This window comes from Nicotiana sylvestris, chromosome 2 (genome assembly GCF_000393655.2).
Source record: "Nicotiana sylvestris chromosome 2, ASM39365v2, whole genome shotgun sequence".
NCBI lineage: Eukaryota > Viridiplantae > Streptophyta > Magnoliopsida > Solanales > Solanaceae > Nicotiana > Nicotiana sylvestris.
The window spans coordinates 116,329,806-116,401,894 of NC_091058.1; the positions used below are offsets into that span (position 1 = coordinate 116,329,806).

A 72,089-nucleotide genomic window follows, 5' to 3' on the forward strand; every position below is an offset into this window, starting at 1 on the left:
GTGCAACTATTTATTTATTCCATAAAATTTTATAGATAAGAGCTGCTGGAAGAAAAAAACAAGCTTTTCAAATAACATTCACTTGATTTAAACTCACTTTTTATATTCGAAATGCAAGATCCACCTATATAAGTTTGCAACAATGGTGATTTTAATACTCAGAAACTTTTAACTACGAATGCAAAGTTTTTAAAAAGAATAGATGTTGCTTAAATGGCTTTGTGCAAATTGACTGGGCTGCGACTTTGCCCTAAAGCAAAGTCAAAGTGATGGAAATATTGGCGAACACGTTATAAGACTTGTCTATTTCTTTGTTTTGTTTTTTCTCTGATTTCTTTCTTCTCGATGTGATATCATCAAAGCAGACACCTTTGAATGGATTTAAGTAGATATGAAGTTCTTCAATCAAACGTACGTGGCTGGGTAAGACTATTCCTTCAAATTGGTAAAACTCAAGGCTGCTGAACTTTAATTTCAATTTTATTTAATGATTATAGCAAGAAAAAAGAAAAAATAAGTTGATTATTTAAATGGTCAGGTAGACTGAGAAATAACTTAGTAAAGCCACTTATCTTCTTTTTTTTTAAATCAATAACATAATCTAAATAAACAAAAGTATTTTGTTCCTATTATGAAATAAAAGCAATTTAGTAAAACATGAACAAGAAATAAAGACAATTTAGTAAAACATGAACAAGAAATAGAGATAGAGAGAAAGGAAGAGATTTTCTTCTTAAATTGTGTGTATTTTCCTATCTATTACAAGGCCTTTATATAGGCATGAAAAGTGAAGAAAATATGTCATGGAATATGTCATTGAACATAGAAAATATGTCATTGAATATGTCATTAACCATTTGAGAGAAAGATCATGGAGGAAGAGTAGACATCCACCATATTTTGATTTTTATCATAACACTCCCCCTTGGATGTCCATAAATAATGTGCCTCGTTAAAACTTTATTAGGAAAAAACCCTATGGGAAAAATTCTAATGAAGGAAAAAGAGTACACATATTTAGAAATACGCCTTTTGGTTGCCTCGTTAAAAACCTTGCAAGGAAAACCCAATGGGACAAAACCTTGTAAGGGAAAAAGAGTACAATGCGTATTAACTCCCCCTGATGAGATCATCAGTTCACATCGTTGAGCCTTCGTATCCCAATCTTGTACACTAGTTTCTTGAAGGTTGACGCCGATAGATATTTGGTGAACAAATCAGCCATATTATCACTTGAACAGATCCGTTGCACATTAATATCACCATTCTTTTGAAGATCATGTGTGAACAATAATTTAGGTGAAATGTGTTTTGTCCTAACTCCTTTATGAATCCTCCCTTTAATTGGGCTATGCATGTTGTATTTTCTTTATACAAAACTGTAGGTAGTTTATCACACTTCAAACCACATTCGTCTCGAATAAGATGTATAGTAGACCTCAACCATACACATTCTCGACTTGCTTCATGAATAGCAATTATCTCAGCATGATTAGAAGAAGTACCCACGATTGATTGCTTAGTCGATCGCCAAGATATGACAGTGCCACACATGTAAACACATAACATGTTTGAGATCAAGCCTTGTGTTTGTCAGATAAATACTCCACATCGACATAACCAACAAGATCGGTATTGCAATCATTGCCATAAAATAAGCCCACATCGGTAATCCCCCTTAGATAACACAATATGTGCTTGATTTTATTCCAATTTCTCCTTGAGCGGAGCTATATCTTGCTAAAACATTAACTGAAAAAGTTATGTCATGCCTTGTAGTGTTAGCAAGATATATTAGTGCACCAATTGCATTAAGATATGGTACTTTAGGACCAAGAAGCTCTTCATTATTTTCATGAGGTCGGAGTGGATCTTTATTTATATCGAGTAATCTCACAACCATCGGGGTACTTAATGGATGTGCTTTATCCACATAGAAGCTCTTTAAAATCTTTTTAGTGTATGCTGATTGAAGGACAAAAATTCTATCTTTCATATATTCAATTTGTAGACCAAGACAAAATTTTGTCTTTCCAAGATCTTTCATTTCAAATTCTTTCTTTAAACAGTCTACTGCTTTAGGAAGCTCTCCGGGAGTTCTAATGATATTTGAATCATCAACATACATGGCGATTATAACAAATTCAAATCCATATCCTTTTATAAGAACACAAGGACAAATTGAATTTATACCCTTCTTTCAACAAGTATTCTCTCGGGCGATTATACCACATGGGCCTTGATTGTTTCAATCCGTATAAGGATTTTTGAAACTTTATTTAATAAATTTCTTGGAAACCTTAATATGCTCCAAGACAATTTAAATCTTTCAACGATATCTACTATACGCATATCAAGTTTTTCATATATTGCCAAATTAAAACCTGAAGTGACTATATCCACTATAAGAGAACATGTCTCCATATAATCAATGTGAGGATATTTACTAATTTTCTTGTGCCACAAGTCGTCTTTATATCTATCAACTTGAACCTTTCGCACAAGAACACATTTATACCTCAATTGACTTTATACTTTCAGGTGTTGGACTATCCGTGCAACTTCACATTTTTCAAGTGAAGTCAATTTCATTGCGTATTTTTTATTTGGCCAATCTTTTATCTGTCCAAATTTCATGACAGATTTGAGCTCAAGATCCTCGTCAATATTAATAATATTGAGCGCTACATTATGTTAACAATATCGTCGACGATCATTTTATATTGGTTCAATTATTACACAATAAAGACATAACTTATTGAGATCTCTTTATCTCATTATTTTCAGGTACCTGAACCTCTCACATGAGGTCTTACGAAGTGTTATGTCGTGGTGCTCTTCTAGGGCACTTGCCTCCTTATTATGACCATTTTGAATATTTGCCCCTCTCCTTCTTCAAGGAGTTTTATCTTTGGAACCGATTGGTCTGTTACACTTCATGCGTGCCATAGACTCTGTCCCTCATGGACTTTATTCTATTTGGAGCATTAGCAGCTGAAATATGACATTTAGCTTTGGGTCAGCAAATGCGTCTGGCAATAATTTGTAAATGAATTATCACTTGAACTTCAAGTTTATATTTTCTTGTACGAGGATCTATATGTATTCATAATAATTCATTTCACGTATCACTTTCTCAGCTGCCCATTTTCTCCCCCTAATGTTGGGATCACCAACACATTTCCCAACCATCTTTGGGAACTCATCTTTGTGCATTTTGGTGGCATAATTAAATCATATAGCACATCCATATTTCTTTATAGAAATTATTTGGTTCCTGACCCTGAACCGATTGTGATAGGGAGAAATTTTTATAACTTGGCTAGATGCGTACAAGTGCTGTTGTATATTAAATAATAAATCGCATACCAAATTTCGTTTTTGGGAGTTTTGTTCTCATAACCAATGATTTAGCTATAATTGGAGGCATACAATTTCTGCTAAACCAACTTGGATTTAAACCAATATTATTAAGATAAATCATCATAATTTATATTCTGGAATTGTGCTCTAATAATTTGAGCAAGCAATCTTGCAAAAATCAAACTGCAAGTTGATAACAAATGCACATGTGACCATAAAATAGATGCATCTATTAAAATCATATAATAGTAAACGATCCACATGGCAGGTGACTGGGCCCATATATATATATATCACCTTTTATGGGCCGATATATATATATATATATCACCTTTTATTCCTTCCAGAAATCAAAGGATTCAATCTCAACCTTTAACTGGTATATCATGAGAATAAGCAGCACAAGAGAATTCTTGAAGAATCTTCTATTCTTCAATATGTATCAATGTAATTCTTAATTAATTTTTCGCATCATAATTGAACCGATATGGTCAACCGATCATGCCAATTAATATTTATTTTAGTAAATCTCTAGTTTACTTGTGGCATATGATTCCAGCATCATGCTTATATTTGTGTAGTACAAATAGAAAGAAGATCGGGTAACCTTTCATATTTACCCGGTATGATTATAGAAATATGAAGATATTCAATCTTCCTTTCATTTATAGTCTCAATATGCCAATCACTTTGACTTATATATTTGAAACTCAAAAAGTTTCTTTTGAGACTTTACAATATCAATGTCATGAATAAGTTTATTCATCCGGGTAGTAACAAATTAGTTTTTCCGGAGTTCTTAACAACTTTTGTACTACAAGATCTTTTATCATACCATTCATATGGTAAATGTCTCCTTCACGGAGAAAATTATATCATAATAAATTGTCATGGTCAAAATCATCATAAGCAAAATCATTTCTTGCTTTAATTTTGCCTTTAATAACTTTTATAAAGCATGACAAAATAATATTTGGCATATCACATGTACGCGACCAATGACATATTCATGTAACCACACAATAATATTTATTCTCTTTATTTTACTCAAACCTCCCTTAGAGGTGAGTTGTGTGGTATTCATATAATCATGAATTGCATGTCTTTATTCATTGCTTTTATCACATATTGCCACATTCAACTTTAGGAATGGGTTTGCATTCTCAATGCTTATCATAAGTCACATTCTCTTCAAGGAATGGATCATAATCAGCGACGTATTTTCATACCAATTTGATGGTAAGCATTGCCTTCACATTTTGAAGGACTATTTTGAGAACCCTTATTGTTCTCCTTTTATAATCATAGTGATGATTATTATTATTTTGATATTTGAAACGCCCACGTTCATTGTTCAACCACTTGTCTTCATTGAAACGTATTATGCATTGTTATCACATTCACTTCAAGAATGGAGCAAATTAAGTGGGACAATTTTCATGTCTTTTCATGAAAAATATATTATTTTCCTTTAGTCGTCATTATATCATCAATATGGTACATTGAGACCCAACCCAATGTCTTACCAATATAAAGGCATGTTAGGCCATAATAAATTGGGACTCAAACCCAACTCTTATCATTATGGAGCATCAGGACTTGATCCCGATGTCTTATCCTCAATTAATGGCATAATAGGCTAAACAATATTGAGATTCATTCTCAAGCCTTAATTTCAATCACATGCCAAGAAAGTTATACACAACTAATTTGCAACTTAGCAAATCAAATTTGCTTTCTTAAATAAGTGTACAAATCTCAAATCAGCGTAAAGCTTTATTAATTATTTGTAGCATCTATATGAAATACAATTGTTTGTAGTCAGAATATTTCTTCTAAATTCTATTAGAGTTTAAAAGGATCATAAAATCATTGTCATAATATTTATTGAGTCTCTCTCAAAAATATTGTTGTTTTCGGGGTATACTCTACCTATTGGATTTGATTTAATGCCATGACTTCCTTTCACTCAATTCAACCAAGCAATTAGTGAATAAATTTATCAAAAGTATATCATATAGGTAACAACACATATATAGTACTAATACATAAATTCAGCATTTATATTACCTGAAAAGTGACATTATAGGTAACAACTTACCAGTTGTAGCTTGTGCATCATTCATATAAAATACTTGAAAATGGTAAGTCAGTAGCAAACATCAAGTAGGTTATGGATACTCAAAAATACCTCTTGTAGTAGTCATACTAATCATTGTTTGCTTTCAAATGATACGACCATAAATTATGAAGTATATTTTCTCAATAGCTGGTTTGTTTTCCAAACTTCAAAGAAGTAATTAATCAACCTAGATAAAGATGTGAAGTATTTCTTGTTTTCTTCAAGATGATTTATGCTTTTAATCAGTATGACCAATTTTATTTTATTTTTTATTCCTTTTTTTGGTACTATATGCAAGTGTAAAAATCCAAAAGGAAAAAAATATTCATCCAAGTAAAAGAAAATGTTTAAAGCGGCAGGACAGATTGAAGATAGTTAACACATAAATATGCATAAGACAATTTATATAAAATATCCTTGGTTACCATGACATGCATCATATCAACAATTAACTGCTACTATGATTTTCACATATAGAACTTCGAAAATTTTATTCCATTCATGTGATATAAAAGATGTAATATTAATATGTGCTTATGCAATACAGGTGTAGTACGAAGTTGTGTGCATATGCGATTTTAAAGGAATGACAAGTATAAGATAATCATACCTTCTTACATTTCATTACTTACCATATGTAGTTTCTCTTTACATTTAACCATGTGATGATATGTATGGCTTCTAATTGTAATCTTTCCAGATGTAGAAAAAAATTTATAGATATATATATACAATTAGTTAGAGACTCGTGCTGATAACGTATTATGAAATAAAAGCAATTTAGTAAAACATGAACAAGAAATAAAGACAATTTAGTAAAACATGAACAAGAAATAGAGATAGAGAGAAAGGAAGAGATTTTCTTCTTAAATTGTGTGTGTTTTCCTATCTATTACAAGGCCTTTATATAGGCATGAAAAGTGAAGAAAATATGTCATGGAATATGTCATTGAACATAGAAAATATGTCATTGAATATGTCATTAACCATTTGAGAGAAAGATCATGGAGGAAGAGTAGACATCCACCATATTTTGATTTTTATCATAACAGTTCCAACTACTTATATAATAGTACTGGTATTAAATTGCATACACAAATCATAAACTAATACATTAACATGTTCGTGACTGAGTTAAAACACCCGAATTTATAGTTTTGGGTGTTGGCTTGTCATTAATAATGTTATTAAATGGCCAATTTGAAGCCAATATTTATAGCGGAATAGGGACAGCTAGTAAAGGAATTGATCTCGCTAGTGTAATGCCAAACTTCTCTTCCACATCCAAATCTTCTGGTGCAATATCACCTTCAGCTTTCCAATCAAATGAATTCAACAATGAACCCAACATTACAGACAATATCCTGGTTGCCAAAGGTAACCCTGGGCAAATTCTTCGACCAGCACCAAATGGAATGAGCTCAAAATCATCCATTTTCACATCCCAAAATCTCTGTGGGTTAAATGCCAAAGGATTCTCCCAAATAGTTGGGTCGCGGCCCATTGACCATACGTGCACTAACACTTGGGAGCCTTCTGGAATAAAGTACCCACACGCCTCAACGTCTTGGTCTACCTTTCGCATCAAAAAGGGAACTGGTGGATGCATCCGCAGGGTTTCTTTCACTATGCACTGCAGATAAGGGAGGCGAGCAATATCGGCCTCTTCTATTACCTTGCCTTTGCCAATAACTTGTGCAAGCTCGGCTTTAGCCTTTCTCATAATATCTGGGTTTCTCATGACCTCTACCATTGCCCATTCTAATGTATTTGAACTTGTATCAGTTCCTGCAACGAAAAGATCCTGCAACATAATAAGGGATGTCAAAACTAATGTAAATTAGAAGATTTACACTTGCAATGGGATAGACCATTGTCACATATACTCGTGCAAATTGGTGGTGTACCTTTTTCAAAATAGACTTTCTGTTTCTACAGTAGCAAGTACTATGCATGTTGTATATGTGTCCACGTAACCGTGTGTATGCTTTTTATTAATCTGAGGTAGTAAACCAATGTAGTGTATTTATATATATAGCTCTTCCCCTAACATGGTAACTGTGATAAGTAAATCTATGCACAAATTGGCCAAAAGCAGAGGGCAAATTAGATCCAGAAATATGTGTTAAGGTCGAAAGCAGATAGCAGTAGTTTGAGAACAAAACCAGATTATAGGAAAAAGTTCGAAACGAATCTAGTGAAGGCGAATAGAGCAGCATTTGACAAATAAGGAACATAACGAAGATAAAGAAATCCAAAATACCAGGCACAAGTGTACTATCTGATTTTTGTCAATTGCCTGTGGATCCTCTGGACTAGTATTTAACAAAACATCAAGAACATCAGTGCTACCACTATTCGGCGATTTCCTCCTTTGCTCTAATCGTTCATCAATCCATCCCTCAATCTGCTGAAGCAAATTATCAAAATGCTTGCCTATGCGTCGCCTTATCCCTTGAGGATCAATCCATTTCAACACGGGGAAATAATCAGCCAAATTGGGCTTACCAGCTTCTTCCATGATTTTCCACACAGCATCCTTAAATTCTTTGCCTGAATTTGCATAAGGGTCCACTACATCCTTGGAAAAAATAGTACTCGAAAGTAAATTCATAGAGGTCTCAAAAGCAGCTTGGCCTATATTCACTGCCTTCCCTGTTTGGCTACACTGACAGCAATAAGCAATAAAATCCTGGATCTTTTGGGACCTGAAATTAGAAGTGACAACATCAACTAGTTTGTTAGCAACCCGCCAAAGCTGTCCAGGTTTAAACACAAGTAAGTTTATGGCCGTCTTTTGACTTGATCCTTCAAATATCGGGTCAAATATAATGTAATCAAGCAAAATTATTTTGAAAACATTTTCTTTTTGAAAAAAGCAAAATAAAAAAGGATGGGAAGTTGGGTCATATTGGTTTAAACTTATTTTGACTCGAGCAAACTTTGGACAGGTTAGTTCATGCTGTTTTATTGATTTGACCGTCCAATTTTAACTCAACCAATTAAGCCAATTTGCAATTTGTACCTAAGATGCTGATATTCATCAAGCCTGTTGCCTGAGAAAATATTAGAATTCAAGATTTTCCGCAGGGATCTCCAACGAGTAGTAACAGGTAGAAATACGACAGAGAACTGATAGTGATTATGGGAATGGAGTGCATCTGGGATTGTTCTGCTGGAGAAGGCCAAATCTTGGTTTTTAAGGACTTGTTTAGCCACGGCTGATGAAGATATTACCACCGTCCTTATTTGGCCCATTCTGAGGCTGATTATTGGACCATACTTTTCTGCAAGCCTAGCAAGTGACTGGTGGGGTTGATCACCAAGAATGTTATGCAAATTTCCAATCAATGGTAGGGAAATTGGTCCTGGTGGAAGTTTTTGGTTACATATGTTGCTTGTTGCTAGCCAACAAATGCCTTGAACAAAAGTCCAAGTAAGTAGTAATCCACCTACAATTGCTAGATAATCCATAGGAATGTAATATTCTATCCAGAGTACGTGCCAGTACTTAAATACTGCATCATATTCTAAATATAGAAGGTGTCAACATTGTGTATTTGCCTTTTTTCTAACTATGACAGCCACAAAGTTGTGGAGAAAGATATCAAGCAGTTCACATCTTATGGAAACGGAATAGCTACGCCAGCAGGTGGGAGTGCGTGCGCCATGTGATACACGACTACTATTTTTCACATGGTTCCAAATACTACAACTTTTGCTTTCTTGTTTTTATTTATATTTTATTTTACGGAATTCTTGATACTTAACATTGCATTCCGAGGTCCCTTACCTTGTAATAGGTGTGTATACAGTCAAAATCGGGCTTATCTAATTTTGTACCACTAACCGAAATCGGGACGGAAGATGAAGGCCCGGCCCCGGTTATATCGGAACATGGTACGGAGATGGATTGGTAAGCTCATGGATCGATAGCCGATCAAGATCGAGGCCGACCGTGATCGAGACCGAAGTGAGAAAGAAATCGAGAAGATCGAAGGAAGTGTGCCACGTCGAATAGCAGAAAGCCGAGATATTTGTGATCGAGCGAGGATCGTGGCGGAAATCTCGGCACGTATCGAGTCAGGATCGGTTATTTAGCCTATCATGGGATTTACTTCTATAATTAGAATTATACCATAAATAGGATTCTTCTACTATATAAAGAGGGTCTTAACCATTTTGTAAACAATATACATTCACGCATAATAAGGCAATATATCATATTTTCTCTTGCAAGCTCTATTACTCAAGTTCATACTTTTCAATAAGCATACTCAGTTGGTTCGAGGGCAGTCCAGCTCGAGGGCCATAGTTGTTCATCACATTGGTTTGCTTTATTTTACTGTTAATTCCTAGCATTAATTCTCATATTTATCAGTTTATGCCAAGTGAAATCACATATCCTTAAAACCACTTATAAGTTTAATTGTTATCCGATTTTAAGGGTAAATAGTTTGGCGCCAACTGTGGGGCTAAGGATAATAGTGATTGCCTGGTACATTTTTTGTGGCATACGTAATTTTACGCTTGTTCATTGAAGTGTCTTTGATTTAAGGAACAACATGTCAAACGCTCAAATAGCACCCACACACACAGACGACGGCCTGGGTCTCCGTGGCGAGAACGACAACATAGCCGCCCCAGGAAACAAAGTGCCTCCAGTAAACCCCAATGGAGCTCCGGCCATAGATCCAATCGATGTCAGCTCTCATATTGTCGTTAATGGGAATTTGGGCGTCGATCCTGAAAATAGCATCCACAGAGATGCTCGAACAGCCGATCAGAATGCACATGGTGGTGAAGAAGGCGGGATTATCCTTCGAATGATATTCGAAATGTTGCAGACTCAACAAGCTGCAATAGTACAACTCCAAAATCAGAATCGTGCACCAAGCAGGATCGAGCTCGAGCCATCACAAGAAATTGCCCATAGACCCGAATCGGTGCCAAAGAGATCGAATGGAGGAGATCGAAGACCAATCCTGCTATCCTAAAAATGCTCGAGGAACTGACGAAGTGAATCGAGACAGGGGAAAAGAAGATCGAGGAGAACGATAAGAAAGTAGAAACTTATAATTTCAGGGTCAACCAAATCCCGAGGGCACCGCCGATGTTGAAAAGACTTGATTCCAAAAAGTTTGTCCAAAAACTTTCCCCCCAAGTGCGGCTTCGAAGCCAATCCCCAAGAAATTTTGTATGCCCGAGATCCCGAAATATAATGGACAACAGATCCAAACAAGCATGTCACCTCATACACATGCATCATTAAGGGAAATGACTTGGAAGATGACGAGATTGAGTCTGTATTGCTGAAGAAGTTCAGGGAAACTCTATCGAAGGGAGCTATGATATGGTACCATAACTTGCTACCTAACTCTATTGATTCATTTGCTATGCTTGCAGATTCTTTTGTAAAGGCACACTGTCACGACCCAAACCGATGGGCTGCGACGGGCACCCGGTACCTTACTCAACCGAGTACCAACATAGCGTATCTTTCATATCATTCTATTATAGGTAAATGAACCAGAATAAAGACTAAGGGAATACAAACTTATACATATAAAGTATAGGCCTATAAGACCAAAATAGCCACTCGTGTACTGAACATAGGCCGACAAAGCCATATAATCTTTTACGTACATGACATCTGTCTACAAGACTCTACGAATACATAATTTTCATAAAGGTCGGGACAGAGTACCGCCATACCAAACAATACGCGTTTAAATCATAGTAACCAATCAAGCAATTCCGAAACAAATAGAGCGAACCAACATCTTTTGCTGAGCTGATAGCCTACTTGGAGGGCTCTCGACCTGTCTATCGGGGTATGCGGGCATAAAACGCAGCGTCCCCAGGAAAAAAGGGACGTTAGTACGAATAATATATCGAGTATATGAGGCACATAAATAAGTACATAACAGACATGGAAGAAGTATAGAGTAAATAACTCAACCTATAAGTCTAGATAACTCTATAAATCATGAAATACTTATAGTGTCATGCATATACGTATGAATGTCATGTCGTGCATAAGTACATGTGTTCATAATATCATTAAGCCTCTGAGGGAATCACATCATATCATCTCGGACACTGTAGGCAAATCATCAATGTATACCAGTTGATCAGGTGGTGGTGCCCATATGGGAAAGGTTATGGCGTTATATACGTACCACCACCCGATCAGCTGGTATACGTTGATGATTTTCCCATAGTGACCGAGATGATATGATGGGATGCCCTCAGAGGCTTGATGATGTTATGAACACATGTACCTATGCACGACATGATATTCATACGCATATGCATGACACTATAAGTATTTCATGATTTATAGAGTTATCCAGACTTACATGTTGAGTTATTTACTCTAACTTCTTCCATGTTTGTTATGTACTTATTTACTTACCTACTATGTACATTATTCATATTGACATCCCTTTTTGCCTGGGGACACTGCTTTTCATGCCCGTAGGCACCGATAGACAGGCTGAGAGCCCTCCAAGTAGGCTATCAGCTCAGCAAAAGATGTTGGTGCGCTCCATTTGTTTCGGAGTTGCTTGATTAGTTAGTATGATTTAGACGCGTATTGTTTGGTATGGCGGAACTCTGTCCCGACCTTTATGAAAGTTATGTATTCTTAGAGGCTTGTAGACAGATGTCATGTACGTAAAAGATTGTAATGCCTTGTCGGCCCATGTTTAGTACATGAGTGGCTATTTTGGTCTTATAGGCTCGTACTTCATATGTATAAGTTTGTATTCCCTCAGCTTTACTCCGGTTCATTTACCTATGATAGAATGATATGAAAGATACGTTATGTTGGTACTCAGTTGAGTAAGGTACCGGGTGCATGTCGCATCCCATCGGTTTGGGTCGTGACACACACACTGGAGCCATTAAGGTCACTACTAGAAAGTAGGACCTCTTCAAGGTAAGACAAAAAGACAACGAAATGCTCAGAGAATTCGTATCTCAATTCCAAATGGAGCAAATGGATTTGCCACTAGTCACCGATGATTAGGCTATTCAAGCTTTTACTCAATGTCTTAACTCTCAGAGTTTCGTAGCTTCACAACAGTTGAAGCAGAATTTGGTCAAATATCCAGCTGTCACTTGGACTGATGTACATAATTGTCATGCCCCAAGCTCGGGGAGCGCGAACGGCGCTTAACCGAGTGAACTCGGCCAAGCAAGCCTGTTAGACACTTTTTACCCAACTCACTTACGATCAAGAAAAGACATAATTTCATTAATTTGACAATAGGAGATCATACAGGTTCATTACTAAGCCATTTCATTAGCTACATCATTGTTAAATTTCAAAATACATACACCTTACGATTTAGTGGAACAAGAATCCAAAACATAACGTAATCCATTGACCTTCCCAACACCCACATAACGTCTATGGAGCCTCTAAGTAGATACAAAAGAGAGTGCTACAAAAGTATCGGCAGGAAGGCCCCGGCTATACCTCAAAACATGATAAGAAGGTAAACAAGAGATACAAAAGATATAGGACCCCGAAATGATGTGGGGCTCACCAAGTTAGCTGGAAAGAGGGTGCACCACTAGCTGCAATCAACTATGTCTGATATGGAACCACCTACATCCATTTAAAGATGTAAAGCCTCCGACAAAAGGGACGTTAGTACTGTCGAATAGTATTAGTATGTAAAGCTAAGCACCAATCTTAATAGAATGAACAATGAAACAAAGAGGAAGTAGTTATGATGTACAATAAGAGCTTCAAACAAATATGAAAAATATCAAGTAAGGATTACATAGTTCTCGGTTCAATTTCCATATTATTAGGTTGATAAGCATAGTGCCATGTGCCACAATTTTCAATACCACTGTGTTCCTACACGGAGTCCGATCTCAACCCGATCGGCTAGGTCATCTCATTTGAGACATCAACCATATTCACAATTTCAATCAATCATTTCTAGCACAGTTACCACCATGTGTGCGCCATGGTGTCTGCTCACGGCCCGATCGGCTAGGTCATCTCAGTTGAGACATCATCCCTTCAATCGTTCATCTCAATTCACATTTCCTTCCCATATTTTAATGCATGGCACGAGTGGCCTCATTTATTAAGTCGTTCTTGGCTCTTGGTCGTATCTTACAATCCAGGTTTCCCTTTTTATACATTCAAATAACACTATCATCAACATCAATAAAGCCTATCATATAAGGCATTGCACACATAAGGGAAAAGCTTAGAAAATCCTAATCACACGGAGGCTTTTCATATAAATTAGCATAGCAATCTTTATTCGATTCTTGACATGAATTCTTGACCTTTCTCAACACATATTCCACATTTCAAACACATTCTCAAATAGCATGATGACATGGTAAATATTTAGAACAATTATCGAACATGAATCTTTCAGCACAACACATTATGGTAGTCAATTCTAGTATGATCAATTTAGGGACTTACACCAATTACGTGAACACCAGAGGTTCGATTCTAAGAAGAAGGGGATTTAGCCATGCATACCTCAATTGAGCTCTTATAACTTTAAGATGTTTCCGAAACTATCAACTTCATTCTATTTTGCAATATAGCAGAATTGAACCCAATATTAGGAGAATGATGTATAATTCTAGCTCACTAAATCATTATATCAAACACTATGTGTTCATTATGTTTTAAGACTCGTTTTGTGTAAGATTCCATCATTCCACAACCCATCTTTTATCATTTTTAGCCCATACTCTTCCTACATTCTTTCACCACCCATGCATGTAAAACAAACAACCCTCAAGCCCATGAACCATCTTGCTAATTACCCATTTTAGTAGAATTTTTGAAATTAAGAGATAACGCATAGATTCTTACCTTTAATGTGAGGACTTAGTGAACTTCACTTGACAATTTTCAAGGATTTTTATGCAAGAATTCAGGAATAATTGGTTGAGGATCACTCTCTCACTGTAGGACTCCTTCTCTCACTCTAAAACGTTAGGAATAGGCTCAAAATGAGCCTTAGCATATGTTTTAACGACATGGGATCGGGTTTAAAATTAAGAAATTTGGAGCCCCGACACGGATCTGCGGTTGCATATGCGTCCGCATAATGGCTATGTGGCACGCAAAATGGTCGCGAAGTGGACGTCAGGGACCTAAATTTTTTGCCTCGGTCTGCAGCCAATATGCGGTCCGCAGATCTGTTCTGCGGTCGCATAATGCGCCGTAGAACCTCCCTTCACAAAAGTTCAAGAATGGTTATGTGGCCAAAGTGCAACCCGCAAAATGGCTATGCAGTCGCATAATTGGCCGCGAAAATGAACCTTAAATTTGGCCCAAAAGACTGCCTTGCTCTGCAGCCAAAATGCAGCCCACGGAGTGATTATGTGGTCGTATAATGGGCCGCAGAAATACATATTTCTGCAAAACACTTTCCTCTAACTATGTAGCATACTGTTCAATCCAAAAAGTCCGAAACAACACATAAATCTAACTTGGCACTACGAAATTCCGAGTTTTAGGAAGAATTTTGCGGAGCCTTACAATAATCGGTCTCAGTCGAGATTAGGGTCAAGGATGATCAACTGAGGGTTCCAATCGGTTCGATTTATCCTAACAGGCCGGTGGATAAAATTAAAAGGGACCTCGACCGAGAACCACGGTCGAACAGAGACCGATATCAGCCATACAGTGAAGATCAGAGAAATAACAGGCCGGGACGCAACCCCGTTCAGAATGATTGAAGGAATGATCGGGGACAGAGCTCCCGAGGGCTAATAAGCAAAAGTGGTTTCAATAGGGACGTCGGTTCCAAAGAAGCACCTTGATTGTCAGAATATAACTTCAACATAGATGTTTTTACCAGAGTATCGGCCATTGGACGTATCAAAGATACTAGATGGCCTCGACCTGTACAAACCGATCTGGCCCAGAGAAATCCAAACCAAATATGCAAGTATCATGGTACCCATGGTCATAAAGCAGAAGATTCCAGACAGCTAAAGGATGAAGTAGCCCGATTGTTCAATAAGTGCCACCTTCGAGAATTCTTAAGTGATCGGGCCAAGAATCACTTCAAAAATAGAGATTCAGGCAAATCGAGCAAGAAGAGTCGCAGCACGTGATTTACATGATCGTTGGAGGGGTCTACATTCCTCAAGGACCGATATTTAAGCACACCAAGGTGACGATCACAAGGGAAAATGAACATGGGACTACTTACCAGAAGAAACCTTGTCTTTCAACGATGAAGATGCGGAAGGGATCGAACAACCTCATAACGACGCACTGGTAATATTTGTCCTTATGAATAAAATTCAATTTAAACGTATTTTGGTTGATCCAAGTAGCTCGGTCAACATTATTCGATCGAGGGTTGTAGAACAACTCAGCCTACAAGATCAAATTGTGCCCGCAGACCGAGTACTTAACGGTTTCAACATGGCGAGCGAAACCACCAAAGGTGAGATTTTTTTGCCAGTGAACGTGGTCGGGACCATCCAAGAAACAAAGTTCCATGTAATCGAGGGAGACATGAGGTACAACGCCATGCTCGGAAGGCCTTGGATCCATAACATGAGTGAGGTACCCTCGACCCTTCACCAAGTTCTGAAATTCTTGACATCTAAAGAAGTCAAAACAGTGTACGGGGAACAGCATGCTGCCAAGGAGATGTTTGCAATTGACGAATTAATATCGATGTAAGCACTTTCTTCAGCAAAGGGATCAAACTCTAAGGGAAAGAAAGAGGCTAAATATCAACCACAAACACCAGCCTCGAACCAACCGGAAAAGCGGGATACCGATGAGGACGATGACTATGGGATACCTCGATATTTTGTAGTTCCCGATAACTCTGACGCCGCCAAATAAACAGGGTCAAAGAGCTGGAACAAATCACACTGACCGAACATCATCTAGAAAGGTATACTTAGGCACGGGGCTAACCCCTAAGCTTATGAAAAAACTTATTCATTTCCTTATAGCTAACATGAATTGCTTTGTTTGGTCCTACCTCGATATGACAGTGATCCCGCCGGAAATTACCACTCACAAGTTGATCTTGGATCCTAAATTCTGCCAGGTAAGAAGGCCCCAGTCCGAGATTAAACATGCCTTCATCAAAGACGAGGTAACCAAACTTCTCAAAATAGGATCCATTCAAGAAGTAAAGTATCCCGAAAGTCTAGCAAACGAAGTGGTAGTCCCTAAGAAGGGAAACAAACTTAGAATATGTGTAGATTATAAAGACCTAAATAAGGCATACCCCAAGGATTTTTTTCCTTTGCCTGACATCGATCATATGATTGATGCCACGATCGGCCACGAGACTCTTAGTTTTCTTGATGCCTATTCCGGGTACAACCAAATACAAATAAACCTGGAAGACCAAGAAAAAACTTCATTCATCACGAAGTATGGCACCTACTGTTATAATGTAATGCCATTCAGACTAAAAAATATTGGTGCAACTTATCAATGCCTAGTAAATCGAATGTTCGAAGAACAAATAGGGAAATCTATGGAAATTTATATCGATGACGTTCTAGTTAAATCTCTGCGAGTAGAGGACCATTTAAAGCATTTGTAAGAAACCTTCGATATACTGAGGAAGTACAATATGAAGCTCAACCGAGAAAAGAGTGCATTCAAGGTTGGCTCGGGCAAGTTTCTTGGCTTCATGGTGTCCAATCGGGGGATCGAGATCAACCCTGATAAAATCAAATCTATCGAGGATATCAAGGTCGTAGATAATATAAAGGTCGTAAAGAGGCTAACCGGGCGCATAGCCGCCCTGGGGAGATTCATTTCAAGGTCCTCAGATCGGAGTCACCGATTCTTCTTGCTGCTTAGGAAGAAGAACAATTTTGCATGGACCCCGGAATGTCAACAGGCCTTGGAAGAACTAAAGCAGTACGTATCGAGCCTGCCGCTGCTTCATACCCCGAAGATGTACGAACAACTTTACTTGTACTTGGTAGTCTCGGAGATAGCAGTAAGTGGAGTCCTGGTCCGAGAAGAACAAGGTAAGCAGTTTCCTATTTATTATGTTAGTCGGACCTTAGGTGAGGCCGAGACTAGATATCCACACTTAGAAAAATTAGAGCTTGCCTTAGTAAGTGCCTCTAGGAAACTAAAGGCATACTTCCAATGTCATCCAGTATGTGTTGTGACAACTTATCCTCTTCGAAATATCTTGCACAAACTCGAACTGTCGGGCCTGTTGGCCAAATGGGCCATCGAAATCAGTGGTTACAATATTGAGTATCGACCTCGAACCTCCATCAACTCTCAAATCTTAGCAGACTTCATGGCTGAATTTTCACCGGCCCTTGTACCCGAGGTCAAAAAGGAACTACTAATAAAATCAGGTACATCTTTGGGAGTATGGACCCTCTTTACGGACGGTGTTTCGAACGTGAAGGGGTCCGGACTAGGCATCGTACTAAAATCACCCACGGGTAATGCAGTTAGGCAGTTATTAGAACTACGAAATTGAATAACAATGAGGCCGAATATGAGGCCGTGATTGCAGGTCTCGAACTGGCTAAGAGTTTGGGAGCAAAGGTCGTAGAGGCCAAGTGTGATTCCCTCCTCGTGGTAAACCAAGTTAATAGGACTTTTGAAGTCCGAGAAGATCGAATGCAAAGGTGCTTGGATAAACTACAGACAACTCTACACCGGTTTAAGGAGTGGACCTTGCAGCATGTACCTCGAGAACAAAACAGCGAAACCGATGCTCTTGCCAATCTGGGTTCATCAATCGAAGACGACGAACTCAACTCGGGGACTGTCGTACAACTCATGAAGTCGGTGATCGAAGAAGGCCACACCGAGATAAATTCCACAAGTTTGACTTGGGATTGGATAAACAAGTACATAGAGTAATTAAAGAACGGAAAGCTCTCATCGGATCCAAAGGAATCGAGAGCCCTGTGCATAAAGGCAGCACGGTTCACTTTGTCCGAAGATGGAACGTTATTTAGAAGGATGTTCAATGGACCATTGTCAATATGTTTGGGACCGGGAGATACCGAATATGTCCTACGGAAAGTTCAGGAAGGCACTTGTGGAAATCACTCTGGTGCTGAATCATTGGCCCACAAAATAATCAGAGCAGGATACTACTGGACCGATATGGAGAAGGATGCAAAGGAGTTCATTCGAAAATGCGACCAATGCCAAAGGTATGCGCCAATGATTCACTAGCCTGGAGAGCATCTTCATTCGGTCTTATCCCCATGGCCGTTCATGAAGCGGGGAATGGACATCATCGGCCCTCTTCCATCGGCCCCAAGTAAAGCTTAGTTTATTTTATTTATGACTGATTATTTTTCTAAATGAGTTGAAGCACAGGCTTTAGAGAAAGTCAGAGAAAAAGAAGTCATAGACTTCATCTAGGATCACATCATATGTCGATTTGGGATGCCCTCTGAGATCGTGTGTGATATGGAAAGCAATTCATCGATAGCAAAGTGACTAAATTTCTCGAGGATCACAAGATTAAGAGAATCCTATCGATGCCTTATCATCCCAGTGGAAACGGACAGGCCAAATCGACCGATAAAACCATCATTCAGAACCTTAAGAAGTGGTTGACCGATGCCAAAGGGAAGTGGAGAGAGATATTGCCCGAGGTTCTATGGGCGTACCGCACAACGACGAAATCCAGTACCGAAGCAACACCGTTCTCATTAGTTTATGGAGCCAAAGCTCTAATCCCAGTTGTAGTCGGAGAACCCATCATCAGATTTTGATATGCAATAGAGAAGTCAAATAACGAGGCCATGAATACGAGCCTAGAATTGTTGGACGAAAGACGCGAAGCTGCCCTCGTTAGATTGGCCGCTCAAAAACAGCAGATCGAAAGGTACTACAATCGAAGAGCCAATCTTCGACATTTCAACATCGGGGACTTGGTGCTAAGAAATGTCACCCTCAACACCCGAAATCCAAATGAAAGAAATATGGGTCCGAACTGGGAAGGACCATACTAAGTTCTCGAAATCATCGGAAAAGGGTCTTACAAGATCGGTATAATGAATGGTGAACAATTACTGAGCAACTGGAATATATTGCACCCAAAACGATATTACTGTTAAGGTACGACCTTCTTCATTTTCATTTATATTTTAAACTAACTCCTGCAGGTGTTCGATTAGAAACAGCAATGGACTCCTCAACACGAAGACTTTAGGTCTGAAAACACGTGTTGCTCTCTTTTTTCCTTAGACCGGTTTTGTCCCATAAGGGTTTTCCGGTGAGGGTTTTAACGAGGCAACCATTGATCGTGCTAACTTAGAACAAGTCAACAGTATCGAGGCTTCTTTACAATCAACCTCGAATATTGGGGGCATTACCCTCAAACGTCAACTTTGTTGTGAGGAAATTACTTCATGGTATCAGGGCCTCGATAGGAAAATTTGTAAGGGTCAAACGGTCAAACAAACCGTGCCCGCGTAATTTGCTCGAGCCCTGGCACAAACATGTATGCATGTATAATCAATTATAAAGAGAAGTATTTTTCCTTGCCAATATATCATGCCTTAGAAAAAAAATTATACTTTACAATTTTACACTCTCAATCTATTATGGCTTAAGGGCCGATCATAATCGAAGTTCGGATAATTACCCTCACACTCGAGGACTGCCATCCGAAAAAATAAATGAGATTGAATTCATAAGACCTTTTAGGCAACTCTCGATTCTTATAGGCCACGGTTATCCCTCTCGGGGACTGACACTTCGGGCAAGCTCGAAGTAAAACGAGAAAATAAGCCCAAGGGGTAAATTCCGGACCAAAGAGACTATAACCAAATTAATATGGCTCTGAGACGTCCGAATTTTGTAACAAAACAGGCCTTCGAATCTTTCATAAACCGGTTAAAAGGGCTACCCCCGGCAAAATCATAAAAGGCTTCGATAATATCAAGCCTCGAAAACTCTAATGAGTACGAAATTGTTCAAACTCTCGAACGATTCCTTACTTCGTGCTAATGCACTGCAACCTCTGTGAACATGAATGATAAACAAAGGAAAACTTTAAAAGCCAAAAAGGGTAGAAAAGACTTATATATATGATTAAACGATCATTTTACAAAGGCCAGATCAGCCGATTACAAAAATTTACAAAGGGCTACTTTCACTCCGAGTTCGAGAAATCATTCTCACTCGATTAAAATCCTAAGGACTACCTTATTTCGAGTTCGAGCAGACCCTTACCTTGAGTTTGAGAAATCATTGACACTCGACTAAAAGCCTAAAGGCAACCTTATTTCAAGTTCGATCGGTCCCTCACTCAATCATTAAACTTAAGGGTTACATAAACTCAAAATTCGAGTTATCATTCGGGATCCATCAATTAGAAAATATTGAAAACAAGGTTTAATATCAGCCCTTACCTTTCCCAAACCATGGACCCTCGAACATAGCTTCATGATATTATGCTAAGGCATTTTGATCTTTATATGAAATAACAAAAAAAGGACGACAGATTCATAAGACATGGAAAGGAAAGAAAATTTTATATATATCAAAAATCATTTACAAGGGCAACATGGCCCGACCAGAATTCTCTACAAAGGCCAAAATGGCCCTAAAAGAAACACGAAGAAAAAAAATACAAATCCTAAGGGCCTAGTCTTCTTCGAGAGCAGCATCCTCACTCCCAGGGTCTTCCCCACTTTCGGACCCGCTCATACTCCCAGAATCGGCATCGTCAGGGAAGGCCAACACTTTGGCTTCAGCTTCAAGCTCTTTGGCACTCTCGATCTCAGCAGCAGGATAAAGCCACAAGCGTGGATCTCGAGAATCTCTCTTCGGGAATGGCATTTAGCATGCTCGACAACCCAGTTCGCTTGAACCTGAGCAACCTTGGTGACCTCCTTTGCCCGAGCCTGAGCAGCTTCAGCGTCGGTCCGATAGACTGCCACCATAACATCAGCATGGGCCTTGGCCGTTTCGATCTCCAATTTGGCCGCTACAAGTTCTATTGCCAGCTTCTCTCGATCAGAAGTTGTTGAACCCAACCGATACTAGAACTCCTCAATTTTCTTGGCTTGCACCAAGGCATCCACTTTCAAGCTTCGAAGCTAGTTCTCGGCCGAGGTCAGTTGAGCTCGGGCAGCTTTCTTCTCTGAGGCCAAGCGGTCCATCTTCTCCTTTTATCCTTATGCCTCAGCTTTTAGTGCATCTATTTCTTCACAGAGCTACTTGATCACGTCGAGTTTTTGATGGACCTACGGGTTCGAACGGTTAGCTATGATGCCTGAATTGCCATCACTAACTTCAAAAATTCTTCTTATCTGCTCCATCAGTCCAGTGTACTCTTTCTGAGCCGTTTCTAGCTCATCACGGAGACCTCTAGCTTCCTCTTCTCTTTGCTCGCTGAGAAGTTTGAAGGCATCCTTCTCCTCAGCCAGCCCCCGGATCTCGGCTTCATAACGGCTCAGTTCCCCCCGAAATTAGAGGAAAGCTTCATGATGAAGCACTGAAGCCTGCAAACATAGGAGGGAAAAGTTATACAAAGGGAGAAAAAACCTAAGTATGAAAATAGGCAGGAGAATCAGGAATTACCCGGTTTAGAGCCTGTTGGGCTTTATTGAAAACACAAGGCATTCCGACCTCATCCATCTAGGCTTGGTCCTCCTCTGTGACCAAACACTCGAGGTAGTTGGCCACCCCTACGGGGGCAATAAGAACCCAAACATCCTCCGGGACCGTGATCGCGATTGTCCGCTTGCACCTAGGAGCGGCATTTGGGGCCGGAGTTGGTCAATTTAATACTTGGGGAAGCCTCACCCAAGATTTTCTTCGGAACCTCCAAATCACTCAGGCCAGTAAAATCTTCTACCCTAGCAAAAAAACTACGAAATAGATCCTCCTCTTTGTGGGCTCTTTCCCTGTGACAAGTCTCCGCGTCCTGAGCATCACGTATCATGGAATCGGAGACTGGAGGAAACAAAGAAGAATCCCCGATCTCTATTACCCCAAGTGGGTCTTTTGAGGAACTGCCTCCATCTTGGGGAGTCTCGAGCTCAATTTCTATGCCCGGGATTCATCGCCTCTTCAACGGCCTCTTTGCCCCAAGGTAAAACATCTTCGGTCCCTTTTGGCTCGAGGACTTGGGCTAAAGTCTCCTCCTCGACCTCATTGAGCCTAGGCTAAGCAGTGTCGACTCCCACTAGCTCTGAAGTTTTTCGCGCCCCTGTGCTAGCTCGTGCACGGGCCACCAGTCCGGAATCATCTTCATTCTCTTCTTCTTGTTCACCCTCTTCGGGCTCATCCCGAAGCTTGAGGACTGAGTCTATTGTTAGAGGGATGACTCTTCCCCTACGGGTTCGCCTCTTTTTGGGCTTTTGTTCATCCAACTTCGTAGAGATCAGAGCCCCTCTCCTTTTCCGCTTTGTCTTTTGCTTCGGAGCAGACTGTTGGGGAAGGTTTTCTTCGTCACCAGATAGGGGCCTCATGGGCAAGTTCCACCTGAGACCTGCAAAAGAAGGACAAGTGAGATCGAGAAAAATTTCGGGCAGTGATCAAAGTTGTCGAGTTATACGAAAACTTACCGTGGTTTCAGGCCTCCCATCGACCTTTCACCAATTCGCGCCATGTGCTCAGCGTGTGTTGATTTCGACACTAAGCTTCTGACCCAGTTCTCGAGCTGGGGAATTGCACCCGGCATCCAGGTGATGGCTGCATCAAATAAAATGCCAATAAGAAAGGATGAAAAAGTGAAGGTAATAAGCAGAAGTTAAAAATGGAGTTATACTTATGTCTCATAATCCATTTCTCCAAAAATGGCAATTTCGGCCGGGATCAGGTCCGGGGTCTTCACTCGGACAAATTGGCCCATCCACCCCAATCCTTGTCCTTATTTATGCTCGAGAAAGCGGCTTTGGAGCTCGACATTGAAGCTTTATTAAGCCCCCTTGGTAAAGTAGGGGTTATATAAGCGTATGAGATGGTCAAGGGTGAAGGGAAGCTCGTAGACTTGGCTCACAAAAAAATGGAGCAGTATCACTATCCTCCAGAAGAAGGGGTGAATTTGTCAGAGGGTGACTTCATACTTCTTGCATAAATCCACGATGACCGGGTCGAAGGGACCCAATGTTAAAGGGTAAGTGTAAACACTTAGAAACCTTTCCACATGGGTAGTGATTGAATCCTCAGGCAAGGGCACCACCACGTGCTTGTCAACCAAGTTGCAGTCCTTTTTGACTTGGTCAAGGAGGTCACCGGTGATCGTGCATATATACCTCGGTATTGGCTCGCATCAGCCCAGAACCGAGGGGGTATTTTTAACCTTGAAGTCAGAGTTAAGGACGTACACTCCGGGAATGAATTCTTCAGGGCGTGGCTCTGTCGTTGGTTGCTCGTCGGCCGGCTGAGACGAAGAAGCTTTTTCTTTCTACGAAATGGTTTTAGATGTTTTGGCCATTTTGTTTTCGTGAACAAGGGAGAACAGAGATTGGGATATTTCATTTTTTGGGGAAAACGAACGAAGAAACTCAAAAGCTTGAAGGTAAAATGTTCTGTAGAAGGCAGAGAAATATGAAGATTGAAAGTAAAGTTTGGGCAAGAAAGGGAAGATACATTTATAGGTTGAAGACGACAGTTCAGAACCGATAGTGGCCGACAATAACTTCCAGGCATTTAATGCCTCGACATCTGAACCGATGGGATGTTTCGATCACCTATGCCGCTTACATCACGATGCTTACATCATAAAGAACCGAGGGTAAATTCGAAGATTCAATTCGCTTCTTGTCATTGCACTCCAAAAAATGAGGGGACTATCTGTATATAGTCAAAATCGGACTTGTCTAATTTTGTACGACTAACCGAAATCGGGACGTAAGATCAAGTCCCGGCCCCGGTTATATCAGAACATGGTACGAAGATGGATTGGTAAGCTTGTGAATCGATGGCAGATCAAGATCGAGGCCGGCCGTGATCGAGACCGAAGCGAGAAAGAAACTGAGCAAGATCGAAGGAAGTCTGCCACGTCAAATAGCAGAAAGCCGAGATATTCGTGATCGAGCTAGGATCGTGGCAGAAATCTCGGCATGTATCGAGTCAGGATCGGATATTCAGCCTATCACGGGTTTACTTCTGTAATTAGAATTATACCATAAATAGGATTCATCTACTATATAAAGAGGGTCTTAACTATTTTTTAAATAATATACATTCACGTATAACAAGGCAATATATTATATTTTCTCTTGCAAGCTCTGTTGTTCAAGTTCATATTTTTCAATAAGCATACTCAGTTGGTTCGAGGGCAGTCTAGCTTGAGGGCCATAATTGTTCATCACATTGGTTTGCTTTATTTTACTGTTAATTACTAGCATTAATTCTTATATTTATCATTTTGTATCAAGTGAAATTACATATCCTTAAATCACTTATAAGTTTAATTGTTATTCGATTTTAAGGGTAAACAAGGTGTTAATGCAAAACCTCGAAGATCCATTGGGTGTTAGTATTTATTTATGAAAATTTTACCTACTATAGAAAAGGTTGATACCTTATTTATTATAAATAAATACCCTATTAAAAAATTATCTCATATAGCTACCTTTTAATTTTTATAGCAAAATATCTATTTATGGCCACTTCCTACCTTTAAGCCATTAAATACGCTGTGTATTATTTTTCTCTCTCCCTCTCCCATCCCTCTCTCCTCCTTTCTCTTTCCTCTTTCTTCTCTTTTTCCCACGGTTTTTTCCTCCCCTGCTTTTAGAAACCCTAGCAGGGGTTGTGTTCCACCAACGACAGATCTGGTTGGTGACCACTTTCCCCCTTCCTTGTTGTGTCACCCCTAAACCCCCCTCCTCCGGCCGGCGATACCTTCTTCTTTTTCTGAAGTGATGATTACATTATAAAACCATTTGGTTTCCAAACGTGACGATCTAAAATAGTTGAAGTTGAAAAACTCTAAGATCCAACATCTTTCACGCCATTTTGAATGGAAAGTAGAAAAGTGATTTTTTTGCTTAACTACTCGTTATTCAAAATTCACGGTCCAACTAATTCAAATTCATTCTACGAGATTATAAGAAGATTTCGACAAGGTGAAGGAATGCGAAAATAAAACGACAAAAGAAAAAAAAAAGTAGTTGCTTTGCCTTGAAGAGTCTATTACCTTTTTATTTATTGTATTTCAATGTATCTCGCTGTATTTCATATATTTTATTGTATTCACTGTCTTTTTTTTAATTGTATTTCAATATAGCTCGTTGTATTTCATTGTATTCACTATCTCGCTGTATTCCACGAATATATTCATATGCTTTTTTAATTAATATAATTTATGTATTCAGATGTATATATGTATTCATATGTTTTTGTATTATAGATGACCTGCTATACTCCATGTTTTCAATGTATTTTGATGTATTTAACTGTATTCAATGTAATTATATAATTTCAATATATAAATCTATTTGTAAAGATACCACTAAAAAATACTTTAGTAAAGATACCACTGAAAAACTAAAGGATGGATTTAATCTCTGAAGATTGCTCTGATTTTGGGCTGTTTTTCGTGTTGAGAATATTTTCTATAACTGGAAATACAAATTTTGCGTGTTATAATTGAATTTGTTGAGTTATATTAGGAGTATATCGCGTTAATTGATTCATTTACCGTTTTTAAATAGTTGAAGACCTTTTTTTTTGCAAATTCTGTTACTGCATTCACGAATACGGCTCGCGAATACAGTCGAATACATTCTCTGCTTAGCTGGACTCCCCTATTTTCCGCCGAGTTTTGCTACTGTATTCATGAATACAATAGCAAAAATACATTGAATACAGTCTATAACAACTAAAAACATAGTTATAGGAAGTAACTTAGTAAATGATAGTTATAGCAAGCTAATAATCACTAAAACATATTTGTTTCTGAAAATTTCTCTTTATTTATTAGCCTACCTATATAGGGATAGTAAGGACCGAGACGCCTCTCCATTTTTTATTATCTTCGTTCTTTATCAACTTATTCTCATGATACCGTCCTATTTAAATGTCAAACGTTCACTTTTTATTTAAATAAACAGGTGTCTTAATCATAATTGAAAAGATAGATATTGCTATTTAAGTCTGTCCATCTCCATTTTTTCTAAGAAAACAGGAAGTGTATTTGTATTTTATGATGAAGTGATTTAGTAAACAGTGCTTATTTTTTCATCCTAAGAAAAATACACAGTTGCATTTAACTACTTCTAACTGTACACTTAAACACTTAATTAAGTTACTCCACTAACTAACTACTAACTTGAGTTCTAACAGCTAACCACAGTTATAATGAGCTAACTAACTATAGTTACTCCAATATAGAGCCAAAAATGCTTGATAATTTTCTTTTCTTATGCCTAGACCCTGATAAACAAAGTTATCTAATATCAGAGTTGAATGTTGATGTGAAGTCACACACCCGGAAAAACTTAAAACAGTCGAAGACGTACCTGATTAAAAAAATAACAATAATAATATTGACCCTAAAAAACGCAGAAATAGAAGTCCTGAGTATAAAAATAAGTTCACTTTAAAACAGTACAAGGTGTCTAGCCCTCAATGTGATGATCCTGACTCATGCTTAAACGGGCAAGACTAACAACTGCAACAACTTCCCCAGATATCACCAGTCTGGAATTAAAACTTTTAGTACTATGCCATCTGCACAAGATCCAAGAGCCCTTTCACCTTGGCTTCCCTGGACGAACTTGATGAGAAGTTGTTAAAATCACCTGTCGGCATCTGAAGAATATTTATCCGTTCAGTCCAGAAATGTGATAAGCATTCCATAGTCAAAGTCAGAACATTCGCCTCAAAAGTCAAGAATGCTAATACTGGATTCACATCCCAGCTGTATTTTACTCCAATGAGTCCAGACTTATCCTCCCTTTCAAGTTGTAATCTTTCTTCGATTAGCCAATTTCAAGTTGACATGGAAGGATAAGATCGAACATGGATTTCAAGGCGATAGGACAACTGGAGAGCTTTTATGTTCGATTTCCACAGAGCTCCTGAAATCGCATCAAACTGCAATGAAGAGCATAAGTTAAATTCTGATCATTAACAGTTCTCCCCGTCCTTCCTTCCCTGAAGAAGGCTTACCCTGTGCACGAAGTACCGCCAGGCTAGTGCCAGGGTAAGAGGAGAATGGGCTTAAACCGTACACAGCCTTTTCCTTGCATTTATGCATAAAGGCTGTTGCCACACCTACCCCTTGGTCACCAAGGGAGCAACTTCGCTGTTGCACCAATGCTTTCCCTCACCCCCTCAAATAAATAAATAAAAGTATCTTTTCAATAATTAACAAGCAATACATGAACAATGAATTCTTAAACTATCAAGATCTTTACATCAATAGCAAAAATGTGTTCAGTTTTGGAAATGCATGAATAAAAAACAGCTGACGAACACGAACATGATGAATGAGCTAGTAATCCTTGAAAAATTGGCTTGAATGCTAAAAGGATGACAATGCAACTTGCTACTTCAATTTTTAAAAATATCCTCATCAATATTTTGATACTTATTCCTAAAATGCACAAAATCAAAAGGCAATGTAGATCATGAAAGAACCCATCCCCCCCCCCCCAAAAAAAAAAAGCGAATTGAGCATAAAAATAAAATAAAAAGAAGTGGGAGGGGGGAGAACAGTGAGGGTTTAACAGTCCAAAGTGACATTTAAGGTATGACCCGCCACAAAGTTTGTCTGAGAGACAATATGGTGCATAGTAACCAAGAATGAGAAATTAAAAGTAAGTTAAATAAGGGTAATAAGTATGAAATCCTGCAATAAGAAAATCAATAGAAGAAATTCATCATTTGCCTCCAGATGATGAAGAAAGATAAAGTCCAGGTAGGCTAACAAAATGTCCAAAGCAAATCCATGGATTAACTAAAACTTCTAAGGCAACTAAAACCCATTTTAGACAAGTTAGATGGTATTGATCGAAAAGTTGTTTGCAAACTCAGTTTTTGCATGTTCTCCAAATGCAATTCCAACTTCGCAGTAAGGATTCTAAAGAACGAGACAGATATTTTGTAAGTTTCTAGGAGGTAAAACTCTTCAAAACTATCAGGAGACATGTAAAATGCTACCCAAAGGCTCAAAAAATTACTATAAACCAATTTGTCTTCACAAATTCATGCGCAGTTGAACAATTAACTACATATGCATGATTTGAGCAAAATAGATTTGGAGCAACTGCCCAATTAAGCTTAAATATCAAAGTAAGAATTGCTTAACCTAACTGTGAAGAACATCCAATAAGCCAATCAAAACATCAAACAAAGGCTACACTTTAAACAAAATACAGCATATTATAAGATCTCCTATTACTAGGATACAGAAAAGTGAACTTGGGGTGGAAATAATAAATGTATTATGGAGTTTGCTTAGTGCAAGGATACTATCCCAAGAATACAATAGAAACCAATGAGGAAGTACAGAAATATGTCAAACAAACATACCGACGTAGTAGCACTTGTGGATTATAAGGAAACAGGTTCTTTAGGTGAAGGCTTTCAATAGATGCTTTAAGTGAAAAAAGACAGTTCCTTGCACACTCAAATGGTGATATCTGAGTTACATAATCCTCATCGCAACATCCATGGGCTTTTTGGTTTTTGCTTTCAAGTGGTAAACTAACTCCACTAACAAAACTTGGCACAGCTGATATCTCTCCCTTATAGTTATAATCATCTGCTGAAAACTTTTTTCTCTTTCTGCTTCGACCTTTTCCGCTCCATGAAAATTCCACAAATATGTTCCATGAATCACATACCTTACGTAGGCACCTATGAGGACACAGGTGGAAATTATATGGAAAACATCAGACAGATAAATCAACATATTTTGTTTAGGAGGGGCTAATGTTGCTCCAATTCTCTGATTTTGAATATGCTAGTTAGATTTGGAGCAATCACCGAAAGAAATGAATATGCACTGTAAATGGAGGAACATGTGGTTATGTTTTGGTTTTTAGGATATATTAGGAAAAGAAAAATTAATTCATAAGACGATTTAAGGAACTTTTGCAAGATAAAAAAGATGATGTTTTTTACATAGAGCTCTTGTAATTTTTGAATATGCTACACGGTAGAGCTGGAACTCCTTACATAGACTAAATCAGATCCTATATCAGATCGTTTTACGTTCATCATACTTGAAAATTGGGAGAAAAAGATGGGTTGCAAATTTGGGACTAGTATGCTTTACCATATGAAGGTTGGGCCTGTCAAAACACCATAAGTGGTACGCATATGTGATCCACTTACAGATCTTATAGCCATGTCCAAAGACTAGAGACGAAAATAAAAATGTAGAGTCTGGTACATACCTCAAAAGATATTCAGCAGAGCTAGCTCCTGTGTCTTTTGAGATAAGATAATCAAGAAGAACTTGATGATCATAGTGTATCTGTAAGCAAGGTAACACTCAGCATGGGTAAATACTAGTATTTCGTCTTGACATCAGAAGGAGAGTAAACAACGAAGTGGACAAGGGAATGTTTCGAACTTACTCCAGCCAGGAATAGGTGAAAGAAATGTATTGGGTGAAAAAGGTGTGAAATCAGAGAAAACTCTCTCACTTCAACAGTTGAGAAAGCCACTTCATCAATAAACCTACATACAACAAGAAGCACTAAAAGAACTGCCATATACTACTTCACATCATCTCTAGAATTAAGTAATATACGTGCAACTCACTTTTGTTCAGAGTAAAATGGCAAGCAAAACATTTGCAAGAGCATTTCAAATAGTATATCATCCTACAATTTAACAGTAAAGGAAAGTCAGAAAAGTGAAGCCGGTTGGAATAATTTATCATACAAGAACAGCAAGCAGGTTTTGCGTCACAAACCACTTCTGAGATGCAAAATCAGCCAATCAAATCAACCAAATATGAAGCTTTAGCTGAGCTCTATGTCCTGGACATCATAATATAGTAGGAGGTATACTAAAACCTAGAAACAAGCTAGAAACCATTTGAAGTAGGCAATCCTCAGCCATTGGAAGTCCAATGATAACAGATGAATCTCTAACGCTTAGACAACAAACCTATGCAAATGATGGATTGAGCCAGTGCTAATCGGTGAGGAATAAACATAAAAATCTCAGAGTCTAAGGATTAGTTCTCCAGATTTAGTCAAGTGGTTCCTCCAAAATTGCCGAGGAAAGAGTTAACAGAAAGGGGAAAAGAGGGACAGAAAAAAGAGATGCAGAGTTCTAATGCAACTGCATATACAAGGTTTTGTACCTCACTCTTGGTCGATTATAGCACCACAGGGAGCATTTAAACACTCTATATGAGTTTCCTAGTAACTAGCTAATATAAGTTCCGCTGCTCTTATTGTTCCCCAGCTTATCTCATACCGACAGTCAGTTCCAAAACTTGTCAAACCTTGAAGATCAGATATAATTATGAAGCTGCAATTCAGCCATTTTATTTAGAGGACCCAAAAAAAATGAACAAGTTAAAATAAAACAGTCATTGTGAGCAAGAGCACAAACCTCTTGCATATATAGCTGCAAGAAGGATGAGACGAAGTCCATGCATTTCTCAGAGTACATATCATGGTCAGCAAAACTATCACCAGGGAGAAGCTCTTTGAGCCACTTGTGGAGCTCTAGCAAAGCTTTTCTTCTGCTGCAACACTTGGGATTCAGATCAAAGCTTGAGCAAGACTTAAGATTTTTACAAGCATAATGTTGATCAGTCGTCTCTTTCATGTTCATCAAACTAGAGGAACATTTGAGGAAAAAGAAAATAGCCAGCCTTTGCAAATGCTTTGATGAAATGCATTTCTTCCCCATATCAAATGTCATTACCCCAAATGGAGAACCTTCGAGATATTTATCTAGACCAAACTCCTGCCCATCCATAGGTTGCAATAATACATCTTGAAAGTAAGTGTGGATAAGATGCAACCACGATACTACAATTGAGGGGTCCAAATGGATTTGGTTACTAAGTCGAATCATGAGTATCTGAAAAAATGAACAGGTATTGCAACCACAAACTCAACTCAGTTAAATGATGTCATTGGTGGATGTCCAAACAAAAATTTAAATATACTTATCACACCACTGTAAACAACATAAAACGATTACACGGGAGCATATATCTATTCGGAATGGAAGAGATTATTATTACAACAAAAGCAAAAACAGGAAAGCCTCATCATATCCACCTAATTGTAACACTTTAGATTAAACTGTAGCATTTAGCATATTAAACTTTCTCCATCCGACTTCTTTTCCTATGATAGATCAAGTGTTATTGGATTCAGGGCATCAAGGGGTGTTATGCATGTACAAATGCAACATCTAAGAGCGTAATCCTTCAATAAATTAGATAAAGCATAACCCCCTAATTTGCATCAATAGACAAATTATTTAGTATTAGAAAGAATAGGCTTGAATTGAACAGAATGGTTACAGAGGATTTGTACAGACCCCAATCCAATTTGGGATCGAGGCATAGTTGATTGATCCAGATAGACAACAACAACAACAACAACATACCCAATATTATCCACATCGTGTGGTCTGGGGAGGGCAGTATGTACGCAGACCTTATCCCTACCTTGTGAAGGTAGAGAGGTTGTTTCCAATAGACCCTCAACTCAGGAAAACATAAGCACCATATTAATTAAAAGATAGACAAGAGGGACAACACCAAAAAGCCATGTAAAAGCGGGCATAAAAACAATACGATAATAAGATGATCAAAATGAAAGAAAACGACGGGTAATTATAGAAACCTACTACCAACAGAATGGGAGAGTGCGTACTAATACTACTGGTATGAAAAATCTACCACCTACCCTTCTACCCTAATCCTCGACCTCCACATCTTCATATCAAGGGTCATGTCCTCGTTCAGCTGAAGCTGCGCCATGTCTTGCCTAATCACCTCTCCCCCACATCTTCTTCCGCCTACCTCTACCTCTTTGTAGGTCCTCCAATGTCAACCTCTCACACCTCCTCATCGGGCATCTGTGCTCCTCCTCCTCAATGGGTGCGGCCACCATTGAGCACTGGATGCCTAATCACCTCTCCCCACATCTATCTTGATCCAGATAGATGTTAAATAAAAAAGAATTCACACCAAAGTTGTTTGAGAAAACTAGAGAGCGACTTTTTAATCTTCCACAATGCCCTTAAAATATTTTGTTAGTTACTTTCATCTACACAAAATGGGGATAAAGGGCCATATGGAGACTTCTTCCTGCCTTTGCTTGAACATTTGATGAACCAACTCTCAGGAGCAATTAAAATCAACAATAATTGCCCACCTAACAAAGAAAAGAGAGCAAATAGCGTACCAGATTCCACTAGTTTACAAAAGCACTTCACCCTGCCACTCGCATTAGATGCACAGACTAACAATTGAATTTCCTACCTTCTTGTTAAGAAGGTAATGAAATACGTCAAAAATTTTGTATTAAGAAAAAAAAAATCCTACCTTCTTCCAGAAAGGATCAGTAAGAGAGGCATATTCAGCATGTCATAAGGTTTTGTGATCATATAACCCTGATTAGCATGTCATTCAAATAAGTTATTCGTTGATTACATTTATCACTTTTTAAAACAAAAAAATTTTAGGTACTACCATCAACTGCCTACACTGCCAACATTTATGAAACACTGGCTGAGGGAAGATATCAGCTAAGGATATACCTTGCCTGTCCCCATAAGAATGTTTTACCTTTCATCGCAAATTATGCTTATTGGGTAAGAGTAAACCGTAGGTAGTATAAAGCATAAAGAACAATAGCACATTGAAAAAGCGAAGCCAGTACCTAAACTGCATCTCAACTGGTGGGAAAAAGCAACGATAATTCGATAAGCACCAATATAAAGCATAACAAGAAAAGAGGGGGGGGGGGGGGTTAAATCAGGAATAAACGCAAATCCAGGCCATGGAAGGAGAAAATCAATCTGTTTCTATGAGAAGTTTAATTCAATTGAATGTTTGAAAGCAATATCAGACATTCAAATCGGATATATCATCATGGTAAGTACCAATGTTTTTCCAGTGAAAGTCATAAGGTTACCTATTTTTTCTATACTTGGCAGCAGGAAGCATTTTATAAAAGATGCTAATTAATGAGAATGAGTTGAGAAGGAATTCATACCAACATCTTATGTTTAAGATATTGAGAGATGGCAACATTATCAGGGCACTGTTCATTACTAAGGCATGATATCAAAAGTCTTGGAAGTAGGTTTTTGATTTCACAAATAAATGGATGCTCTACTGAAGTGCTGACAGCAGTGTCCGTCCAACCACTTTTAACCAAGGAACAGAGCAATCGGAGAAGATATCCCTGAAATGTTAGGATTGACTTAGGTTTTGCTTCTTGCATTTGAGGCAAATGGTCCGGACTGGAGTCCCCTTGAGCATGGTAGACCTCTGACAGCAAATCCCACGGCATATTTGAGATAAAAGAAGTGGTAGCCTCCAAGTAAATGTTGAAAATTTGATCGATAAGATCTCGGTTCAACTGTTTCAGTATACTGTGTAGAACTCTCATGATAACAGCTGCCGTTGACCAACTTCCACTTTTCAGGCTGAGCTTCAATAAATGAGAAGGTGATGGATCCCCCTTCAAGTCTTTGACCTCCATCGTATGTCCCATAGAGGAAAGACCATTAGAAATTGAAATTTTCACGCAGAAATACAGTAAATTGATATATTCACCCCAAAAGCTTTCCTGCAGATAGAAGTTGTTAACACACACAAAATATCAAAACAAAGAAGTGCCAATGTAGTGATTTCAAAGCCACCATCTTATCACGTACAGATTCGACCAGAAAATCTGAAACAACCACCAGGATATTGCCAACTAGGTGATGGATATATGGATTCTCTGTTGCAACCACAACCATCTGAAGATAGGAAATCATAAGAAAGTTGTAAGGTTGAATAAAGTAAGGGGGAGGGGGGGGACTGAAACTGATCAAATGAGATGAAATTTTAGTTTACGAGAATCTGAGCAACTAGGTTTCATATCAGATCATTTTTCATCAGGATTGTGGCAATTTTCCAGCAATGGTCAAATGAGCTTAAATTCTTGATCTTAATTAGTGTCCAGAAATTAAACTCCAAACTGAACAGGAGATTGAGAAAATACCAGGATGGTAATTGAAAAAACATCACGATGCTGGGGCCAACATGTTACAGCATTTGTACTTTAAAGCTTCACAGTAGTATTTGATACACATAACTGTACTACAGAATATGGTATTGTCACAGTGAATCCAATTAACCAATCAGCCCCAAAAATCATATAAAGATTGGAATCCGTGTGTCATACCTCATCACGGGTATTCGAATCGAAAAACTTACCAAGACCCCAATAACTTTGGTTAAACAATGATGATCATGAGCATGTGACTCAGGGATTATTTGACCTCCACCAACAGAATTTCCCGCCATGTCCTCCTAATAAATTTACACAAACAAACAAATGTACCCTAAGATACTTCCAAGCAAAACCATAAGATTACACAGAAAGAATCTTACAGAGCTGTTATCGGAGTCATATTCCTTTATCCACTGCTTGATTTCTGTATAAACCTAAAAGTTGGAACTTTTAATCCATTAACTTTGCTTCAATTCAAAGTCTCAAAAAAGAAAATCCCACAATAGGGAGATTGGTAAAGAAAGGAACAAGTACCTGTGAAAGAGCAATTAAAAGTTGTTTCTCCATTTCTTTGGTTAAAGAAGCAGACCCAGTTTCCTGCAGAGGCATAGAGTTTTCATTTTATGTAAAATGAGGTGAAAAGAAAAAAATACACAGAGGCAATTAAGAATCAGTGGGGGGGGGTTGGGGGGTGGGTAGAGTGAGCTTACAGTATAAGGACGGAGGTAATGATCAATTAAACAACACAGCCGTGAGTGTTCGTTTGTCATACGCCCTCCAGCAAGTTTCTTTTTCCGGCGATTTTGCTGAACGAATGTACACTAACCTACCAAGTCTCGGACTTGATATCACCGGTGACCGGACGTTAACTTGCTTTTCAGCAGAGATAGTTTTACTTTTATATCAGCAATTTCAAGTTCCATTGCAATACTCGGCGAGAGGGCTCACTTTTCTTTTCTTTTTGACATGTACATTTTAAACTGTTAAAAATTGTAGTTTAAGAAATATATTTTTCTTTAAAAAAAATTCAGAAAATTTTGAATAAAGGGTCAAATTTGCCTTCTATTGTTTCAAATTCAAATTGAACAACTTTCTCATCCTTGCATTTTTGGGTAATATTATACTTGCTATTAAAAAAAATATCTTAGTTTTACCCTCAAGCTCCAATCTAAAAGTAATTTTAAACTGTAACGAAAAGTTATTATGTATATTATCTTTTTTCTCAAAAAATTTAGACACTTTACTGGGGCGAAAAGGTATAAATGGACTAAAAGTGTAACAAATGTTAATAAACTTTGAATAGCACATGAGTAAAGTTGGACCTTTTCCCAAACTAATAGCTTGTTGGATCAATTTTTTATTAGGCAAAGGTGTTTTTTTAATATTTGGCCAAACTTTTTGAAAAAAATAAGTGTTTTGAGTAGGCAATTAAGAAGCATTAAAAAAATAGCTCCCAAAAACATTTTTTTGAAAAGTAATTTCGAACTTTAAAAATATTCTTTCAAAAGCTTGATCAAACATAATTGCTTCTCAAATGTAATTTTTTAAATTAATAATCAAATACAAACTATTTTCCACCAAAAATTACTTTTTTTAGAAAATATTATTGATAAAAACGCTTTTCAAAATAAGGTGATGGTAGAAGCTTGACCAAATATGTTGTAATACTCTTTGATTTAGTTTTATATTCTCAAGTTGGATAAAAGAAAATAATTGCGCCAGATTTAAAATTTGTATACAATTAAACTACAATGAACCTTTAAGACATTATACATTTCTAAGGATTACAAATTTAGACTAGATTTGGTAATGTTGGATAGTTCAATCTCATAATCCCTACTCCAAATTGCTTCAATGGAGTGACGAGAGCTACCAACTTATGCCACCATTGAATGAGGCCTCTTCTATTGCAGCACTTCTCCTCAATAAGTGCGCCTCTATAACATCAGCAACCAAAGCACGCCAGCTCCATGCCCTCATCCTCACTTCTATACCCGCCACCTCGAAATCTCCTTATGTCTTCAACAACATTCTTTCTATGTATGCGCGATGTGAGTCCATCCAAGACTCACATATCCTGTTCGACAAAATGCCTGACAGAAACATCGTCTCTTTCAACGCCCTCATTTCTGCCTATTCTCGAAAACCCCATCTTGCCCATTTGGCTTTCCGTCTATTTGCTGAATTGCAAAGTGAGAACCTAAGGCCAAATGGGTTAACTTTTACGAGCCTTTTACATGCATGTTCAGGCCTCAAGAATCAGGTACTAGGTTCTGTGCTTCATTCCCAATGTATAAAGTTTGGATTTTTGTATGATGTGTGTGCTCAAACCTCTATACTTGGGATGTACTCAAGTTGTGGCTTCCTGGATTGTGCAGAGAAAGTTTTTTGCTCCATGCAAGATAAAGATTCTGTGGCTTGGAATACCATATTTTTTGGATATTTGGAAAATGGTAGGACCATGGAAGGCCTTCAGCTATTTGACAGCATGTTGACTGCTCGAGTTAATCCGACAAATTTCACTTATACAACGCTGTTGAGTGCTTGTAGCAGGTTGAGAGATGGTCTTGCAGGGGAAGCAACTCATGTTAAAGTAATTGTTTCCGGGATTGCACCAGATTTGCCCTTGTACAATGCGCTGCTCGACATGTATTCTAGTTGTGGTGATAATGAAGCAGCTTTGAAAGTCTTCGGAAAAATAAAGAAACCAGATCTGGTATCTTGGAATTCAATGATTTCTGGATATGCAAACAATGGAGATGGAGAGATGGCAATGACTATGTTTGTCCAATTTCGACAATCATCCCTTTTCACACCTGACGAGTATACATTTGCAGCTGCAATTTCTGCTACAAGAGCATATCCAGCAGCTGATTATGGGAAACCACTCCACGGCCAAGTTGAGAAGGTGGGGCTCGGTCAAAGTGTATACATTGCAAGCACACTGATATCGATGTACTTTTACTATGGGGAAGTTGAGTCTGCTCAAAGAATTTTCATTAGCATCCTGGAGAAGGATGTTGTCCTATGGACTGAGATGATTGCTGGACATTGTAGGAATGGTAATGCTGAGAGCTCTATTAGGTTTTTCCATGGAATGTTACAGGAAGACCACAAGGTTGATGAATTTACTCTTAGCAGTGCCTTAAGCGTGTGTGCTGAAGCGGCATGTATGAAGCAGTGTGAACTGATTCATTCCCTGGCTATCAAAACAGGTTATATAGCTGAGATGACCGTTTGTGGGAGTTTGGTTGATATGTATGCTAAAATAGGAAACCTTGCAGCTGCAGAGCTTACGTTTTCCTGTGTAACCACGCCTAATCTAAAATGCTGGAACTCAATTCTCGGAGGATATGGTTACCATGGGAAGGCAGAGGATGCGTTTAAGGTGTTCAATGATATTTTACAACATGGCCTAAAACCAGATCCTGTAACATTTATCTCTCTGCTTGCGGCCTGTAGCCACTGTGGATTGGTCAACCAGGGTATATTCTTCTGGAATTACATGAAAGGTATTGGTTTAGAACCAAGCCTTAAGCATTATTCTTGCATGATCACTTTGTTGAGTCGAGCTGGATTTCTAGAGGAGGCTGAGAATGTTATAATGGAATCACCTTTTGGTGATGAATGCCTTCAACTATGGAAAATTTTACTGAGTTCTTGCGTAAGTAAAAGAAATCAGAGCATAGGTATACGTGTCGCAAAGCAGGTTTTGAGGATGGATGCAGAAGACAGTGCATCAAATGTATTGCTGTCAAACTTTTTTGCTTCAACTGGTAGGTGGGGTGGTGTTTCAGATATCAGGAGAAAGATAAGGGAATTGATGTTGGAAAAAGATCCTGGTCTGAGCTGGTTAGAGCTTATAAACGATATCCATGTGTTCTCTTGTAGTGATCATTCACATCCACAGTATGATGAAATAAGAGCTGAGTTGTCTAGATTGCAAGGAAACTTAACACAGTCAGAAGCAACAGATCAATTCATGCTAGATGCAGTGGCTGTGTAAGTAGAATCTAACAAGAATCAGAATAATAGCTCATTTTCAGCCAACCTCTTCTCCAACATGATACCTAGTATATATTTTTGTCTTAACAGTTTGCACGCTTTTCGCTTCAAATGACACAAACGGATAATTTAAAAAATAGTCGATTGTTGTTTTATTTAAAAAGATTTTATAGATATGTGTTTACTAATACAAAATAACTTTTGAATCTCCGTAAGAGAAGGGGGTAAAATTATTCCATTAGAGTGTTCTTATACATTGGAGTTGCTGTTTCGCGTTTTAAAATCAATCTATCAACTGGAACCTAATATAAACTTAGTGGGACTAATCATAATTTCGCTAAAAGAATTTACTAGCCGTTTAGGCGCCACCTAATGCAATCCTTATTAAACCAGATTGGGTATAGGCTATACTCTAAAAAAGCATTGTTGAAACTTGAAAGTATGAGTTCTAACTTTTTATTAACATTTTCTCAACTTACTACACAGAATTATATCTGATTGTATTTTTAATAATAAATGATTTTACTACACAGAATTATATCTGGTTTTATTCTTAATAATAAGATAATTTGTACAAAGGGGGGGGGGGGGGTTCGCCATGCATTCTTGATTTCGGTGGCAGTATCCACAATTTTTATTTTCGTATCATAGTAATTAAAGTAGAAGTACATGTTAAAACTATTAAAAGATGAAATATTCTGTACTCTTTTTGTAATTTCCTTTTTGTTATCTAAATTAAGACTTCTGTTGCCCAAACATACAACTAACTTTGTACCATTTTTAAGTTTAATCAGTTTGGATAAATGGGGATTTCCTTTACCTAGAAGCCCAGAATACACCTTGATAAAGTCGTTCACGAACTATTTGTATTTTTTATCTAGCAGCAACAATGCAATGGCAAATCATATTAATCTAGTCTCTAAAGAGATTGTTGTAAAAGGGCAAAAGGTTTTCCATCTACAGTTGTACATTACCAATTAGTTCCTAGCATTTAGTTGAGGCAGTGGTATGTTTTTGACTAAAAAGGAAGAAGCGTTGTTTATTTTCTTCTCTACATGTTTATAATTAGATAGTTGTCATTTAACAGAACATTACTGATGTCCTATCTCCTCTATTTCCTTTTGAAATGAGAAAAGAAAGAAGACATGTAAAACCCTGAGGGGTCGTTTGGTACGAGGTATAAGAAGGTATAGGGGTGGTATAAAAATTTAATACCACCTTAATACTTTGTTTGGTTGGCAAACCAGGTATAAGTTATCCCGGTGTTAATTTTAACATCGGAATAACTTATACCTTATAGAGGGTGGGGTAATTAGCACCGGTATAACTTATACCTTCTTCTTAGAAATTATACAATTGTCATTCTTAATACAACATACCAAACAGTGAATAAACAACAATCCCAGCATAACTTATCCCAAGTTTCCAACATAACTTATACCGGCATAAGCCCTATTCCAACCAAACGACCCCTGAGGGCTTATAAATTGAGGAATAAGATCTCTTCCACTAAGGAATCTGACATGTAATATCTCGAATAACTATGCTTGCACAATCTTATTTCTGAAGAACTGATGCTAGCTGGAAGTTAGATCCGGACTACAACAAATATAACCTGTTTCATTTCTACAAAGGGCAATTGAAATCGTCCACAATCAAGCTCGATACACAAAATCAGGAGAAATAGGGAAATAGCATTGCTGCAAAATCCCTATTGATAGTACATCTCTGCAGAAATAGCAATCCACAATAGTAAAACAAGCCAATGAAACTGGAGGTAGATACACAGCATCATTTCATGATTTGACAATATGCTTGACCTTGCCAGGATACTGTTACAGGTAACAAGTGTTGCTGCAGCAAGAAACTTTGCATCCATTAAGATTCTCAGACTGAAACTAGATGTCTGAATAGCCAACACACTGTCTAGCGTCTGCCTGTACGACTTTTTGCTCTAGACTTCTGCAGAAAAGAATGATAGACAACAAAGATATCAGGTATAAGGAAGGATAGTGTTAGGCAGCAAAGACCATCTTGCATAACTCCCTAGCATAGTAAGCATGGAAAGTTGTAAGCTAAGGGCATTCAGATCTAGGAGCATGTTTGTAAAAGTAATAAGCACCTACCTCATTATGGTTTTATTACAGGAGTAATGAATACCATAATGAAGTAAGTGCTAATTGATGAGTTTGTTCTCAAAATGCTATATATCCTATTTTAGAATTCCTCTTGTCCTGCCCAAAGCCCATTAATGTGCGCTCTTTCTTTTAGGAGTTTTAAGGAGATATCATAAAAGATATAGCCAAAAAAAGGGAAAAGGGGCATGAAGAAAGCAAGGAACTGTTCGGCCTAGATGGTCTTTTCATCTTCCATATATGGTTGATGGGACAAATAAAAGCAAACTACCTAGATATTGTCATAAGCAGGTTGCAAGCCTAAATTTTGCTAATCCAAATTAATTATCCTAGGCAACCTCTGCCCACTAGTCATGGAAGCTGTATAATATAGTCCAGCAAGCAGAACAAGAGTAGATGGAATTCTATAACGTCTCCAGAGCTATGGCTCCAAAAGTAGAATCACAGGTTACTTTCTGAAAAAAATTTATTAAGGTAAAAATAGGCTTCATACTGTTGCAGTATAATATTCCACAGGTAGTAAATATTGAAAGAAGGTTTCCACCACTCAAGGGAAATTGACACTGTTTTAATATGGACCAAAAAAGACTGCGGCTTTTTATTTTTGGGATCAGCGAGAGTAGTAATAATAGCGGTAGCTGGCCTTTCAAATGAAAACTGTCCTTTTATTAATGAAAACTGTCTTTCTTCCAATGAAATACAAATGATAACAGATCTCAGCCACGCAAATATCAAACACGAAACTAGCAGCAACTTTTTGTCATGAAAGACCAAGTCGCAACCACTCATAGGCACATGGTAAAAAAAAAACATAGATCTCTCTTTTCATGAAATATTCCAAAAGAAACAATCACTGAGACATTATTTGAGAATATACATCTATCATTGCCCAAATGTTGGTGCAAACATATACCAGACCAATGATGAGAAAATTTCAACCCAAGGTTTGTAAACCTAACTTCAGCAACCACGAGGCAATACCAAAGATGTCTAGGCCCATTATGACTGCATCATTTCTCAGAGTTGTGATGTTCTCATTAAATTAAAATTTTGTTCATAGAGATTCAACAGTTTGATGTATGTACTTTTTTTCCTTTTATAAGAAATTACCTTGTGAGTTAATGAACCATGGTTTCTGAACGTAAGAATATCAACTTGTCACACACTACAAGGTCCAAGCAGCAAGATTTTTGAAAAAACATCATAACATTCAACTATGTAATTTTTCAGGATTGGATTGGCACAAAGCTGGTAATAAACAATCCAGGCTTCCCAAAAATATATAACCAAACTGCAGATAAATTCACCAACATAGCCATATCAAACTAGTCCTCTACTCCACTTTCTTTTCCCTTTTCTTCATGTTGTGTTTTAGCCTTTAGGAGTAGGTGAGAAGTGTTTTTACTTCTTTACTTTTGAAGGGTTGGGAGGAGTGCAGGCAGAAGGAAATAGGTCAAGGCATAGACAAAGAAAGAGCCGAATATAGGAGAACATGTATACTCACAGATACAGTCCCAAAGCTTGCCCCTGATCCTAGTGCAGCACCTTCAAAAAATAAGAACAACTCAGGCACAAATCAGCATACAAAATATGAAGGAGGCAGATCCTAGGGATTGAAGAAAAAGACGACAAAAAGAAGAATCCCTTTCATGGAAAATACTGTAGTATCAAGAAAATCTAATTATGGAAAATATTCTCAAGATATCTGAAAACTTCTAATATCAGATGTAGGTAAGAAATTGCAGATTATTACAAAAGAAATGATATAAGGAATTTTGGATCATAAAACAACGTTTTTCAAAAAGATAGTATGTGTTGTAATAAATCACAACGTGCAAGCAATTAGAGGAAATTTTCCAAAACAAAAAGCTTAGCTACTCAATGTAACTTCCTCTGAAAAAGTTTCAGAAATGAAAACACAAGAGCAACTTTTCTGCACCAGAGCATTTAGAAACAATAACCCAAAAGAACTTTTGAGAATGGCAGTTAATCAAGAAAATTCTCCAAACAATACCTTGACACTCTTTTATATATATTTGTAGTAGTGTAGTATTAAACTAGCAGTTGTGGGAAAAATTTTACGTAGCGGTTCAAACGTTAGTTTAATAAAACAAGCATCGAATCAAAGCTTAATATATGAATAATTACATGATTTTGAATTCTTAAAAATTGTGGAAACTGTATAGATCCTAGTAATGGAGTGGTGTCAAACATTTTGGAACATCCGAAAAGGAAAGTGTCACATAAACTGAAACCAAGGGAGTATACAATTGATTCAGTAAACTGAAGACCAAGTTATAGATGTATGTTACATCAATTATCTTTATGGGAATTAAAAGATATTCAGTATCTTATAAAGGGGATAAATAGAAATTTAATTCTTGTAAAAAGCTAATCTAAATAAAGATATACAAAGCAGAGGGCCAAAATATGTCATTCATTGAGTTTCCTGGAAGCATACCTGAACCAAAAGGTGTTGCAAAACCCGAAACTCCAGAAGCAGGGGTAGAACCAAATAATGGAGCACTAGAGGCTGGGCTGGAAGTAGACAAGGACCCAAAGAGTGAAGTTTGAGGGGAAGCACCAGATGTTCCGAACAAAGAGGAGACTGGAGCTGATATTGTTGGAGTAGTGAACAGGGAAGAAGATGAAGCAGCAACGGATGGGGTAGCAAAAAGTGAGGATCCACTTCCAGGTAAGGCAGAAGGAACTGCAGATGATGTTTGTGGTGCACTGGATGCCCCAGGTGCTGCTGAGCTGGAAATCAATCCTGCTACCTGAGTTGATGGTTGTGAAATTGCAGGTAAGTGCAAAGTTGGATGTACCCTTCTAGCAGCTGCCTCCAGTTTAGCTGTTTCCCGCCTATCCGCCTCAAGAAAAGGATCGCTCCCATCCCCTCGACGGCGCTGATCAGCCAGGTATGCTGTTTTCATTGATTCAATGTACTGATGAATGCTCTCTACCTGCTTTACATAAAATATAAACATCTTAAAATCACAGCAACTAGTAATAAAGGTATAAGCAAGAACTTACAAAATAGGGTACATAATACATTTAGCATGCAGCATTACAATTTTGCTGCTTCAAAAGTATAAGCAGACATCAACTAAAACTCTGGTGCTCTCTGATATACTAATTATACGTGGTACGAGACTAAACTAATGAGGAACTTCAACTGTACCAGAAATCCAGAATCTACAAGTCTCTAAAGAGGTGACATCACTTGCAAATACTGTAGTCATTATTTGCAACTTGAAGTTTGGTCATCAGTATTTGCAAATTTTGAAAACCTTGTTTGAGGAGTATTTCAAGAGAAATAATAGTGTTCACTAACACAATTTCAACTTCTTTTCCAAGTGAAATTCATTTCCAGACACAATTTCAACTTCCAAATACTTTTTTCCAATTTCAACTTCAAATATTCCTTTTTCGACTTCACCCAAAATATTGTCCAAACGCCTACTAAATATATTATCATGTCCCACAAAGAGAGATTTCCAGAGTGGCTAGTGCGCACACACACAGTCACATGTAGATATATGTGCATTTGTTTGGTCAAGAAACAAAGAGAAAAAACTACTCCTAGTCATTTTTACTCTTCTTACTTCATTCTGAGCAAGCATGATACTTTCATATGCTTAACAAGCCTTTCCCATTACCTTTGCTGCAACATGAACAAAAAAGTCATGCACATTTGACATGACTTTTGGAAGAGACTGCAACAAAGATGAACTGGAATTCATGGAATTCCTGTCAGAATCTAAGAGCATCAACTGCTCCAATTCTTCAACCCATTGCCGGCATTCTAAAAGATATTTCTCAAATCTTGCGACTGTTTGCTGCAAAAACGGAGTGGGCTTCTTTGGTATCCCCCTGTAAAAATCAAAAACTGGTGCATTGGGAGTAGAATGTGCTTGAGTGGATGCTGTTTGAGCGACTGTTGCACCTGATGCTTGTGATGGAGCAGTAGCACTTGCAGCAGCAGGTGCACTTTGACGAAGAAACCTTGGGCGTAACATCATAAAGGAACGCACCGCAACCTCTGTATTGCGCAGCATATCTTTAACAACAACCATTAGCTCTTGCAAGATAGCCTTTTGTCTTTCCATTGATGTACTAACTCCACCAAGTTCCTGAAAAAGCAACTTCAGGTTAGCACATGCAATTAAGTAATACCTGAAGTAATCGAAACAGTAATTAGAAAGGAAAGCAAGAGAATTAGACTATAAAATGTTTAATATCAGCGGCAAATAATATCCTCAATCAGAATAAGATGAGCATTGTTAGGTGGTATGAATTATGAAAATCTGAATAACTCAAAAATCAGCTCAAGACCTCTGGATCATCATCAGTCTGTGCTAACCATAAATAGACACAAGAAATATAGCTATATATATAGACTGCATGCAAGAAGAATAAATCAGCTTGACCAAAAGTAGACATTGATAGAAAGAATCTGGTTTTCAAATACTTCCAATAATTATTTTCCCACAAAGAACAGTTCTACAACCCAAAATTTGATTACTTAATGTTTGATAACTAGTCCAACTTAGTGGATAGACAACATAACCATGTCCATTCTTGTGAGTTTCAAAGCGCCAATAAAACTAGTACATTGCATATATCATATGATCAACAATAAAAACCTTTCTTTTTGGTAACTGAGCCCGAAGTTTTACTAAAGAGTTAATTCTAGAGGAATTATGATTTAAAAATAAAAGAATCTTAAGATAAGACCTGAATGCTGCGACTAGCATCCAACTCAAAGCCATCATTGGCCACTGATGAATCATAAAGTCGGCTACACTGGTCCAGCCTTTGACTTTCATCCCTGTATTCCAGTATTCTCTCCCTATATCCACAAGCACAGAATACAAATTAGAAAACTTCTCCAACAAAAAGGAAAAAAGAAATTAAAAAGCAACTTCAATCTTATTTATATTAAATCAACTTACTCAATTTGCAGCAGGAGCTTCTGTGAATCCGGGTGGAGGTCTGCCCATTTGGTACTGTAAGTGGCTGGCGTCTTATCGTTGGTGAAAAGGTACAACTGCTGCTGCTGTTGCTGTGACTGTTGTTGCTGCTGCAGTTGTTGTTGTTGCAATTGCAGTTGCAGTTGGTGTTGTTGTTGTTGTTGCTGTTGCTGCTGCTGAAATTGAAGTTGCTGTTGTTGTTGCGGCTGCTGCGAAAAGGGAGTGATCTGCGAGAATGGCGACGACTGTTGCTGACCAGGAGTTTGGAATGGAGACGACTGTTGCTGGCCGGGAATTTGGAATGGCGACGACTGTTGCTGGCCGGGAGTTTGGAATGGGGACGACTGTTGCTGGCCGGGAGTTTGGAAAGGCGACGACTGTTGCTGGCCGGCAATTTGGAATGGAGACGGCTGTTGCTGGCCGGGAGTTTGGAATGGCGACGGCTGTTGTGCCTGTGGAGTGAAAGAGAACGCCATTGGCTATTCTAACGCTTGGCTCATCGAAATTTATGAGTAGTTGAATTAGGGCAAGAAGAAGAATGTTTAGGAAGAAAGCACCAACTCCTCAAACAGCTAGAACGCTAACAATGCAAGCATTAATTTGCATTACTAATACTTTGTTTGGTATATTTTTTTAACTTATATATAATTAATATTTGTATTAGTTATACATTATACTTAGCATTATCCTATGCATAAGTAATGCATAGATAATTTTTACAAAATAAAAATAAAAATGTTTAGAAGTTAATACAGAATACCTCATAATCATCCCAGAATCCGATGTCATAAGTGCATGAGCATTTACTAAGGAATGAAATAAAATACAGTAACTGTCTGGAATACAAAGTGGACAGAAGTGAAAATACAGTACAATACTCTGAACGAGGCTCCGCTGGCTGCCAGGCGTCTCGATAAATGCAGCTCACCTAAGTCTCTGTATCAACCATGCAAGTGTAGTATGAGTACGAAAATAACGTGTACCCAGCAAGTATCTCGTCTAATCTCAAAGAAGTAGAGACGAGAGGTCGACTTCGATACTTACTAGTGGTCCAATGATAATATACCAATAATTTAATAAATCGAGAATTTTCATAAAAATGATGGTAACTCAAATAGCACGAGGCAAGTAAACAATTCTTTCGTTTATAGGAAATTTCCAAATTTATTTTCATCATTTATACATTTATCTTAGGCCAGGGAGAAACAAATATCAACATCTATGAATTTCAAGGCAAGCAATACAAGCATGCGCAAATCATGCAGAGGTCGTACGGCCAGATCCAACAAATATTTAAACTGTGCACTGTCAGAGGGTCGAATGGCGCGAACCATAGATACATCTATTACCCCGCTCGCGAATCATACATGTGACGCGGTCAAATATAAATAAACACAACAATCAGTCAATCAAGGGATTCATCAGGGAACGATTGTCCAAAGAAAAGCCAATTCTCTTTTAACAATTCAAGAAAATGAAGTTTAATCTTTTTAGAAATTCATTTACTAATTCGATGTGATTTAAGCAATGCAAATTATCAATAAAATTACAATATTCCAAGTATAACATGCTTTTGGATCCTAGACTACCCAGACTTAAACATAATAGTAGCTACGCACAGACTCTCGTCACCTCGTGCGTACGTAGCCCCCACAAATAGGAGCACAAATCTAATTAATTCATCTATGGGGACAATTCCCTCTTACAAGGTTAGAAAGGAGACTCACCTCACTCTGAAGCCTATTTCCCAATTCAAGAAGCGCTCAAACCTCCACATCGGAGCCGAACGATCCAAAATTATTCAAATGTGGTAAGAACTAATCAATACATGCTCAAACGTTCATATTCTAATTATTAAACCAATTTTCCAACCCTAAATGCAAGGATTCCTAAAATTCATCTCCGGGCCCACGTGCTCGGATTCCGGAAATTCCTGAAAAAAGTTGTTACCCATAACCTAAGGATCAAGAATATATGATTTCTACTAAATTCTATAACAAATTTCGTGGTTAAATCTTGTTTTTATCAAAACCTTAGATTTTTCATCTAAACCCTTGATTTTTCCTAATTTTCACATGTTAATCTACACATAATCTATGTATTTAACTCATGTCGCGTAAAAATCACTTACCTCAAGGTGCTAGGTGAGAGCCCTCTTCCAAAAGCTCCAAAATCGCCCAAGAGATGAAAGGAAATGAGCTAAATGGACTAAGTCTCGAAATTAATAGATGTGCACAGGCCTCAGATATCGCATTTGTAAATGCGACGGTCGCAAATGCGACAAAACTATCGCAAATGCGAACATGGGCCTCCCCTGCCAAGGTCGCAAATGCGACTAATGAGTCACAAATGTGGACTCTGCCGAGGTTGCAAATGCGAACTCTGCCTCAGGCCAGGTTCCATTGCAAATGCGAAGCCTCACTCGCAAATGCGAACAATTTCTCGCATTTGCAAAACCTGCAACTGCTGCCAAGAACACCAGAAAATTTGGTGTGTTTTCAACCCCTCCTGCACGTCCGAAATTCACCCGAGGCCCTCGGGACCTTAACCAATTATACCAACATGTCCCAAAACATGATACAAACTCGCTCGAGGCCTCAAATCACATCAAACAATGTCGAAATCATGAATCGTACTCCAATTCAAGTTTAATGAACTTCAAAATTTTAAACTTCTACTTTCGTTGTTTAAAACCTATCAAATCAGGTCCAATTAACCTCAAATTTTGCGCACAAGTCATATTTGACATTACGGACCTACTCCAACTTCCGAAATCGAAAGCTGACCCAGATATCAAAAAGTCCACTTTCGGTCAAACTTCTCAAAAACCTTCAAATTTCTATCTTTAGCCAAATGACTCCAAAATGACCCACGGACCTCTGAATTCACTTCTGATCGCGCTCTCAATACCAGAATCACCATATGGAGCTATTTCCAGACTCGAAATCCCAAACGAACATCGATAACACTGAAATGCTCTTCAACCCAAACTTATGAAATTCTTCTAAAAATGCTAACTTCCACAATAGGTGCTGAAATGCTCTTGAGCCATCCAAAACCCGATCCGAACATACGCCCAAATCCGAAATCATCATACAACCTGTTGGAACCTTCAAATCCTGATTCCGAGGTCGTTTACTCAAAATCCAATCTTTGTCAGTTCTTCCAACTTGAAGCTTTCGAAATGAGAATTCTCTTTCCAAATCGACTCTGAATTTCCCAAAATTCAATTCTGATCACACATATAAGTCATTATACCTGAAGTTAACCTACTTATGGCCTCAAACTGTCGAACGATGCGCTAGAGCTCAAAACGACCGATCGGATAGTTACAGTAAAAATAGCTAAAGATAATCAAAGTGGACTGGAGGGAGTAAACTTTTTATATTACATTCAGTGTGGGATAACAATCTAAGGATAACTAATTTTAAGATTAAAAAAATCAAATCACGAATGTGTACTTTTTTTTAATTTCTTTGTGTAAAGCTCCATAAATTTTGCAGTCAATTCGGACGATAGATGAGCTTAAGAGAATAATAAAACTGACATTAAAGTATGTGTGTACCCATAAGAGGGCGTATGAATAATTAGAATATATTAACATAAATTTAGTACAAGATGGAAGTGGTTTGAAGTGGCAAAATAGTAAAAAAAATTAAATGTTAAATTTAAAAATAATTAGAAATAAATGGCAAAAACAACGCGTTTAGGCTATAACATGCACAAATATTTTTCAAAGGAAAAGCAGGATCTCGTTGCATGTGTATGACGTGAGGTCATTTGTGCTATAAATAGAAAGAGTTAAGGGAGAGAAAAAAATTGATTTCTGAAAGAGGTTTGAGAGGGTTTTAAAGGAGACCGATCAACGCATTAGATGACCAGTCAAGATGAGTTGCTTTAGTATATTTTATGATGGATTAACACTCTTTAATCCTAGTATTTATTAGCATATAAATTGATTATAATCGTTAAGGTTCAAATATTCAAGAACTAAAAAAATACTATAGTTGTGATTTTCAGATTTGGTCTAAAAGAGGTAATTCTAATACTTAAAAGTCATTTATTATGAGTAGTTAGAAGTATTTGTGGCATTTGTTACTAGTTTTAATGGTGGAAGGTTGAATTATAAAATCCTAATTCATGGCATGAATAGCGTTCTTGACAAAATGAGGGAGAAGGTGAATAATGTTATTGAAAATGGAATTGGTGAATGTAATGAACCTATTGAATCATTTGTTAGCTATATTGAAAGTGATCAACTAAGTAAATACTAAATTGAATATTGTACAAATGTTGGTTAAGGAAGATGATAAATAGTAACTTAGCCGTCATTAGGCAACTGATATAGTAGAATTAATGACTTCAAATGGGTAGTGAATAACAAGAATGGAGTTGAATAGACTAGTAAGTGAACCTATTGGACGATTTAAGTTATTGGAGGCTTATAGCCAACTTTGAGCCATAAACCGATATTGATGAATAATTTGGGTTATGTTTTGATGCAATTAGGCTATCTAATTGTAGATATCAACTTGTTGGTGATGTTAAACGTTTTAATCAAATTGGATCGTCATAGTATTTTGTTGGAACTTAGAGTTGAGGTAAGTTGATTAAAACTTATTCTTTTTTGAGGGATTTTCTCTAAAGGCATGATTTTGGTTAGATATTAATTATTTATTAATATATATATTTGTGCTTCTTGTAAGCACGTGATTTTTGCCCTATATGAGAATTACTCCCAAAAAATTCAAAAATAAAATGATTTTTTTTGGTGTACAATTTTGTGATATTTTGAAGAATTATTTGTATTTGTCTGTGCGTGTTTATTCGCTAAATTAATAAAAAATACAAAAATATGTCGCATTTTGCATGTAGGATTTAATTCTACAATTGTTAGTAATTAAAATTGTTTTACAAAAATTAAAAATTACAAAAATAGGCATCGTTTGCATTTTTAGCATTTAATGTCCAAATATACAATTTTATGCTTAATTAATACTTAATTGTGCGTTAATTGTTATTGGGAGTTAATTTGCGCCTTTATAACTTAATTTAGTTCTTAATAATAGTTTAAGTATTTTTATAATTTAGTTTTAGAAAAATAAAAGAAGAAAAGAGAGCGAAAATATAAAGAAAGTCGGAATTGGGCCTCTTCTTCAATTTCAAGCTATAGGCCCAAAAAATGGCCCAATCTTCCCTACGACCCAGTCCATTTCGAACTGGGTCGACCCAGTCCATTAACCCAACACCCCTTCTTCATTTTTGTCCAACACAAAACAAAACCAAAAAAAAATAAAAAATAAAAAATAAAAAGTGAATTATCACTATTAATAGTTTTATTTTTTGTTTTTTTATATATATAAAAAAATCCGAAAATATTTTATTTTATTTATTATTTTTATTTTAAAAATATATATATATATATATATATAGTAATTTCGGAAATGATTTTAAAAAAATAAAAAATAAAAAAAAAATAAAAAAATGTAAAAGAATGTAGAAAATTTAAAAAAAAAGTAAAAAGTTTTAAAAAATTTAAAAGTAAAAGAAGGTTGGAATTAAAAAATAAATATAAAGATATCTGAAAATTTAAAAAATTTAAAGTAATTGAAAGTAGCATTTTTAAAAGAAAAAGAAAAGATAGTGGTTTATTTTTTAAAGAAAAGTTAAATAAAGTGAGATTCTCTTTTAAAAAAATAAAAAGTGGGATTTTAAATAAGATAAAGTAATTAAAGTTGGAATTTTAAAAATAAAAGTAAATAAAGGTGGGATTTCTTTTTCTAAAAAAATAAAAGCAATTTGTAAGTGGGATTTCTTTTAATTAAAAAAATAATAAAATAATAAAAAACAAATCTGAAAATTTCGAAAATTTTGCTATAAATAGAAGAGAAAATTTAGGAAGAAGGGTGGAAAAAAAGAGAGGAAAAACTAGATAGAGAGAAGAAAAAAAGAGGGGGCGGAGTGAGAAGTATACACCCGATATACATTCTGTATACACTGAATATACAGGGGCAGAATTCATTTTGGAGAGTTTTGAAGTTGAAAAAAAATAGTTACTGCTTCATTGCCTCGCTTAAGATCTGAAATAGTCAGAACCTTCCTGCCTTTTACTTCTTCACTATACTTGGAGTCGTTTATAGTCTCCTGGGTTTTCTGCTATTCCTACTGTACTGGTTTGCGATGTTGCTGAATCTGCTGTTGCTGTGTTATTACTGCTGCTGACTTCTCCTTCTTTTGTTCTTGTACTGCTGTTTCCAGGTACACATTTGTACAATCTCGGCTTGAAGCAAAAAATGAAATATTAATCAGGCTTTGTTCCTGTTGAATTCCTCCTGTTTAGATTTGTGGTTGAATATAATTTTTCTTTCTTCGTATAAAGATGTAGTTGAATGATTAATGAATAATGAGGTTGCATATGTATACTTTCTTCATCTAATAATGTTAGTTTAAATTACGGAGAATAATTAATCTGTTTTGATATTATGGTCAATCTCATGTTCTAGTATTATTGAATAACAGAATATAAAATGAAAGCAGTTTTTCTTTGTACAAACTCGATCGCAATTTTCCATTCGCATTAGCCGTAAACTAATAACTAATAAGTTACGTTTTTCAGCATGTAAATAATTAAGAGATTTTCTTTTAGTTTAGAGACGAACTTAATAGAAAATATAGTCATTGTAGGTTTATCCTGTAAAAATAAAAATGAGACGAGCCTCGCCAAATAAAACGTATAGATTGCGGGGCCCTCACAAAATGTATGGTTTAATTAGAATTCGGAAGGACCGTTTAGCGAATTTCACGGTCTTCCCCAAAATAATAACGCGATAGTCTCTTTAGGCGCGTGTTTAATATTTTACTTTCTTAAGCCTGGGTGTGCATTTCATGCGACCCGAATCCAAATCCCAAAACATCAAATAAAACGTGTTCCGGATTGTGGGTGCATTTCATGTAACGCAGTCCAAAGACGTGTTTTAAGCGATGTTCATATTTCTTTTAAAAACAATAATAATAAAGCGGTTAAAAGATAAAATTTGCACATAAGTTCATATTTGTATAAAATCAGACAATCAAGCCGAATATAACAGTTGAGCGACCGTGCTAGAACCACGGAACTCGGGAATGCCTAACACCTTCTCCCGGGTTAACAGAATTCCTTATCCGGATTTCTGGTACGCAGACTGTAATATGGAGTCATTCTTTTCCTCGATTCGGGATTAAAATTGGTGACTTGGGACACCCTAAATCTCCCAAGTGGCGACTCTGAAATAAATAAACCAATCCCGTCTCGATTGTCCTTTAATTGGAAAAACTCCCTTGCACCCTCGCGGGTGCGGAAAAAGGAGGTGTGACAGCTCTGGCGACTCTGCTGGGGACTTGGCCCAGAATCAAGATATTATGTTGCATATGTACTATCATGTTTATGAGCACCTAATTTTTGCTCCACATGGAAATTACTCCTAAAAATAGTCCAAAAATAATTTTAATGATTTTTTATAGTATTTTAGGAGTTTTTCTTTTATTTGTTTTGCATTATTCGCGGTGTTCATGCATATTTAGAAATGTTTTTTTCTAAATCGTAAAAAATTATCAAAAAAAATTTATCTTTCAATGTGTTAATTGCATTTAGGAATTAATCATAGGTTACAAACATGGTTAAAATAAAAATAATAAAAACATACATTGGCTTTAATCAGTTAGTTTAATTAATTAGTTAAAATGCTAATTAAGTTATTGTGGCAAAACAAATTTAGTTAGTAGTAATGTGGCTATTTTTGAAAGATCAAATAAAAGAGTAACAAGGTCTTTTGCTTCTTGTTCCAAATTGGCCCAATTCTAGCGGCCCAAAACCCCACCTGCCCGACTTGCTTGACCCAACCGGATCCTCTTCTTCATTAAAATATCCCAGATCCCCCAAAACCTAGAAAAAAGAGACGGATGGATCTTCCCCAAAAGACTAACCCTAGTCAACCATAACCTCTTCCCTCATCACTCTCTCATCATCATCTACACACTCATTTTCTCACCCAAACGATCACTCTTCTCACTCCTCTCTCTCATCTCTCTCTCTGGATTCACAGACTCACGTGGTGTGATTCGCAATATGCACAAAAACAAACGAGTGCGCGACATAACGACTTATTCAAACAAATTTCATAAATACTAAGAGCGATTAATTATTTAATTAAAAGCGGTTAAAAAGTTAAAAATATACAATAGGTTTTAAACATGTAATAAATAAGATAATTAGGTCAATTATTAATAGTTGAAAGACCGTTCTAAAACCACGGAACTCGGGAATGCCTAACACCTTCTCCTGGGTTAATAGAATTCCTTACCCGGTCTTTTGGTTTTCGCAGACTTTGAAATAGAGTTAAATTTGCTCGATTTGGGATTTTAAATAAACTGGTGACTTGGGACACCATAAATTATTTCAAGTGGCGATTCCGAAATAAATAAATAATCCAATTTCCAATAATATCACTTTAATTGAAAAAAACTTCCTATCCCTCCAGGAAAAAAGAGGTGTGACAGCTCTGGAGACTCTGCTAGGGGCCAACCCAGAATCCCTGGTTCAGGGTTCAGAATTCGAGCTTAGAATAACTTTTATACTAAGCTACTTGTGATTGTCTAATATTACTTGTTTGAACCTAATGTGCTAATTGCCTCTTTTTACCGCTTCGATATTACCATGAACTGTGTATAAACTGAATCTTTCTTCTCTCTGAGTCTTCTAAGTCTTCTGGGAAGCATGCGCTTCACGTGGCTTCTTTTCTGTTAGAGTCATATCCTAATTTTAGAACGAGGATCAGACAAGTTGCAAAGCCAGTGAAGCTTCTGTATTCCAGGTACGTTGCCCCCTCCCCTCCCCCCGCTCGAGTTGTCCGCTTGGGTAAGCTAGGTCTAGTACAATACACCTAGGATTTAAACTTAAAATAACATAGCATCATGTCAGATTCTTAGTAGGAATGTTTATTTACATCACGTGCATTTGACTTTGGGGACTCAACATAGGGGTTGGATCCGTCTAGGAGAGTTGCACCTAAATTAAAAGACCAGCCTGATGCATCGTACGTGCTACTTGTACATTTATTTGCTTCGACTTGCATGTTGATCGGCTAGGGAAAGAAAATCAAGAGAAAAAACAAGACTGGGTAAGAGAGAGAAATTTTCCTGATTCTGATAACCCGACATTTGGAAAAGTCTCGAAACTCTGCCGATTTTTTTTGAAAAAAATAATTTAAAAAAAAAAGAGAATGAAAAAAAAAGTCATTTCAAAATGATTCAATATCATGTTTTCCTGGTTATGACAAAATTGATCGAACGACGCAGGTTTGATTCTCATCGGATGTGAGATACGTAGGCAAACCTCATCGGTTCCGGCCCTAATTTTTAAAAAATCCAAAAACATTTTCCTTAAATTCCTTTGTTAGAAGTCTTTTCTTAGAAAATCCCAAACAAATAAAAAGATTTTTGAAACCCAAAAGAAATTTCTTTTTTTTTTTAGGTCTTTCATTAAAAAAAATCAATCAATCAAAATCCAAAAATATGTTTTACTCTTCTTCAGAAGTATTTTTCCTAAAAAAAATCAGAAACAATAAATTAAAAAAATAAAAAAGTTCTTTTTTTCTTCTTCTTTAGAAGCCTTCTTTCGCAAATGTCATAAAAATTGAAAAGTTGAAGCCAAAAATATTTTCGTTTTTCTTCAAAAGTTCGCTTTCGGAATTTATAAAGAAAACTCAGAAAAATTGAATTATTTTCTTTGTAAAAGTCTTTCATTTGAAAAAAAAAACAAATCAAAATCCAAAAAAAAAAATTTACCTTCTTTTTAGAAGTCTTTTTCCTTAAAACTTTAAAAAAATATTTCCTTTCTTCTTTGGAAGTCCTTCTTTCGAAAATTTAGAAAAAAAAAATCAAAATATTTTCTTTCCTCTTTAAAAGCTTTTCTTTCAAAAATTCCAAAACAAAAATGTAAAAATATATATTCTTTTTCTAAATGCTTTCATGGTGTGAGTGTTATAAAAAAGTAAAAAAAAAAAAAAAAAAGGTTAATTTATTTACTCCATTCCTGATTTTCCTTAACTACGCAATGATCTTATTCATGTGGAGTCCTGATACGTAGACAATCCACATCGGATTCGATCATAACCATAAAATTAATTAAGTAAATAAACCGAAAAAAAGAGAAAGAAAAAATCAAGTGAAATAGAAAGAAAAGAGTGACAAAAAAGAAAAAGAAAAAAAAGAGAGCGACAAAAAATAAAATAAGAGAGTGACAAAAACAAGAGAAATGAAAGAAAAGAGGTATATAGTGAAAAAAGATTAGTTAAGGCCGGGATGAAACATGCACTCCCAAACACATGGTAGAAGCGTTTAATTATTTAGATGTATTGCATCCCAATGTGTGATTTCCTATCTGTTAAGCGTCTCAAAGCTAACAAAGTTGTTGGGTGTGCAAATTAGTCAGGTTATGTTTCGGTGATTGGTTTTGTTGGTAATCTGGCTTCTCATCCTTACTTTACAAGATCCAAAGGCAGGGTTTCTATGACCTCCGAAAGTTATCTACTAATAGACGATCCTGAGGATAGCCCGACATTGGCTATTCCACGGCCAGAATCATTCGTAGTTGAAGAAAATAAGATGTTGCGTCTCCGCATATTGGAAATGTAGGACGCCTGGTCTAAAGGTAAGGAACCGCCGAGTGCAATACCTAAGTTCTCTGAGTTGATTCCCAGATCAAGTGAGGCTACCTACGCCCCTGTGCCCAACCCGTTCATCCCATGCGAGTACTCTCCAATGTCGTTTAACGGCCCCGGAATGGCTTTTGTGGTTTGCCCCTAGGTGCCGGCCCCAAAGGCACCATCATCGATGTTCTCTACAGCATCAGTTTGCACCACAGCACAACCAACCATACTAGGGTCGTATGTTGAGCTTCCAATGCTCACCTTTCAGGGTTCACATTTCAACTAGAAATAACATGTGTGGCCCCATACTCATTTACTCCACCACCATAATATGACTTCTCGGTGGAACAAAAAAATGTTGTCAAGAATCTCGAGCAAGAGGAAATGGCTCGAAAGATGAAAAGCCTGGAACAAATCCTGAAAAACATTGCAAGGCCTAAGTGGCCAAAAGAGTGTCTCATACTCCACCAGTGCATGTTTTCCCATGTTCACTTGCCGGCAGGTTACGACGGGCGCGGAGACCCGATAGCTCATCTGAAATGATACTGTAACCAGTTGAGAGGTGCTGGTGGAAAAGAGGAGCTGCTAATGGCTTATTTTGGAGAAAGCCTCACCGAAATCACTTCTGAATGGAATATGGATCAAGAAATTACCCATTGGCATGTGTGGGATGATCTGGCCCGAGATTTTGTACGCCCTTTCCAGTATAATGTGGACATCGCTCCCGACAGAGATGTTTTGTCCAATTTGAAAAAGAAAACTACGGAAAGTTTCCATGAATATGCTGTCAAATGGCGTAAGCAAGCTGCCAGGGTAAAGCTTCAGATGTACGAAGCAGAAATGGTGGCGGTCTTTCTATAGGCCCAAAAGGCGGACTACTTCCAGAACATGATGTCTGCTATAGGTAGACCGTTCACCGAGGTTATCAAAATTGGGGAGATGGTAGAAAATGGGTTAAAACGGGCCGAATCTTAAGTCATGTTGACTTTAAGGCAACATCAGAGGCCATTCGGAGTGGTTTAGAGGGTTTGATAAATAGAAATTGGAGAAATGAGGAATTTGATCCGGCACTGAAGGCCATTGAAGCCATTGCCTAGACAAAAGAAAAGCCGAAAAACGGTCGCCAAGCCTGAAAGTTCTCCATCAGATGGGAGTCTCGGTAGTCAGTCTTGCTATCCTTTCTGCATCCGGATTATCTCAGGGTGTGATCCGAATATTTTACTTCATTGTCTTATTTTTCAATGTTAACCCTTCTATCTTTAAAATTAAAAAAAATAAAAAAAAAATCAAATGAAATTAATATTTCATTGTCCAGGAATATCTTTTTTCTTAATCTTTTCTCTTTTCTTATTTTCTTTTTAGTTTTGTTAAATGCAGATTTCAATAACATGACATGCTTGCAGATTTCATGACCAGATCCTAAAACGTTGTCAGTCTTCGAAATAATGAATCAAGAATCGAAATGCCATGAAAATAGGTTTAAGGAAATAAAACAAAGAATCAGAACAGCTAAAGGAAAATTGGCTCCAAATTGGAAAGCTCCATATAGTGTGATGAACCAAAAGGTCATCTTCAGTTTTAGAAACTGATTTCATGTTCCGAGGCCTTAAAACCCTCATTTTATCCCTCCTAGATTTGCGTGCACAGTTCGTGTGTATATCCGATAAGCCCTTATGTGAAAAATGTATGAAATAATTATTTTTGGCCAAAAAGTTGATTTTTATTGACTTCGGTCAACGTTTTGGGTAAATGAACCCGGACCCGTGTTCTGACGGTACCGAAGGGTCTGTAGTAAAATATAGGACTTGGGCGTATGCCTGGAATCGAATTCCGAGGTCCCAAACCGAGAAATAAATTTTTGATGAAAATTGTGAGGCTGAAAATCTAAGAAATTAAAGAAATTGATTAATGTTTGATCTCGTTGGTATCAGACCCGTATTTTAGTTCCGGAGCCTGATACAGGTTTAATATAATGTTTAAGTCATGTTTGTGAAATTTGGTGAAAAGGGAGTTTATTTGACGTGATTCGTACCTTGGGTTGAGAAAATCGAAGTTTTGAAACTTTCTTGAAAATTTCATACAATTTGGTACTAAATTTGTAGTTCTAGGTGTTATTTTGGCGATTTGATCGCGCAAGCAAGTTCGTATGATGTTTTGAGACTTGTGTGCATGATTGATTTGGAGCCCCGAAGGCTCGGGTGAGTTTCGGATAGGCTACAGAGTAATTTGGAACTTAGAGAATATTTCTAGTGTGCTTCAGCTTGTTGCAGGCCACTTATCTCGCAATTGCAAGCCCTGCAGGGTGTGCATTTGCGAGCCTTTCGTCGCAATTGCAATTAGAAGGCTGGGCCGACAGTGTTCGCAAATGCGAACAAACCTTCGCAATTGCGAAGGGAGTTTGGGAGGGGTCTGATCGCAACTATGTTCTTTTACTCGCATTTGCGAGGAACAGTGCTCGCAAGTGCGACACTTTCCTCACATTTACGAAGGCAACACGACTGTGAAGGGCTTCACATTTGAGATGGCTCCTTCACATTTGCGAAGCTCAGGTCGCAAATGCGACATCTGCAGCTGATAACTTTGGACTTAGACGGGATTTTTCATTCATTCTCCCATTTTTCAAAACCTAAACTTCAAGAAGCGATTTTCCAAAGGCTAGTTCTTCCCCAAATCATAGGTAAATGATTCTTAACTCATTTCTTTCAATCTTTTGCTTTTTTTCACAAGATTTCATCCTATAATCTAGGGTTTTCATGGTGGAATTGGGGATGTAGAACTTAGGAATTTCGAAATTTTGGGATTCAAACCTCAAATTGAGGTCGGATTCCAAAACCAATTGTATATCTGGGCTCGGAGGTGAATGGGTAATCAGGTTTTGGTCCGAATTTCGGGTTTTAACCAAGCGTGCCCAGTTCAATTTTTGACTTTTGGGGGAAAATGTTAGGAAACCTATAATTATGCATTGAAATTGATTTCTTTAGCAATAATTGATGTTATTAAGTTAATTATGACGAGATACGAGTGGATTGGAGGTAGAATCGAGAGGTAACGCGGTAATTGAGCTTTGAATTGCCTGTTGGATTGAGGTAAGTGTTTGGTCTAACTTTGATCGAGGGTTTAGGGATCCCCGACTTGATTGCTATGTGAAATTCCATGTGCGTGGCTTATATGTGTGGTGACGAGTACCTATGCACTGCCAAATTATTTGTTTAGCCTGTTCCCTTCCCAGTTCCCAATATATTATCTTCCAATCCTAACTGTTTCATGCTTATTGATGCTTCCATGTTTAATTACTTTCTGTTAGATGTTGTTTTCTTTATTGAAGGTAATAGTTATTCTGTAGTTTCATTATGTTACATTATTAGTTTAAGCTGGTTTATTGTTGTTTCATAGTATATTGTTGGTCTCGCTGTGTAGTAATAAGGGAGTGAGGTTTCATAATTGTATAGTCTTCTGTTTGACTTGGTTTGAGGTTTAAATATTGTGGAGGGTTTTTGAGCTAAACTGTGAAATTTCTATTCTTATTGTGTGATTGGTACTAATATGGTGGGATCGGGTTGCACGCCGTAACAAGAGGAATAAGGGTGAAATGTATTGTCTGGTGGGATCGGGTTGCGCACCTAATAAGGAGTAATAAGGGTGGAAAGGTGGGATCATGTTGCACGCCGCAATAGGAGGAATAAGGGTGATATATTAAGGAGTAGTAAGGGTGGACCGGTGCGATCGGGTTGCACGCCGCAACAAGGAGTAATAAGGGTGAATGTTCATATTGTTACTGATTATATGGTGGGATCTGGATGCACGCCACATCATTTTGTTGTTTATGTATTCTGCTTCTACGGTGATTTTATTTTGTAGCATTGAATCTCTCTTAAGCATTGATTATAGCTGAGTACTAGTGGATAACTGGGTTCCATATTTGTTTACTGCAAGTTACTATTCCATTTCGTTCTGTACTTCCTTTTTGCTTTATTATAAACTGTATGCAGGTTATATTTTAAAAGCCCCACCTTAGCCTCGTCACTACCACATCGAGGTTAGGCTCGGCACTTACCAGTGCATGGTGTTGGCTGCACTAATACTTCACTCTACACTTTCTGTGCAGATTTTGGAGTTGGTTGTGGCTGATCGAGAGGTCGGTTGTAGGCATTCATCTAGGAGACCCAAGGTAGTCCTGCAAGCGTCCGCAGGGCCTGGCATCCCCTCATATATTCTACATTTCTATTTTATTTCTTTCGGGACAGATGTACTTTTTTCCCAGACCAATACTTGTAGATATTCATAGAATGTTCGTGGGTTGTGACACCAGTTTCTGGGTGGTAACTGTTTCGGTTTTGTTAATAGTAAAAGGATAATAAGTTAATTATGTACTTTCGCTTTTATTTTCGTTGATTTGGTTTTTGTTAAATTTTAATTAAGAAAAGTAAAGGAAAAAGGTGAATAGAACTCTAACGTTGGCTTGCCCAACGAGTGCGATATTAGGCGTCATCACGGTCCCGACGGTAGGAAATTCGGGTCGTGACAAGTTGGTATCAGAGCACTAGGTTGCCTAGGTCTCACAATTCGCGAACAAGCTTAGTAGAGTCTGAGGGATCGGTGCGGAGACATATGTGCTTATCCCCGAGAGGCTGCAGAGTTAGGAACAATTTCCCATTTATTCTACTGTGTCGTGTTATTTGATCTTTCAATGCTAATTGAACTTTCTACTCTTGTCCCTTCACAGATGACGAGAAAGCGTACCGCTTCATCAGCTGATCAACAGCCCGAGTCCCTAGTGGCAGCTCCTACGAGGGGCAGAGGTCGAGGCCGCCGAGGCAGGGGCAGGGCTCAGCCCAGAGCTCGAGCAGCAGCACCAGCAGTGGAGCCTCCAGGTAGAGTTCGATGAGGAGGCTCCGGCCCAGACCATTCCAACAGGGCCAGCTCAGGTTCCAGAGGGGTTCATAGCTACCCCAGTACTTCAGGATGCTTTGGTCCATCTAGTGGGTTTTATGAAGAGTGTTACTCAGGCAGGTACATTCCCTATAGCACCAACCGTCTCTCGGGCTGGGGGAGGAGCACAGACTCCCGCTACTCACACTCTGGAGCAGTGGCTCCTCAGTTTTAGACTCCAATAGCTCATCCAGTTAGGGTAGTTCCGCCGGGTGTTATAGCACAGACGGGTGATGGATCAGCTATGTCTTTTAAGGCCTTATGGAGATTGGATAGGTTTACCAAGATTTTCACTACTACTTATGGTGGTACATCTTCAGAGGATCCCCAGGACTATCTGGACAATTGTCACGAGGTGTTACGGAACATGGGGATAGTGGAGACCAATGGGGTTGACTTTTCTACCTTGAGTCTATCAGGTTCCGCCAAGAAATGGTGGAGGGATTATTGTTTGGCCAGACCAGCTAGGTCACCATCTCTCACTTGGGACCAATTCTCCTAAGCTATTTTTGGAAAAATATCTCCCTATCACTCAGAGAGAGTACTATCGGAGGTAGTTCGAGCGCCTTCAACATGGTTCTTTGACCGTCATACGAGTTAGATTTATTGATCTGGTCCGTCATGCTCTTCTTATACTTCCTACCGAGAGAGAGAGAGAGTGATGAGGTTTATTGAGGGACTTGCTCAGCCTATCAGATTGCAGATGGCTAAGGAGTCAGGGAACGAGATTTCTTTCCAGGATGTAGCCAATGTGGCCAGACGAGTTGAGATGGTTTTAGCTAAGGGGAGTGGTCAGGGGTCTGACAAGAGGCCTCGTCACACCAGTAGATTCAGTGGGGCCTCATTTGGAGGTCGGGGTACTTTTGGTAGGGGCCATCATCCCAGGCCGTTTCATTCAACACTTCAGATATCCCATGGAGCTTCAGGGGGTCGTGGTCCTTATGTACCTCCTCCAGGGCAGCCAGCTTATAGTTCACTGCCATCTCTTATCATAGCACCTCCAGAGTTATTATCGCGGTCAACCAGCTCGTTAGGGTCAGTCTCAACTTTCTCAGCCGCAGTATCAGGATGGGTGTTTTGAGTGTTGTGAGTATGGGCATATTCGGAGGACCTGTCTGAGATTGGTGGGTGTTCATCCACCGCATCAAGGTTCTCGTTCCATGATCCTGGCACTACCCCCTCAGCCAGCTAGATGTAGGGTCAAGGATCCAAAGATAGGGGTCAGCCCGCTAGAGGTAGAGGTCAGGCCGTTAGAGGTGATAGCCAGGCCACTAGAAGTGGAGGCCAGCCAGCAGGAGGCCGTCCCAGGGATATGGTTAAGAGTGGTGGGGCCCAGCCTCGATGTTATACTTTTCTAGCCAGGCATGAGGCTGAGTCCTCTGATGCTGTTATCATAGGTACTATTTCGGTTTGTAGTAGAGATGCTTCAATTTTATCTGATCCAGGGTCTACATACTCCTATGTGTCTTCTTATTTTTCATCATATTTGGTTGTGCCTCGTGATTCTTTGATTGCTCCCATATATGTGTCCACACCGGTGGGGGATTCTATTATTGTAGATCGTGCCTAACGCTCGCATGTGGTTATTATTGGGGGTTTTGAGACTAGAGTAGATCTCTTACTTCCAGATATGGTTGATTTCAATGTCATTTTAGGGATGGATTGACTGTCATCTTATCATGCTATATTGGATTGTCACGCTAAGGCTATGACATTAGCATTATCGGTATTACCTCGATTGGAGTGGAGAGGGACTCCTGATCATTCTACCAGCAGGGTTATCTCGTATATGAAGGCTCGACTTATGATGGAGAAGGAGTGTTTGGCTTAATTGGCTTATATTCGTGATTCTAATGCGGAGGTTCCTTCCATAGATTCTGTACCAGCTGCTCGGGAGTTCCCATAGGTTATTCCTGCAGACCTACCGGGGATGCCACCCGACAGGGATATCGACTTTTGCATTGATTTGGCTCCGGGCACTCAGCCCATTTCTATTCTGTCGTACCGCATGGCCCGCCATAGTTGAAATAATTGAAGGAGTAGTTGCAAGATTTGCTTCATAAGGGCTTTATTAGACTTGTGTCTCACCCTGGGGTACGCCAGTGTTATTTGTTAAGAAGAAGGATGTATCGATGAGGATGTGCATAAATTATCGGTAGTTGAACAAAGTCACCATCACGAACAAGTATCCATTGCCAAGGATTGATGATTTATTTGATCAGCTTTAGGGTGCTAAAGTGTTTTCAAAGATTGATTTGAGATCTGGTTACCATCAGTTGAGGATTAGGGCATCTAGTGTCGCTAAGACAGCTTTTCAGACTCGATATAGGTATTATAAGTTTCTAATGATGTCATTTGGCTTGTTAAATGCCCTAGCAGCATTTATGGATGTGATGAACCGGATGTTCAAGCCTATTTGGATTCCTTCATGATTGTTTTCATTGATGATATCTTGATCTACTCCCACAGCTGAGAGGAGCATGAGCAACATCTTCGGATCGTTCTTCAGACTCTGAGAGACATCCAATTATATGCTAAGTTTTCGAAATGTGAGTTTTGGTTGAGTTCAGTTGCATTCTTAGGTCACGTTGTATCAGCAGAGGGTATTCAGGGTGATCCTAAGATGATTGAGGCAGTCAAGGACTGGCTTAGACCCACATCATCTACAAAGATACAGAGTTTCTTGTGTTTGGCGGGTTATTACCGTCGGTTTATGGAGGGATTTTCATCTATAGCATCCCCGATAACCAGGTTGACCCAAAAGTGTGCCCCGTTCAGATAGTCGGACGAGTGTGAGGCGAGCTTTCAAAATTTCAAGACAGCTTTGACTACGGCGCCAGTGTTGGTGTTGCCCACAGGTTCAGGGCCCTATATAGTATATCGTGACGCATGTCGTATTGGACTTGGTGCTATATTAATGCAGGGTGACAAGGTTATTACATATGATTCGTGGCAGTTGAAGATTCACGAGAAGAATTATCCTGTTCATGACTTGGAGCTAGTAGCCATTGTTCACGCGTTGAAGATTTGGAGGCACTATCTATATGGCGTATTGTGTGAGGTTTTCACGGATTGTAAGAGTTTGCAGTATCTATTCAAGCAAAATGAGCTCAAGTTGAGGCAGAGAAGGTGGTTGGAGCTATTGAAAGACTATGATATCACCATCTTGTATCATATCGGGAAAGCCAATATGGCGGTCGATGCTTTGAGTAGGAAGTTAGCTAGTATGGGTAACCTTGCATATATTCCAGTCGGTGAGAGATAGCTTGCATTAGATGTTTAGCCTTTAGCCAATCAGTTCGTGAGGTTGGATATTTCTGAGCCCAATAGTGTTCTAGCTTGCACAATTGCTCGGTCTTCCTTATTTGAGCGTATCAGAGATCGGCAGTATGATGACCCTCATTTGCTTGTCCTTAGGGACACAGTGCGACACGATGATACCAAGTAGGTTACAATTGGAGATGATGGAGTTTTGAGGATGTAGGGTCATATTTGTGTGCCTAATGTGGATGGGCTCCGTGAGTTGATTCTAGAGGAGGCCCACAGTTCCCGGTATTTTATTCATCCGGGTGCCTCTAAGATGTATCAGGACTTGTGGCAACATTTGGTGGAGGAGAATGAAGAAGGATATCGTTGCATATGTAGCTTGGTGTTTGAATTGTCAGCAAGTAAAGTACGAGCATCAGAGACCTGGTGGTTTGTTTCAGAAGATAGAGATTCCTGAGTGGAAGTGGGAGTGTATCACTATAGATTTCGTTGTTGGACTCCCACGGACTCAGAGGAAGTTTGATGTTGTACGGGTTATTGTGGATAGGCTGACCAAGTCAGCGCATTTTATTCCAGTGGCAGTTTCCTATTCTTCGGAGCGGTTGGCAAAGATTTATATCTGTGAGATCGTTCGTCTTCATGGTGTGCCCGTGTCTATCATTTCGGATCGAGGTACGTATATTACCTTGCATTTCTGGAGGGTAGCACAATGTGAGTTGGGTACGCGGGTCGAGTTGAGCACAACATTTCATCCTCAGACGTACGGACAGTCCGAGCATACTATTCAGATCTTGGAGGATATGCTCCGTGCCTGAGTTATTGACTTTGGAGGTTCTTGGGATCAGTTCTTACCGTTAGCAGAGTTAGCCTACAACAACAGTTATTAGTCGAGCATCCAGATGGCTCCCTATGAGGCGTTGTATGGTAGACGGTGTCGATCGCCTATTGGGTGGTTTGAGCTTTGGGAGGCTTGATTATTGGGCACAGATCTAGTGCAGGTTGCCTTGGATAAGGTTAAGATCATTCAGGATAGACTTCGTACAGCTCAGTCCAGGCAAAAGAGTTATGCCAATCATAAGGTTCGTGATGTGGCATTCATGGTCGGAGAGAGAGTGTTGCTTTGGGTGTCACCCATGTAGGGTGTGATGAAGATTGGGAAGAAGGGCAAGTTAAGCCCTAGGTTCATTGGGCCTTTTAAGATTCTTTGGAAAGTGGGTGAGGTGGCTTACAAGCTTGCATTGCCACCCAAGTTATCAACAGTGCATCTAGTGTTTCATGTGTCCATGCTTTGGAAGTATCACAGCGATCCATCTCACGTGTTAGACTTCAGCACTGTCCAGTTGGACAAGGATTTGACCTACGAGAAGGAGCTGATAGCTATTCTAGATCGGCAGGTTCGTCAGTTGAGATCGAAGAATTATCTTTCGGAGGCAGCTATCTAGGAGTCTAAGTCCGATATGCGGAGTAGATATCCCCATCTTTTCACTGGCTCATGTACTTTTCTATATCCGTTCAAGGACGAACAATTGTTTTAGAAGTGGAGAATGTGATGACCCAAAAGGTCATCTTCTATTTTAGAAACTGATTGCATGTTCTGAGGCCTTAAAAACCTTATTTTATCCCTCCTCGATTTGTGTGCCCAGTCCGGACATGTATTCGGAAAGCCCTTATGTGTAATATTTATGAATAATGATTTTTGGCCTAAAAAGTTAATTTTTGTTGACTTTGGTCAACGTTTTGGGTAAACGGACCCGGACCCATGTTCCGACGATCCCAGAGGGTTGTAGTAAAATATGGGATCTAGGCATATGCCCAAAATCGAATTCCGAGGTTCCAAGCCTGAGAAATGATTTTTTTATGAAAATTGTAAGATTGAAAATCTAAGGAATTAAAGAAATTGATTAATGTTTGATCTCATTGGTATCGGGCCCGTATTTTGATTCCGCATCCCGGAATATGTTTAATATAATATTTAAGTTATGTCTGTAAAATTTGATGAAAACGAAGTTTAATTGACGTGATTCGGACCTTGGGTTAAGAAAATAGAAGTTTTCAAACTTTCTTAAAATTTTCATACAATTTGGTACTAAATTCGTAGTTCTAGGTGTTATTTTGGCGATTTGATCACGCGAGCAAGTTTGTATGATGTTTTGAGACTTGTGCGCATGATTGGTTTGGAGCCCCGAGGACTCGGGTGAGTTTCGGATAGGCTACATAGTGATTTGGAACTTAGAGAATATTGCTGGTGTGCTTCAGCTTGTTGCAGGCCCCTGATCTCGCAATTCAGGCATCGCAATTGCGAGTCTTGCAGGGTCTACATTTCCTAGCCTTTCATCGCAATTACGAAGTAGAAGGTTGGGCCGGTAGAGTTCGCAAATGCGAACAAACCTTCGCAATTGGGAAGGGAGACTAGGAGGGGTATGATCGCAAATGCGATCTTTTACTCGCATTTGTGAAAGCAGCAGGACTGTGAAGGGCTTCGCATTTGCGATGGCTCCTTCGCATTTAGGAAGCTCAGGTCGCAAATGCGACATCTGTAGCTGATAACTTTGGACTTAGGTGGGGTTTTTCATTCATTCTTCCATTTTTCAAAACCTAAACTTCAAGAGGCGATTTTCCAAAGGCTAGTTCTTCCCCAAATCATAGGTAAGTGATTCTTAACTCATTTCTTTCAATCTTTTACTTCTTTTCACAAGGTTTCACCCTAGAATCTAGGGTTTTCACGGTGGAATTGAGGATTTTTGGGTAGAACTTAGGAATTTTGGAATTTAGGGGATTAGACCTCAAATTGAGGTCGGATTCCAAAACCAATTGTATATCTGGGCTTGGGGGTGAATGGGTAATCGGGTTTTGGTCCAAGTTTCGGGTTTTGACCAAGCAGGCCCGAGATTGGTTTTTGACTTTTTGGAAAAAATGTTGGGAAACCTATAATTATGCATTGAAATTGATTTCTTTAGCGATAATTGATGTTATTAAGTTAATTATGTCTAGATACGAGTGGATTGGAGGTGGAATCGAGAGGTAAAGCAGTAATTGAGCTTTGAATTGCCCGTTGGATTAAGGTAAGCGTTTGGTCTAACTTTGACTCGAGGGATTAGGGATCCCCGACTTGATTGCTATGTGAAATTTCATGTGAGTGGCGTATAGGTGTGGTGACGAGTACCTATGCACCGCAAAATTAATTGTTTAGCATGTTCCCTTCCCCGTTCCCAATATATTATCTTCTTGTCTTAACTGTTTCATGCTTATTGATGCTTCCATGTCTAATTGCTTCCTGTTAGATGTTGTTTTCTTTATTGAAGGTAATAGTTATTCCGTCGTTTCATTGTGTTACATTATTGGTTTAAGCTTGTTTACCGTTGTTTTATAGTATATTTCGGTTGGTCTCGTTGTGTAGCAATAACGGAGTGATGTTTCATAATTGTAGTCTTCTGTTTGACTTGGTTTGATGCTTAAATATTGTGGAGGGTTTTTGAGCTAAACTGTGAAATTTCTATTCTTGTTGTATGATTGGTACTTATATGGTGGGATCGGGTTGCACACCGCAACAAGAGGAATAAGGGTGAAATGTGATTGTTTGGTGGGATCGGGTTACGTACTGCAACAAGGCGTAATAAGGGTGGACAGGTGGGATCGGGCTGCACGCTGCAACAGGAGGAATAAAGGTGATATATTAAGGAGTAATAACGGTTGACCAGTGGGATTGGGTTGCACGCCGCAATAATGAGTAATAAGGGTGAATGTCCATATTGTTACTGATTATATGGTGGGATCGGGATGCACGCCGCATCATTTTGTTGTTTATGTATTCTGCTTCTAATGTGATTTTATTCTGTAGCATTGAAACTCTCTTAAGCATTGGTTATAGCTGAGTACTAGTGATAGCTGGGTTCCATTTTTGTTTACTGCAAGTTACTATTCCATTTCGTTCTGTACTTCCTTTTTGCTTTATTATAAACTGTATGCAGGTTATATTTTAAATGCCCCACCTTAGCCTCATCACTACCACGTCGAGGTTAGGCTCGACACTTACCATTACATGGTGTCGGTTGCACTAATACTGCACTCTGCACTTTCTGTGCAGATTTTGGAGCTGGTTGTGGCTGATCGAGAGGTCGGTTGCAGGCATTTATCTAGGAGACCCAAGGTAGTCCTGCAGGCGTCCGCAGGCCCTGACGTCCCCTCATATATTCTACATTTCTGTTTTAATTTCTTTCGGGACAGATGTACTTTTCTTTCAGATCAATACTTGTAGATTTTCATAAAATGTTCATGGTTTGTGAGACCAATTTCTGGGTGGTAACTGTTTCGGTTTTTTTAATAGTAAACGGATAATCAGTTAATTATGTACTTCCATTTTTATTTTTGTTGATTTAGTTTTTGTTAAATTTTAATTATGAAAAGTAAAGGAAAAAAGATAAATAGAACTCTAATGTTGGCTTGTCTAGCGAGTGCAATGTTAGGCACCATCACGGTCGCGACAGTGGAAAATTCGGGTCGTGACATATAGGGTAACGAGAGTACTGCCAAAAGAGAGTGTTGTACCTGGGAAACATCGAAGGAAATATCTCTGAAACAATTGTCAACGCAGGTGCAGTCAAAAGGTACTATGCTTGATCCTCTATATAGCATTAATGCTCTGACTGGGATGACGAAGGTTTTCTTTTGCGCTATCCAAACACTATTAACCCCTTTCCCAACCCTTTAAGCTGATTACCTTCCTTTGATTACCCTCTTTGGAACCTAAAGTGTTATTGAAAAGAAAATAAATGAAAAAAAAAGACAAAAAGAAATTGAAATGAAAAAAGAAAAAAAAGAAAAAGAAAAATAAAGAGAAAAGAAAAACAACAGAAGAAAAAAAAAACAAAAAAAAACAAAGTCCCTTGAACTACGTTTGACTTGATTCCGAAAGTATAAGTAGGCAACTTCTCTTTGAGGTTCAGTCACACCAAAACAAAAATCAAAATTCCCCCAAAAGTGAAATTGGAGCAGATGTTACAATGGTTCGGCGATAGTTTCGCCTAAAGGGTTCCAAAGTTGTAATTCAATCCAAATTATTTTTACCCAAATCCTTTTCAAATCCTTCTGATCAATCGGCAAAGATGTTAAATTGGAGGATACAATTACTTGGATCTGATGCAACCAAAATGAGAGAAATGAAATGATAGAGTCTTATTGGTAAAAATCCTCACGGACACTGTAAGGCGATGGTAAGCATATAAATTAAAATGAGAGAATCTTGTTAGTGAAAACTCACAAAGAGCACTATAAGACAATAGTGGGAAGAGAAATGAGAGAGGTCGGTTAGTGAAAACCCGCAAAAGGCACTAATCGAAAAAGAGGATTCCCATAGAGTATGGCATCGACACAGTCCTGGGCAAGGTTCCCTAGTTTCGAGGCAAAAGTTGTGATGAATTTCTAAGATTCGGACGGTTCACACAGATGTAACGACCCGACCGATCATTTTGAGCATTTACACTTCTCTCGGTCCTTTGGGGTAGAGTAGCTCTGTATGATGTATTACGACTTGTGTGAAATATTTGAGTTCATTCTGAGTTGATTTGATATGTTTCGGCGCGAGTTTTGAAAGTCGAAAGTTCGAAAGTTCATTAAGTTTGATTTAAGGTGTATTTCGTCGTTTTGATGTTGTTATACGTGATTTGAGGCCTCGAGTAGGTTCGTATTATATAATGGGACTTGTTGGTATGTTCGTATGGGGTGCCGAGGGGCTCGGGTGAGTTTCAAATAGATTTGGGTTGTGTTGCGCTCGTTTTTCTTATGTTTCGACGTCGTTTATTCAAGTATAAATGGTACCAGATTAAGCAAATAAGCTCCAATTTCTGTTTTGATTGACGAATTAGATCCGTATTGTAATTACAGAGGCATAGCAAAAGAATCATCGAATTTGGACATCGTATGAGGATTTTATGGTCATTTTACTAAGAATTGGGTTGCCAGATTTGTTTCAATTTTATTACGAGATTGCCACTGCTTTGTATTTGAAAATCTGCACTATTTTCAAATATTGAAACCAACATATCTCCTTCGTTGTAAGGTCAAATGGAGTAATTCAAAAGCCTATCTTGACTGAAATTTCATAAGGAATCAATTGAAGGCATCAAAAGCAAGTTTTGGGATTGTTTTGCACAAAAAACGTGGCAGAACAGCTGGGCAAAATTACTTAATATGGAAGGTTTGTTCATCTGGTCATATTTTGAGTTGGGGAGCTCGGATCTGGATAATATTTGGAGGTTATTTTTACCATATGAATTGAGGTAAGTGTTCTATACTCGATTTGTGTTATATTTCATGACTCCATCTTCGGTTTTGGCATTTGATTGATGATTTCAAAGTGAAATTTGGGAGTTTTGTCTAAAATTTCATAAAGTAAATTTTGGAGTTTTGAACACCTATTTAGAGTCAGATTTGAGTGAAACTAGTATGGTTAAACTCATAATTGAATGGGTTGTCGGATTTTGTAAATTTTGTCGGTTTTGAGGTGCGGGCCCGGGTTGGGTTTTTTCGCCGATTTTGGGCTTTTGATTAAAGATTCGACTTTTTTCAATTGGGATTGGTTCCTTTTGCATTATTTGATGTATTTGATATTTTTATTTTGGTTAGTTTAGAGATGCTTTGGGGTTGGAACACGCGTGATGGTATTTTTGGAGCATCGCTTGGCTTGCTCGGTAGTGGAACCAACTTGTTCAAGATAAGTAACTCTTCTAAACTTAGAGCTGAGGGTATAAAACTCCAAATTATGTGTTGTGTGATTGGTATATAGGTGACGCATATGCTAGGTGACGGGCGTGTGGGCGTGCACCTTGTGAGTTGTGACTATTGTTTTCCCTGTCACTACTTAGTGGCCCTAATTTATTGTTATCTGTGTTTTCACTATGTGCTTAATTAATTGAACTGTCAATCATGCTAGATATCATGTTTAGGCTTTATGCTGATATTGTTAGGATCTATAGTGGTCGTTTCTTGCTGGCACCTTACTGATTTTATTGATATTTCGTACTCAGTCATATTCATGCATTCACATCATATCTCAGTCTCAGTTGTTATTTATTGATACATCATATTTTTATTATCGGGCTATTTCATGACATTCAGAGCCCGAGAGACTGGAGAGATTTATGATTGAGTGAGGCCGATGACCTGATTATGAGAATATTTATGGGATCGAGCTGCATGCCACAACATATTTTATTAATTTATACCTGAGTGAGGCCGAGGGCCTGATTGTGAGGATATTTATGGGATTGGGTTGCACGCCGCAACATGTTTAATTAATTTATGCCATGATTTACTTGATATAGCACTTGGGTTGAAGGAGCCCCTCCGGAGTCTGCACACCCCTAGTGAGTGCAGGTACCTACCGAGTACGAGTGTCGAGTGCCGAGTGCTGAGTGATTGGGAGGATTGAGTGACTGTGAGGACTGAG

The 72,089-nt window shown here is 38.2% G+C and overlaps 4 protein-coding genes across 7 annotated transcripts; 1 reads left to right on the forward strand and 3 right to left on the reverse strand.

Annotated features, from left to right (window-relative positions):
• Positions 1 to 6,698: 6,698 nt before the first annotated feature.
• On the reverse strand, positions 6,699 to 9,175 carry LOC104210204 (geraniol 8-hydroxylase-like). Its single transcript, XM_009759040.2, has 3 exons — positions 8,511 to 9,175; positions 7,749 to 8,193; positions 6,699 to 7,289 (listed from the first exon to the last, which is right to left on the reverse strand). Exons 1-3 carry the CDS (start codon positions 8,957 to 8,959, stop codon positions 6,699 to 6,701), a joined length of 1,485 nt encoding a protein of 494 aa, XP_009757342.1. The 5' UTR covers positions 8,960 to 9,175.
• A 17,644-nt stretch (positions 9,176 to 26,819) lies between these two features.
• Positions 26,820 to 35,602, reverse strand: LOC104210203 (uncharacterized). 4 transcript variants are annotated; one of them, XM_009759037.2, is made up of 12 exons: positions 35,362 to 35,602; positions 35,186 to 35,248; positions 35,032 to 35,085; positions 34,855 to 34,950; positions 34,308 to 34,394; positions 33,641 to 34,219; positions 31,011 to 31,487; positions 30,207 to 30,268; positions 30,020 to 30,122; positions 29,837 to 29,916; positions 28,968 to 29,294; positions 26,820 to 27,527 (listed from the first exon to the last, which is right to left on the reverse strand). In XM_009759037.2, exons 1-12 carry the CDS (start codon positions 35,419 to 35,421, stop codon positions 27,488 to 27,490), a joined length of 2,028 nt encoding a protein of 675 aa, XP_009757339.1. In that variant the 5' UTR covers positions 35,422 to 35,602; the 3' UTR covers positions 26,820 to 27,487. The 4 variants fall into 4 exon arrangements, with proteins under 4 accessions (XP_009757339.1, XP_009757338.1, XP_009757341.1 ...); XM_009759036.2 differs by lacking the exon at positions 26,820 to 27,527 and having other exon boundaries at positions 27,791 to 29,294; XM_009759039.2 differs by lacking the exons at positions 26,820 to 27,527; positions 35,032 to 35,085; positions 35,186 to 35,248; positions 35,362 to 35,602 and having other exon boundaries at positions 27,791 to 29,294; positions 34,640 to 34,944.
• Positions 35,603 to 36,797: 1,195 nt separating this feature from the next.
• LOC104210202 (pentatricopeptide repeat-containing protein At3g50420) lies at positions 36,798 to 38,701 on the forward strand. Its single transcript, XM_009759035.2, has 2 exons — positions 36,798 to 36,914; positions 37,030 to 38,701. Exons 1-2 carry the CDS (start codon positions 36,893 to 36,895, stop codon positions 38,655 to 38,657), a joined length of 1,650 nt encoding a protein of 549 aa, XP_009757337.1. The 5' UTR covers positions 36,798 to 36,892; the 3' UTR covers positions 38,658 to 38,701.
• A 1,486-nt stretch (positions 38,702 to 40,187) lies between these two features.
• LOC104210201 (nuclear pore complex protein NUP58) lies at positions 40,188 to 46,359 on the reverse strand. The gene is made up of 6 exons (XM_009759034.2): positions 45,747 to 46,359; positions 45,529 to 45,643; positions 44,451 to 44,924; positions 43,253 to 43,754; positions 42,296 to 42,336; positions 40,188 to 40,618 (listed from the first exon to the last, which is right to left on the reverse strand). The coding sequence occupies exons 1-6, from the start codon at positions 46,238 to 46,240 to the stop codon at positions 40,583 to 40,585; spliced, it is 1,662 nt and encodes a 553-aa protein (XP_009757336.1). The 5' UTR covers positions 46,241 to 46,359; the 3' UTR covers positions 40,188 to 40,582.
• Positions 46,360 to 72,089: the final 25,730 nt, after the last annotated feature.

Bases quoted from the DNA above. Each gene is read 5' to 3' on its own strand.
- LOC104210204 (XM_009759040.2), bottom strand. From the start codon at position 8,959: ATGGATTATCTAGCAATTGTAGGTGGATTACTACTTACTTGGACTTTT. The intron at 8,194-8,510 runs GTACAAATTGCA...TTCTAATTTCAG, and splicing joins GATGAATATCAGCATCTTAG to GTCCCAAAAGATCCAGGATT. The intron at 7,290-7,748 runs GTATTTTGGATT...ATTATGTTGCAG, and splicing joins AGATAGTACACTTGTGCCTG to GATCTTTTCGTTGCAGGAAC.
- LOC104210203 (XM_009759036.2), bottom strand. From the start codon at position 35,421: ATGACAAACGAACACTCACGGCTGTGTTGTTTAATTGATCATTACCTC. The intron at 35,249-35,361 runs GTAAGCTCACTC...ATGCCTCTGCAG, and splicing joins ATTACCTCCGTCCTTATACT to GAAACTGGGTCTGCTTCTTT. The intron at 31,488-33,640 runs GTATGAATTCCT...TCATTTTTTCAG, and splicing joins ATCTTAAACATAAGATGTTG to ATACTCATGATTCGACTTAG.
- LOC104210202 (XM_009759035.2), top strand. From the start codon at position 36,893: ATGTTCAGGCCTCAAGAATCAG. The intron at 36,915-37,029 runs GTACTAGGTTCT...TGGATTGTGCAG, and splicing joins GTTCAGGCCTCAAGAATCAG to AGAAAGTTTTTTGCTCCATG.
- LOC104210201 (XM_009759034.2), bottom strand. From the start codon at position 46,240: ATGGCGTTCTCTTTCACTCCACAGGCACAACAGCCGTCGCCATTCCAA. The intron at 45,644-45,746 runs GTAAGTTGATTT...TTGTGGATATAG, and splicing joins AAGCTCCTGCTGCAAATTGA to GGAGAGAATACTGGAATACA. The intron at 40,619-42,295 runs GTGAGTATACAT...TCTTTTCTGCAG, and splicing joins CAAGCTTTGGGACTGTATCT to AAGTCTAGAGCAAAAAGTCG.